The following is a 72089-nucleotide window of genomic DNA, read 5'->3' on the forward strand; positions in this document are numbered from 1 at the left end:
TATATTTCTAATTGCTTCTGCAAGCATTGTGGGCTATCGCCCCGCCCCTTTTAAAGAGGGTCGCTGCCTAGCCGTGCCAACCCTCTGCAGTGTGTGCCTGCGGTTCCTCCCTATGGCAGACGCACATATAAATAGACATGAGGGTGGTGTGGCATGAGGGCAGCTGAAGGCTGCGCAGGGACACTTTGGTGTGCGCTGTCGACACTGGGTCATTGGGGTGGGGTGGGGGGGTGGGCAGCATGTAACCCAGGAGAAGTGGCAGCGGAGTGTCATGCAGGCAGTGATAGTGCTTTGTTGGAGGTAGTGTGGTGCTTAGCTAAGGTATGCATTGCTAATGAGGGTTTTTCAGAAGTAAAAATTGTTGGTGTGGGGGGGGCACTCTTGCCGCTATTGTGGCCTAATAATGGGACCTGGGAACTTGAGATGCAGCCCAACATGTAGCCCCTCGCCTGCCCTATCCGTTGCTGTGTCGTTCCTATCACTTTCTTGAATTGCCCAGATTTTCACAAATGGAAACCTTAGCGAGCATCGGCGATATACAAAAATGCTCGAGTCGCCCATTGACTTCAATGGGGTTCGTTACTCGAAACGAACCCTCGAGCATCGCGAAAATTTCGTCTCGAGTAACGAGTACACGAGCATTTTGGTGCTCGCTCATCTCTAGTTGTAACCAATACTCCAAATGTATCCAGGGCAACCTGAAGTTCTTTGGATGTTGTACTTGGTATCTTTTCTACAATTTGAACCAACTTTCATAGGCTTCATCATCAATTTTCTTCTTTCTACCATATCCTTGAAGGTTCTTGAATCTTGAATCAGTAGAAAACATATTCATAATATTTCAAGGTGTTGTTATCAAGATGCCAAGGTCTTTGGACATAATTTTGTATTCTTTAGCCTGTATTTCATGGTAACTGGATATATGGTCTGTTCAGACAGCTCTCTTTTCCTTGCCAACGTGAACAAAGACTCAAACTGACCTCTTTAAGCACCAAAACCTAAGGGCCCATGTTTTTCTAAAATCAGCCTAGGCAAACACACACACACACACATTATATATATATATATATATATATATATATATATATATATATATATATATATATATACTGTTATATTCACCTTCATAGGAAATAGCTAGCAGTTAAACGGTTAAACGTGTTCATATACAAATATGTTTAGAATGCGTTAGACTATTGCTTCTGCCTCCGACACATGATTCTCACAGATCAGTTGTGTATTTTGATTGGATAAGCTGCTTTCTTACAGATAAGATTATACCTTCTCTAAATTCTTTCACATTTGATACTTTGCTAACATGTGAATTACCATACTATTGTATTAACCAAACCTGGGCACAATAACTCTCTTTGTATATTCCTATTTTGTGATATAATGTTTGTCCGTAAAAGCAATTGTATTCCTTTGAAGAAAAATCTGAAGGGTATTGGAGACTGACGGATAACACCACTCAGTTCAAATACATTATCATGAAGCTTCTCATTATAACCAATTTGAAGCAGATCAGTGACATCTTCTGGAATATGATTTATTCCCATAACATCTGGCGCTCAACTTGCAAAAATTGACGAGTGATCTTTGTAAATGGGAATTCAATCAATAGTAGTGCTGTTTGATGTCCATCAACAATGGTGAAACAATGGAGCAACGGGAGAGTTCTGTTCTCCCCTCCCCATTGTGCGTCCTTCATTCTGCTTGCCAAGGCTTAGGTGAGTGATTTCCGTCTAAAGGGTTCATTTTTGTTACATGGTCACTTATCTATTTACGAACCCTGATTTGTGATTTCACTGGTTCTGTGTTGCTATGAGCTGTGAAATTATTGTTCAGACAATTGATGTTATCATTTTCCGTAGCGTACCCCCATTTTCCAAACCCTCATGAGAGCTTTCATGGGTTCTTGAGATAAAGCGTGTGTTTCTTCAGATAAGAAACATTTATTCTCAATGCTATTTTAATTACTTCGCGTATTAGATTGCTAAGTAGTTGACAGTGAAAAGTTGGATCATGAAAGCTAGCTTTTCATCCGTACGGGGTTACGCTCATTTTAACACAGGCAATAATGTAGTAAGAATGTTTACAGCAGAAGAGATAGTGCAAGCTGTTGCAAAGAAAATGATTGATGAAAGAAGCGAACTGTTATGATGAGAAGGTTTGAAAAATGTGTTAGCTGATAATGAAGAAATTTTGGCTGATAGACGATTGCTCATGTGTGCAGAGACCCGGTGAAGAAAGTTTCTATAGATGATGTAAAGCTGAAGTCAGATAATTGCAGTTACAAGACGGTGATTGTTTCATGTGCTTTGAGTTAAAGACAAAGGAAGGCAAGCTCTTTTTCACCAACTGAGAGCACCACCATGTCCGTGTCATGGATGATGGTTTTTTTCTCCCTATTGCCCTGCCTCTAGATGGCCGTGTTACTATTGTGGCCAAAGCAGTCTGCATACATTGATACATGTTTAGTATGTAGTATTCCTGGACCCGCCCATCAGCATCACCTAGTTAGGCCACGCCTTCGGTGGCCATTTCAGTGTCAGCCATGGCCCAGTGGCCATTTTAGAATCTGCTGTAACAATACCTTTGGCCGCTACCCAAGAGCCATCTTCGTTCCACAGCAGAAATGAGCTGGCTTCTCACCTCCCATCGGTGTACGTTTTATGTGGCATCTCAATATTTGCACTGCAATGATGGGTGTCTTTTCTGAATTACATAGCAATGCTCAAAACCCCTCTGTTCCATCTGCAACCCCCCACCCCACCCGATTATCTGCCCTGCAGTCTGTGTTTAGCATCCACCTCAAGTTGCTTTGCCTAACATTGTACTTAAATTGCCCACATATGTAGTTGTTGCTAGAAAAATCTTTTCCACTCCCCTTAGAACATTAGAAAAACTTTCATAGAGAGGGAGAAATGATCAATACGTGATAATTTCATAGTTTTGAGACAGTGCAAAAGTGTTATTGTGTCACCTATAAATATATAGGAAAAGATGTATGATAGTAGATATATAGGAATAGATAAATGGGTAATGTTTGTTACACGCAAACCTCTTCAGAGTACTTCAGAGTTCATCGAGAGAAGGAATGTGTGCTTGCAAGGAGGTGTGGGCACGACCTTCCCTTTTTATAGTTAGATAGATAACCAGCAGAGAATGTGTAGTGTAATTTGTCCCAAGAGTGTAAAAAGAAAGTTGATGCAAGAAGGATTTGATGAACGTTATAGTAGCAGTTATGAACATTGTTACTTGAAGATATAGGAGTTGCTGGTAAAAAACAGTGTGATGTGTCCATGCGGTGAGAGATATTCTATTGTTGATCAACATCTGGTTGACATGTTTTCCCTTTGTTACATGGGGGAGGTGTTCATATGGAATTGATTTCAGACATTAACTCAGAGCATTTGGCTTGATCTAATAGATTCTAGACAGTAAGAGTCTGTCTGATTTTGTGGGCCGGCATAGAGTTTTCTCTTTGATTATTGTGGGCCAAACAGACAGTTGAGGACTACATGGTGGTGCCAAAAGTACAGATCTGTGCCATGAGTTGCAGAAGAAAATCTCAAGGATAATTTGAAGGTTTTTCCAATTACGACCAAAAAAAAAGCAGGGGCAAAACTGTAAGTGCCTATTAGTGTTATAAGCTTAACCCGTGTCGTAAGTTGTGAGGAAAATCTAAGATGAGTTCTGGGAAACTCACAAGGGAATGCAATAAGTGGTGTTTATAAAACAGCTAAACAATGAGTTAAGGAAAATCATACTGTCTTAAAAAATAGAAAAGCTAGGAATTTTAAGGTACATTCTTGCTGTTATTTGTGTAAATGTCAGTTCTGTGATTGGTTGTACATGTGTATACCTGCTAAATAGTGTTACTGTTCTGTTTTCAGTGTGATAATGCCCTGTAGGAGAAATGAGTGTTCCTATTATTGGAAAATATTATTGATACTGGTGTTCGCTGTGGTATCTGTTGTTGCAAACAGTTAAAGATAGAATGTTTTTCTTCTGTTTGCTGCTCTCTCTGATAACAGAAATTGCAGAGAGAGATGGCAGCGATTGAATGCATTTTTATGCAATATTAGGAGAGTTGTAGCACTTCTGTAAATTTCTTTTTGTGTGATGTTGTTGCGGCCATTTGCTAGCATTCCTCTTCTTCCCCTGTCTGCTTTTGTCCAGCACTGGGATGGTTACCCAACTCTCTCCTTCTCAGCTAACCTGAGAGGTTCATTTGTCATTACACCCCTATTTAAGCTGTACTGATGTACTTTAATGCCTTTTAATTGATGTTTGTTTGTTCATCACACTCAGCCTTCTCTGTGTTGTGCCTGTTTCAAGCATATCTGTATGTCCTGGTGTGAACGGTTTGCATCTTACTGCATTATGTCATGGTGTGAATGGTGTGCATCCTACTGTGTCCTCTGTGTATTATCCCATGCTTCTGTATCTCTGTGGGTCTGCTGTAGGCTTTCCGAGCTGGCATGGTTGCCAGTTCAGTCTATATATGTGTATCTCCCTGCATCTCTCTGCTGCCATTTACTTCTGGTCCTGAGTTTCTACCCTGCAGTGATAGACAGATATGAGGTTCTAGTGCAGGGCTGCCCTTATGAGGGCGATCACTCTACTTATAGGTTGGGGGTCTGCCATTCTACCTGCAGTCAAGGGTCAGTTCCTCTTTCCCTGTCTACAGTCCATATATCTGAGAAGTCAGCTACCAACCACTCAGGGACTGTCCTCAGCTTGGTTGGTTGGTCCAGTAGATCCACAATTTCCTGAAATCCGTAACAACAATAAACATTGTGTGTGGATGATTATATTCTTACCATTTATATGAGAGAGACAGACATGACCGCATAAATGGATGAGAGTTATTGACCCATGTTCAAGCTGTGATGAATGTAAAATATGTGATACAGATATTGACTGGGAATAAAAAAAAAAATCTTCCCCTATGCATAAGATTTTGATGACCGCTCAGAGTAGAATAGAACACTAACTGCATCTAAAAAAAATAGTTCTGAGATAGCTTTCAATTTACATATGACAGTATTTAGAACACTGTCATAGATTTTCGCTCAGACTTTGCTTCATAGAATGTCACTTTTACCTACAGTGTGCCCTGCTCATGCCACTCAACATATCAGCGTTGCAACGCCCTCAGTTCCACTACCTTGTTGCCTCTGGAAAAAGGAGGGAAGTGACAATAATCACCTGATAATTTTTTTCCTTTCAGCTTGATACACATGACTATGCATTAGCTAATGGCCCAGGAGACAGGGGATTCAGTCATGTTAATCAGTCATTAGAAAACCCTGATTTTGCACTCTTTGTGGGTGGATGGTATGGTCAAGAAGGCAGGTTCTATCCAGGTTATGTTGTGCTCTCCTTACATGTTGTGGTCAAAGGCGAACCTTTTCCATTTTGCATGTCAGCCCTAGAAACCAAATTCCAAGCTCTGGAAGAAGAATGCAATCATGCTCACAAGAATGCAGCTAACGTCTTCAAAGACTCACGCTATGGCATTGCTCATGACTATGAACCCATCTGGAGCTGGAGATCGAGGTCATTCTTGAAAGAAAAACAAAAAAAACAGAAAAGGTGTACAAGTACTGATGGAAGCTCTCTTGCTGCGTGAGAGAGTGGCCTGAAAATACAACTAAGGGCCAATCCAAGGATGGCACAAAAGAGGCAACTGTAAATCCCCCGGCTGATCAGGCCATAAAGACAGCCAAAGAGAAGCCCAGACTTGATCTCCTAGAGGTTGGGGCGGTACAGGTACCTCCTCAGACGTCACCCCCGCTGCATTATGACCTGTTGATTCAGTTACAAAAGCAGGCAACCAAAGGGGGGGGGGGAAGGAACAATTGGAACCAGCAAGAAGGGCAGAGAGATATCTGGAGATAAATGGATAGTATCCACGAAGCCTTGTCTCCCACAGGCCCCTATCCCATCATGGTTTCGACCTCCCATGGAAATACGCACTTGTCGAAAACAGATATGACAGATGTGGTTGCTAGTTACTTGTCTGCACCAGGATTTAGTATCAGCTAAACACACAGGGCTGCCTGATATGTGCACAGAACAATGTGGGTAGGTCTGTATAGGCTCCCATGCAGTGCACCCCTCGTTCCAACCAGCCGTTCCAGCATCTTCAAGTAAACAACTTCCAACTGCCAAGGGTGGGCAGGTACGAGTTCATTCTGGTCTGCCTAGACCCGTTCTCAGGGTAGCCTACCTTCTCACAAACGCCACTACCAAAACCATATATCTGGGGTGGTATACAGGTACAGAGTACAAGAGACAACTGAGAGTGACTGAGGTACTCCCTCCATGGAAGAAGTGATGCAGAAAGTAATGAAAGCATTGGGGGTAGAACTGGCCTTTTATGCTCAGTACCATCCACAAAGCAGTGGTAGAGGAGAGAGTTTAAATGGTACCTTAGAAACCACTATCCAGAAGGCCATGGCAGAGCTCAATAGACCATATACTGAGTGCCTCAACCTGGTACTCTTCTTTGTGAGGTATGTTTTGGGTCGGCCCCAAGGTTAGAATTGCATTTACCGCGATAACTCCAGATACAGCATGGTAGATTGACAAACTCTTATTGCTCTCACAAAATACTTAACTAAAGTATATTCTCGAGTGTTTGCTTCCCATTCAGATCCTGACAGCTTAGAAGGAACTCATTCTGTGAAACTAGGTGATTGGGTGGTTACCAAAAGACAAATCTGGAAGGTCTAGAACCCAGACTTGATGGTCCATAAAAATTGTTCCCGATCACCTCTACAAATGTTCAGCTGGAAGGACAAATCCCTTTGGATACATGCATCTCATTGCAAGAGAGTTTTCCCACCATGATGAACATATGCTTTCTCTTAGCTTATTTAATCCCTGTTATCTTTTTCTATAGGTTCCATAACTTAGGCTCTGAGCGGTCTAATTAGCCTCTTTAAAGAACTATATTTCACAGAGAGGGCAGCACAAGTCAACTGAAAGTTTGAAAAAGCCCTATTCACAGACGTGACTTGGTTAAAAGTAATAAATTTTATTAAGTTTTGTCTAAAAACCTAGCCTACCATCAAGGCGATGGGAACTAACCTATGTCATGCTCTGACCTCTTGAGCACTCTATCTTTCTGTAGGGATTGCTGTCCATGCAGTAACCTTGAGCTTACTGGGAGAGAGGAAAAAGGGGAAAAAAGATAGGAAAAAGAAAGGAGGGTGTAGGGAAAAATACTCTTCTGTACCTAGGGAGGATTGACTCCTTGTCCTGCTATGCTAACGGCCTCATTGCTTGCATTTGCATGAGTAGTTAAGGACTTTAGGACTTGAAACCTCCTTCACTCAATTATAGGGGATTTGGATCAGTTAGAGTCATTACCTCCAGACCAAAATTCCAAACCCAGTAATCTCATGCATGTAGTACTCTTTATCCCTACTCTCATTGTAAGGAGATCCTATTGACCATTACACCTGGCATGGGACTATTGAAAGTAGGATTGATAGAGAAGAAGGGTTTAACATTTGAAAGAAATGAACCTCGTACTTACAATCTTTATCTATCCCCTCACCGAGGTCAAACCCTACTAGCTCAAATTGAACGCTAAGAGCTCATTTCCTGATTGAGGATTAAATATCTTAGTGATACTCTAACTATGGAGTGATACCCTAATTGTTTACCATCATAACTCTGTAAACATTATTGCTATTATTACTCTCTAAGTACTAAGTCTCCTGAGGATCCACGTACACTCAGTGGTGAAACGAGTAGAGTGAGAGTACTGTTTATAATGAGTAAAAAACATTGACAAAATTAAAATCTCTGACACACTGTCCTTTTGAGCCGTTCACAAAGTCTCAGCTCACTAGGCAACAAGCTCTGACAGAGATAATTATCTTCTTAGGTTGAATATCACTTTCTTGCAATCTGAAAGTTTCTGCTCAAACATTGTCGCCTTGAGTAGGAGTACTGGTCATAAGGAATAAAAATTGACTAAAACCAATTTCCTTGACATACTGTCCTTTTGAGCTGTTAAAACTTTTCAGCCCACTAGGCAGTATTTTTGACAGAGATATTCACTTCCTCAGGTTGAATATCACTTCTCCGCAGCCTGAGTATCTCTGGTCGAATTCTGTCATTATATTAATAAAACTACAGATATCTAATTGGGGTTCCGGTTTTTGGGAAATCCATGAACAGCCCCCATGCAGACTGTATTCCTAAGTGATGTGCGACATTAAGAAATACGGAGTATCAGAAGTAATACCAAGTTGTAATTTTGAAACCCACCAATCATTTTTCTAATCACCATTTGGTGGGCTAACGCCTCTCCATTACAACTTAGATTTTGTGTTGTGTCCTTTGTTGTGCCCAATCGTGTTTTTTTAGACAAAACTTAATAAAATTTATTACTTTTAACCAAGTCACGTCTTTAAAGAACTAGCAGCAAATTCTGGCATCTCCGACCCCATTTGATGACTGGTGGACTAATACTTTCGGCAGATGGAGCCACCAGATTTCATGTTTTGCTAGAACTTTAGTGACTATTTTTACTGACATTGCTATTATTGACTGCATTATTCCGTGCCTTCAAGGATTTTTTCCCAAAGACTACTGCCAAAGCTGTTCCTGTTATGTATGATGATGCTTTGCCTTTGACTACTGACTCTAAAGCTGAATCTGCTTCGATCAAACCTCTCTTCTTGCAGTGCCTTCCTATGATTCTTTTTTGTTTATACTTATTATGGAAATGTCAGTTGGGAGATCTGTGGAAGTAGTGTAGGAATACCGGCACTTGCTACTAGGGCATTTGAAAGTACCTGGTTTAGGCATTCGCCTGACTGCTCCAAAGATACAAAAAGGAGGGACTCTTGTAATAATAATATGAATGTGTTTCCTAAATCAGCCTAGGCAGACACGTGTATGTGTGTGTATGTGTATATATATATATATATATATATATATATCCACCTTCATAGGAAATAGCCATCACTTAAATTGTTAAACGTGTTCACATTTACAGAATACACAACGTGTTCACAGTTGTGTATTCTGATTGGATAAACTGCATCCTTACAGACAAGATTATACCTTCTCCAAATTTTTACTTTTGATACTTTACTAACTATGAATTGCCATATTATTGTATTAACCAATCCTTTATGAGCACAATAACTCTCTTTGTATACTCCTATTTTGTGATGTAATGTTTGTCCGTAAAAGCGATTGTATTCCTTTGAAGAAATATCAGAAGGGTATTGGAGACTGATGGATAACACCAGTCACTTCAAATACACGATCATGCATGAAGCTTCTCATGATAACCAATTTGGAGCAGACCAGTGACATCTTCTGGAATATGATTTATTCCCATAACATCTGGCGCTCAACTTGGAAAAATTGACAAGTGATCTTTGGGAGTGCGGTTTGCCGGCCGTCAACAATGGTGAAACAACTAGGCCAAGTCATCCTATCTAGTGCTGAACTTGCTCTTCAGCTCTCTCAGGCAGCAAGTTCGCCTGTGAGGCCGTCTTGGATGCCACTAAGCTTCTAGATCATTCCTCCGTGCTTTCTATTGTAATTCCCCACACACTGTGGCTAAAATGTTAGACTGCAGACACTACCTTCAAAATGTTTTTAACAAATCTCCCTTTTACTAGATCTTGTCTCAACAGTCTTTGGGGGGTTTAAAGCGAACGCTATATACCCCTGTGTGTGTCCTGTCAATGCATTCTCTGTAACTTGACTGTACGCAGTTTACAGTGCATATTTTGGCCTAAAAGCGTACACTATATACCCCTGTGTACATACTTTCAAAAAACACTTTCTAACAACACTATATGCAGTTCACTTGTGTATTTTTGAGGCTTACAGTGAATGCCATCAAAAAATACTTTATGCAATTTACAGTGCGTATTTTGCACCTAAAGCATACACTATATACCCCTGTGTGCATCCTGTCAATCTACACTACCTAACAACACAGTTTACAGTGTCCATTTTGGGGTTACAGTGTATGCAAACAAGGACGTGGGTGTCTGAATGAGGGTGTGGGCAGAGGCTGAGATCCTTGGCGGGGTGAAACAGTGCTTGCTGCTGAGGGAGAAGTAGAACGCTGTGTATCTATGCTTCCTAGCTTCATCGCACAGTTTGCAGGTCCGCGTGGTAGACCATTATTAAAAGCACAACAGTGCAAGCAGGTGATGACGTGGATAGCAGATAACGCATCCAGTAATTTATCCAACACCCAGTCTTCCACGCACTCCACTTACGCTAGCCAAGGGACTGGACCTCTGAATCCTCAGGGTGCTCCTCCTTCCAGCCTGGTCACTCCCGGCAAAGGAGAGATTCTGCACAGGCAGACTCCCAGGAACTGTTCTCAGGTCCCTTCTCTGAGACGGAAAAAATGGTTATTGAGCCACCTGAGGAGTTTGTCATGACCGATGTCCAAAATTTGGACCTTTCACAGTCTCAGAGTGATGAGGGTGGGGACTTCCAAGTAGTGTCTCAAGAGGTATTTGTGAATGATGATGACAGTTTTCTGTCAGTGAGGTTGTTGTTAGATCATTAATCCTGAGGGAGGAGCAGACTGAGGAGTCAGAGGAAGAGCTGGTGGATAATGAGGTGACTGACCCGACCTGGATTGGTAAGCCTACTGAGGACAGTACTTCTGAGGGTGAGGCTACTGCCACACCAGAACAGGCTGGAATAGGCAGTGGGGTGGCCAAAGGGAAAGGCAGGGCCAGAGCAACTATTCACCCTACTGTTGCCCACAGCACCTCCTTGCGGCAAGCTCCCGTGCAGAGGGTTAGGTGTTCGAATGTCTGGAGTTTTTTTCTGAGAGCGCAGATGACCGATAAACAGTGGTGTGCAACCTGTGCCAAACCAAGATCAGCAGGGAAGCCACCACTACCAGCCTGACCACCACCAGCATGTGCAGGGATATGATTGCTAAGCACCTGTTGAGGTGGAATGCAGGCCATTCACTGCCTGCGGGTCACACCACTGCTTTTTCGTCCATCTCACATGCTGGCACTGAGACTATACGCAGTTCACTTGTGTATTTTTGAGGCACGAGCGTCTCCCAACCTGCTTCCACCCCTTAGGCTGCACGGTCCTCTACTGCCTTCACCAATGTGTCCCAGCATTGTGTTCAGCTGCCCATAACAGAGGCATTAGAGTGCAAGCGCTAATATGCAGCCACCCACCCGCAAGCACAATTGCTAAACATGCATATAAGCTAACTGCTGAGCCTGGAGATGCTGCCATATAGGCTGGTCGAAAGTGAGGCTTTTTGCAACTTCATGGCAGTGGCCGCATCATGCTGCTTAGTCCCAGTCGCCACTATTTTTCCCGCTGTGCCGTCCCCGCCCTACACCAGTATGTGTCACGGAATATCAACCGTGCCCTCATCAACACGGTTACTGGGAAGGTCCACTTAACCACTGACACGTGGACAAGTGCTGGCAGGCAGGGACACTACATCTCCCTGACGGCACATTGGGTTAACCTGGTGGAGGCTGAGACAGAGTCTGACCCTGGGTCCGCTCACGTTCTACCCACATTGAGGATTGTGGTTCTTACCTTGGTCATGGTTTCTCCGGCTTATTATGCCACCTCCTACAACCCCCTCACCTCCTCCTCCTCCACCTATCAATTACCATCTGTGAGCACGTCGCCTTCAGTCAATAGCACGAGGTGCTGCAGCACTGCCATGGGGAAGCGGCGTCAGGCCGTGCTGAAACAAGAGGCACACCACCCAAGAGCTGTTACAGGGTTTGAAGAAGCAGACAGATCTGTGGCTTTCGCCGCTGAACCTCCAACCAGGCTTGGTCGTGTGTCACAATCAGCATAACCTGGTGGCGGCTTTGCAGCTTGGCAAACTAACACACGTGCCATGACTGGCCCATGTGTTCAATCTGGTGGTTCCGCACTTTCTTAAAAACTACCCCAATTTGTCTGAGCTGCTCAGCAAGGTGCGTCGCGTGTGCGCACATTTCAGAAAGTCCACCACAGGTGCTGACACCCTCAGGACACTTCAACAGTGCTTCCAGCTGCCAGTTCACCAACTGTTGTGCGACGTGCCCACGGGCTGGAAGTCAACTTTGCACATGTTGGCCAGGGTTTACGAGCAGCATAGAGTCATTGTCGAATACTAGCTGCAACATGCCCATCGGAGTGGTAGTCAGCCTCCACACCTCTTCACAGAGCAGTCAGGAAACTTTGAGGAGTCTATGCAAATGGTGAGTGGCGATGCGGCCATTATCAGCTTAACCATCTTGCTGCTTTGCCTGGTAAGAAGGACGCTGCTAAGCATTAGGGCTGATGCTTTGCAGATAGAACAGGAGATGGGGGATGACAATACATTGCTTGATAGCCAGACGACCCTCACGTCTGTTTCTCAGCGTGTATTGGAGGCGAGGAGGGGGAAGAGACGGCTGCCCACACTGCAGAGGGTACGCATGCCTCTTCCCTCACAGCATATATGGGCTGAAGAGGAGGAGGAGGAAGCGAAGGAGGAGGCTGAGAGACATCCTCCTAGTGCGAACAGCGATGTGTTGCGTACTGGGACTCTGGCACACATGGCTGACTTCATGTTAAGCTGCCTTTCCTGTCACTCTCGCGTTAGACGCATTCTGGCCAACTTGAATTACTGGGTGTTCACCCTTCTCAACCCACGGTATAAGGAGAACCTTTCCATTCCCATTCCTGAAGAGGAAGGGAGTACGAGAGTGATGCAATACCACAAGGCCCTAGTGGAAAAGCTGATACTAAACTTCCCATCTGACAACGCTAGCGGTAGAGGATGTAGTTCTGTGGGCCAATTAGCAGGCGAGACGAGGGGAACATTCAGGAGGTCCAGCGCAGGCAGGGAAACGCTCTCCAAGGCCTTTGTCAGTTTTACGGCACCCCAGCCAGACTGTGTCACCACTCCCCAGTCTAGGCTGAGTAGGAGGGAGCAGTGTAAAAAGATGGTGAGGGAGTACATAGCCGATCGTACCAACATCCTCCGTGATCCCTCTGCTCCATACAACTATTGAGTGTCAAAGCTGGACTCGTGGCTGGAACTTGCGCTGTACGCCTTGGAGGTGCTGGCCTGCCCTGCCTCTAGCGTGTTATCAGAGAGGGTGTTTAGTGCTGCTGGGGGGATTATCATGGATAATCGTACCCGCCTGTCAACTGACAGCGCCGACAAGTCTTACACTTATTAAGATGAACAAAGCCTGGATTTCCCCAGACTTCTTTTCTCCACCGGTGGAAAGCAGCTTAACATAAAGGTTCTTAAAGCTGGAACTGGAGAACCATGCACCCTCCATCACCCCCAAAAAGGGTGGAAGTAGCTTGGTCTATCCTTCTCTGATCTTCCTCCTCCTCCTCCTAAACTAGCATGTCAGCATACTGAACAGCCAATTCTTTAGAGGGCCAAAAGGCTCTTTAAAAACTAATTTTTTTCGGAGGGCTGCCCCCAGGCTCTCTTAACAAATTAAGCAACTAAGAGCTGTATGTTAAAAAAAATTTTCAGGGGTTCACCTGCACTCTGGGTAAACAAATTTTTCAGGGGTACACCTATACTCTTGGTACACACATTTTTTCGGGGTTCGCCAATACTCTTTGTAAACAAAGTTTTCAGGGGTTCGCCTATACTCTTGCTAAACAAATATTTCAGGGGTTCGCCTATACTCTTGGTCAACAAATGTTCCAGGGGTTCGCCTATAGTCTTGGTACACAAATTTTTGTTGGGTTCGCCTATACTCTTGGTCAACAAATATTTCCAGGCTTCGCCTATACTCTTGTTAAACAAATTTTTTAAGAGTTCACCTATACTCTTGGTCAACAAATGTTTCAGGGGTTCGCCTACACTCTTAATGAAGAAATCTTCCAAGGGTTTGCCTATACTCTTGGTAAATAAATGTTTTAGGGGTTCGCCTATATTGTTGGTACACACATTTTTCAGGGGTTCGCCTACACTCTTCGTAAACAAATGTTTCAGGAGTTCACCTATACTATTCATCAACAAAAGTTTCAGGGGTTCGCATATACTCTTGGTAGACAATTACCTTGCACTCTCGCTCAAATAATTTTTCAGGTTCTGCGATTTATCAGCTATGAGGCACTATTTTAAAAGGGTCACACGCCGTATGGAGACATATCTCAGCATGGTAACCATCTTTGGCCACTAATTTCTTTGCAGTTCATGCAGTCTTTCCCTGGAGCACTGATTAACAAGCCCCTCAGGAGTGATTGTTTTTTTTTATCTATTTGCACGCTTCCTCAACTGGCAGAGGCGTAGTTGTAGACTCCATGGCTCTGTTCCAATGGGAGGCGGCAGAGGGGCAACTGCAATGCGTTGACTCCAGTGTGCGTGTCCCTACTCCTTCTCAGCGCTTTGAGAAAATAAGTCAAAGACCGGCAGCTCTTCGCCAGTACTCCCGGGCAAAGGCGGGCTGACCCGAACCCCTAGGACGAGAGGAAAGGGCTGCTCCTTTTTCACATGCTGCTCCGTGCGGGGGCGGTATCAGACCGATTGACGTCAGGAGCCGGAAGGACCAGCCTACGGTCTCGCGGAGCTCCCATTGGCGAAGGTGTGCCTTACCCCGTCTGGAATGGGGACAGCTGGACGCTGCGCTGGGAAAATATTTCAGTATGCTGTGGACGCAGGCACGTGTCTGCATCCTGGGGGGATTGGACAGCAATGCCAGCATGTAACACAGAAGAAGAGGCAGTGGTGTAACCCGCAGGCAGTGATTGGACTTCCTTTCACCTTGTGTGGTGCTTAGCTAAGATGTGCCAGCGCGTGTGCCTAGCTGATTATGGTCTAGTCCAACTAAATTGTTAGGGGGGTGACCACAAAGCTCTTGACCCCAATTTGGCTTAATGGTCCATGAGAAATGTGCACAGTCTGCTTCTATAATGTGAATGGACAAGACACACACTGGGGTATTTTGCGTACACTATAGCAAAAAAAAGGATAGTGAGAAATGCGTACAGTCTGCTTCTATAGTGTGGATGGACAGGACACACACTGGGGTATTTTGCGTACACTATAGCAAAAAAAATTGTGAGATATGCGTACAGTCTGCTTTTATAGCGTGGATGGATAGGACGCACACTGGAGTATTTTGCGTACACTATGGCAAAAAAAGACTGAGAAATGCGTACAATCTGGTTATATAGTGTGGATGGCCAGGACACACACTGGGGTATTTTGCATACACTATAGCAGAAAAAAGACCGTGAGAAATGTGTACAGTCTGCTTATGTAGAGTGGATCGACAGGACACACACTGGGGTATTTTTTGACCTGGAAGCCTCGGATGCATCCATGCATGCTGTCCCTGCTGTTCCCTATCCATTTCTGTGGTGCTTCCATCACTTTCTGATGTTTTCAGGGGAATCACACACCCTCCCCTATGCAGAGCATGTGTTACCTTGAAAAATGCTCGAGTCTCCCATTGACTTCAAATGCAAGCTTAGGGCATAGTGGATGACTAAGCTATATTATAGTGTATAAAAGATTGAAGTTGATGCATGGAGGACAGAAGCCATGGACCCATGAGGAGGGGACACTCTCTCATGGTGTAGTTCCCAGGGGCTCTCTGTTTTCCCCTGCCCGCTTCTCTAGTGGACATCAAGACAGATGATGTTAAGTAAGGCTCCTACAGATGGGATTGGTTCTGGCTTTGGCTGCCTCTTCCTGCAGTTGATGTTCCAAGACAGATGTTGTGTTTGTGATGTGAGTATATTCCCAGGTCAGATGAATATGATTCATGTATAACCCTTGGTGATATCAGTACTTAACCTTTGCATAAGAAATACTGTAAAAGTGTATGCCATATCAGCTATTTCATGTAACTTAGTTTAATTATCACTTATTTTATACAATTTTGTTCAATTATTATCTTATTAATAAAATTGAGTTGCATCAACCTATCTGTCCTTCTTTAAAGTCGTATCCAAACTTGTTGCCTTTCAACTTGGCGAAACACTGGTCTCCCAACCTTCATGCCAGTCCGCTATTGCTCAATACTGCAGGGAGGGTAGCTTTTTGCAATAAAGGAGAGTGTCTTCTTTGACATAGATTTATACCCGTGGAAAAGTATAGAGGAGGAAGACTAGGAGAAGGAAGAAAGAGAGGAGGAGGATAATATTGGTTCAGAAGCATGGGAGGTGGGTACACAAAAGATATTCCATCCATCACAAACCACAGCTATTGTCTATGGATGGCTGGGTCAGCTATAAGACACACTTAGGCCTGACCCCGAGGAATGTGGGCAGTCACTGATAAGCACTTTGAAGCAAATGAGTGCCTTTATATTGCAGTGCATGCACAAGGACCATTGCATAGCCTACACTAAAACATCAGATCATTACTGGGTGGCTATCCTCCTTGATCCTTACTACAAGGCCAAATGACAAATATCATTCCAGTAGTGAAAAGGGGCCTCAAAATGTAGCAGTATCAGGAAATACTATTGGCAGCTTGAGCAGAGCATTTTCCAATGACAGTGGGGATGCATCCTTCAGTGATCACAGACATCTCTGTGAGGTTTGCAGGCAAGCAGAAAGCCACAGCAGCACCAGTGACAGGGAAAGTCTATCAGAAGTGTGGTATAGTTTTTTCAGCTTGTTGCAGCCTGCAACATAATCACAGGGTAGGACTCACAGTCACAGACAGCGCTTATCCATGATGGTCCAAGACTATGTTAGCTCCCTTATCGATGTACTCAGACATGGTGTTGGCCACTTTGACTTCTGGGTATCTAGGTTGGACAAGTAGCCGGAGATTTTCCAACATGCTTTAGAGGTGCACTCCTGCCCCACTGCCAATGTGCTAACAAAAGTGTGTGTCAGGGCTTGAACCCAGAAGCTCCTGTACTCCAGGGGCAGCTCTTGCTATTGAGCAATCTAGCCCTTGGCTTTGTGTTCCTTACCTGTGCAATCCAGTTCATGTTTGGCTGAACCCTGTTCCCTTGCTTAGACACCTTATTTAAACCTCGCATTGCACTCCCATCATCGCAAGATTATTGTGCTTCCCTGACTATACTACCCGCCTGCTCCTCTGTACCGCGTACTATACCTATCTAAGTACTGATCTCTGGCTTTCCATGACCAAGATACCAATCCGCACCAGCTACAGCAAGGCACTCCAAACCTGAACCGCGTCATTACAGTGTGTCTGGCACAGCTGAGGGTGTGATAACTGACAGACGCACCCACCTGTCCACAGACAATGTGGATTACCTGATCTTTATAAAAATAAACCAGGCATTGCTTTCACGTGACCTCTGCACCCCCATAGCAGATTTCACTGATTAATTACAGCACTTTGTCAAGTTTTAGTCCCATGTGACTGAGCATACTGTAGATCTATATAAAAAAAACACAATTTGTACTCAAGTTGGTTTTCATGGTGGTGCTGCTGCTGTCCTACTTCCACCATATTTCCTCCTCCTACTTCCTTCTTCAAAAAGAAAATATGTCAAAAACACAAGAAAGAGCTATAGCTCTAATGTTTCAACAAGGAACACATTCTGACCTCAAAGTGCTGGTGTTGCTTTTCTTCTCTTCATTCAACCATGTTTTATCTTACTACTTCCGCTTCTCCTTCCCCAAAACCAAAATATTTACAAACCACAAAAAAATAACTGTAGGTGTAATTTTTCTACGAGGAGCACAGTCTGGCCTGAAGGTGGTGGAGGTGCTACTGCTGTTTATCTCCTACTTCCACTATATTTCCTCTTCCTATTTCCCCTTGTCCCTCTCAAGCACCACACCTGCTGTCTTCCTTGGTGTAATTTTTAGTCTAGGAGACCCTGTATGGGCCTTCTTTTGTTTTCAGTGACTCCCCTCTGCTCTTAATGCAAGTGATGTGTCATTATTGGATGAACTACCCCACTCTGTACAGTATTTTAACCAATTTTTGATGAGCACAGTGTTCTCTAGATGTGGGGTATTTTGTCTGCATTAGGGACCTTCTAGAAGGCATATTAATGAAAGCTACTTTTTTCTTATGTTGACTTTAATGGGAATTGGGATCCCAATTATTTTTTGAAAATTGTACCGATCACTGCCAACCTGATTATTTTAATAATCGCTCATCACTAGTCATGACAATCTTTCTACATTGCTGCAGAATAGTATTGCATTATAAAAGCAGCAGGAAATAAATAAATCAGTATAACACAAGGACGGCTGACTGGTTATTTCTGCTACTTCATCTTGTTCTGCAATTCTCTAATGTAAAGCCGGTTCAGGCCATAATCATCTGGCAGCAAATCCAAAATGATGTGTGATGAGAGCAGACAATGTAAAATATATCCCATCATACTGTATAAAAAGAGGGGAGATGATAGCAGTCAGCATAATGCCACTGATCCTGTGAGCTCTCTGTGTCGCTGCTGTTCTTGCTGCTTCCATTTCTCCTGTATCACTTATAATACTATATACTTCTTTTTCATCACCATCCCATTCCTACAAAGAGATGTTTTATCTTATTATTATATTGATTCTTCTATGGCTTCCTTTAACACAATTATTCTGTGACCTTAAAGGAGATGTCCCGCGCCGAAACGGGTTTTTTTTTTTTTACACCCCCCCCCCCGTTCGGCGCGAGACAACCCCGATGCAGGGGTTAAAAAAACCACCCGCACAGCGCTTACCTGAATCCCGGCGGTCCGGTGACTTCAATACTTACCGCTGAAGATGGCCGCCGGGATCCTCTATCTTCGTGGACCGCAGCTCTTCTGTGCGGTCCACTGCCGATTCCAGCCTCCTGATTGGCTGGAATCGGCACGTGACGGGGCGGAGCTACACGGAGCTACACGGAGCCCCATAGAGAACAGCAGAAGACCCGGACTGTGCAAGCGCGGCTAATTTGGCCATCGGAGGCCAAAAATTAGTCGGCACCATGGAGACCAGGACGCTAGCAACGGAGCAGGTAAGTAAAAAACTTTTTATAACTTCTGTATGGCTCATAATTAATGCACAATGTATATTACAAAGTGCATTATTATGGCCATACAGAAGTGTATAACCCCACTTGCTGCCTCGGGACATCTCCTTTAAGATAAGAACAGTTCATGATTACTCAATGAAATATCACCAGGATGGAGACCTCATCATTGGTGGGTTGTTTACACTCAATCAACATGCAGAAGATGTACGCTGGAGAGATTTACTTCATGGAGAAGATGTACAAGACCAAAATGTAAATTTCCAGAAGGAACTTTGTGCAAATATAGTGTGCACACAGTAAGTCCTGCGGTAGTTTCATGTAATTATTGTCCATAAGTAGAGAGGTGTGAATAATGAGACCGCTGCAGACCTACAGTTGTGGTGAACACTATCAGGACCCTTGATTATCTAGTATAAAAAGTCAATATCTTCAGAAATGAGCAGATATGTACTGACTTTGTATCATTAGAATATCTAATAGCATTACCAAATACATTCAACCAAAAAGTTTCCCTGTCACCGTACATAAGAAATAAAAAATAAACCTTGTATATTACATGGGCGGGACTACAGGCACTTTCCCTAATACTTGGTTGCTCAAGCTTTGGCAACAATAACAGCCTCCAAATGTGTTTTTGCACCCATCTATCTGCTGGATGTTTACGGGGAGCCCTTATCCAATAGCATATTTCAGATCTCTCTAAAGATTTTCAGCTGCATTGAGATCAGGACTTGTTGCTGCCAATTTGATATAGCCCATTTTCCTTCTTAACACTTCTTGTGTAATTTTGGACGTGTGCTTTGGGTTATTATCCTGTTGTTAGACTCATTTTGTTCAACTTAAACCAAACTTGGGAGCACATTTCAGACTAAAAGGCTCTAATAATCTTCTGATTTCCTTGTTGCTGTGATATGTTCAAGGTCTCTAGTCCCACAGATAGCAAAGCAGCCCGACAATGCTATGAACCGTCCACCATGTCTTACTGTAGGTCCGATGTACGTTTCTTTCTATACTGCATATCATCATCTATAAACATACTGGTTTATAGTCAAAGAGTCAAAGAGTTTTAGCTTGGTTTCATTTGTGCCTAGAACATTTTCTCCAAAGCATTGTTGTGTCCGTGTGACTTTTAGCAGAATTTTACTATTTTTTAATGCTTTTTTTTTTTTTAAGTCTACCTAAGGGTGGACACCCACTAGTGTCTTTTTTTTTCCTGTGCTGCGAGAGCAAGTGAAAACACTCGCCTCGCAGTGCAAAAAAAACACTGAGATATCACAAAATGCTTTCAATGGGGCTGGCAGCAACAGCACCAGCCCCATTGAAAGCATGGGGAGTATACCACGGACTTCTGCCACAGCTGTGGCAGAAGTCCAGGAATATAAGCCCTTCCCTGAAAATCTTCCCTAGCTGGTGAAAAAGAAAAAAAAAAAATATATATATACTCAACTCTCCGCCGCTCAGATGCGTTCTCCGGCTGGCTCCCCTGCACTGCTGTCAAGCTCTTTCAGCGCTTAGCCATTCAGCGCTTAGCTATGCAGCGCTTAGCCATTCATTAATGAATAGCTAAGTGCTGCCTATAATTGGCTGAGCACTCAGCCAATAAGCACAGCCCTTTCAGCAGGCTGCAATTTTTAAATCCCCGCCTGCTGAAAGAGCTTCAGAGCAGTGCAGGGGAACAATCCAGAGGACGCACCTGAGCGGCGGAGAGGTGAGTATATATATTTTTTTTTCACCAGCTAGCCATGATTTTCAGGAAAGGGCTTAAATTTCAAGTGACATCGCAGATTTCTTCTCTGCAATGCGAAGCTTTACTGAATAATCGCAAATGAGTATGAAACCATTTAAAATCCTTGGTTTCATAATCATTGCTATCGCAGGGAAAAATATTGCTAGTGGGTGTCCATCCTAACTTTTTGGCTTTATTTACATGAGAGTATATACTTGCTTGCGTTGCCACGTTTTCATGCCCAGCCGATATGCTTGACTATCTGAGGCATTGGTTTCCAATGCATTAGTTCACATGGGAGACTTTATGGCGTGTAAAAACATTGCACCATTAAAAATGGGACATACGTGACCGAAATCCGCGCCGGCGATTATATGTTGGGTAAAAATACAGTTCTGTTTTTATATTTCGACCGATATATGGCAGCGGCTCCCGTACACTCCTATGGGAGCTGGAAAAAAAGGAATGTGGAGGCAATTTAGCAGTGCCCAATGCTGCAAAAAGCTCACAGGTGCCTCTATTTAGGTTTTTGAAGTAATTCCAAAGATTTTTAACAAAGCAAGTGCTTTCCGGGTGAAGACTTATTTTTTAACTTAAAGAGATAACTACTAAGGAGGAGCGAGTATACTCTCTAAAGCACTACTCGTACGAGTAATGTGCCTTAGACGGGTATCTCCCTGCTCGTCCTTAAAGATTCGGGGACCGCTGCGGCTGACAGGTGAGTCGTGGCGGGGAGCAGGGGAGAGCGGGCGGGAGAGAGGGAGATCTCCCTCCGTTCCTCCCCGCTCTCCTCCTCGGCAGCCCCCGAATCTTTAAGGACGAGCAGGGAGATACTCATCTAAAGCACATTACTCGGACGAGTAGTGCTTTAGCGAGTATACTCGCTCATCCTTAATAACTACGCATAGCAGGCTAGGTTTGACAGAGATTGTGCACACACTGACTGAAGGTCTGAAAGTGGAAGTAAGTGCATGAAAAAGCTGATCTTCTGAAGACAGCCCCTGCCACACAGAGAAGAAACATCCTAAATGTTCTAGTTGCTAGGGAAGCAGTGGATAGCAGAAGGGCTGCACTTTAGCCTTTAATTTCAGTGGCAAAACAAAAACAATTTCCTGAAAGTATATCACATAGTATGTAAGGCTGAAAAAGACATAAGTCCATCCAGTTCAGCTTATTAACCCTGAATGTTGATCCAGAGGAAGGCAAAAAAAACCTAATGAGGTAGAAGCCAATTTTCCTCATTTAAGAAAAAAAATTCCTTCCTGACTCCAGTTTGGCAATCAGAATAATCTCTGGATCAACTAAACTTTTTAAACATATTATTGATCTATATATATATATATATATATATATATATATATATATATATATATATATATATATATATATATATATATATCAATGTGAAAGCCCTCACTCACTGACTCACTGACTGACTCACCACTAATTCTCTAACTTCTTGAGGTCATACAAACACAAAATTTGGCAGGAGCATTCTATGGGTCTTAAGTAGGAAAAGTAAAGGGGTCACAATTTGAAAATTCAATGCTAAGTGTAAAAGTATTGGCACCCCTGTATAATGTACCAAATCTAATTATCTAACTTCCCAATGTCATACAAACATGAAATTTGGATGTTCATTTTTTAGGTCCTAAATAGGAAATGTAAAGGGGTCAAAACTCCATTATTCAATGCTAAGTGCAAAAGTATTGGAGCCCCTGTATAATGTACCAAATATATTTCTCTAACTTCCTGATGTTGTACAAACATGAAATTTGGCAGGAGTATTCTTTAGTTCCTAAATAGGAAAAGTAAAAGTGTCACAACTCAAAAATTCAATGCTAAGTGCAAAAGTATTGGCACCCCTGTGTAATGTACCAAATCTAATGCTCTAACTTCCTGATGTCGTGCAAACATGAAATTCGGCAGGAGCATTCTTTAGGTCCTAAATAGGAAAAGTAAAGGGGTCACAAGTTGATTATTCAATGCTAAGTGCAAAAGTATTAGCACCCCTGTGCACCTAATCTAATTCTCTAACTTCACGGTGACGTGCAAGCATGAAATTTGGCAAAACCATTTTTTAGTTCCTAAATAGGAAAAGTTAAGGGGTCACAACTCAATTACTCAATGCTAAGTGCAATAGTATTGGCACCCCTGTGTAATGTATCAAATCTAATTCTCTAGCTTCCCAGTGTTGTACAAACATGGAATTTAGCAGGAGCATTCTTTAGGTCCCAAATAGGAAAAGTAACGGGGTCCAATTCGATTACTTAATGCTAATTGCAAAAGTGAGTGCACCCCTATGTAATGTAACTTCCCGGTGTCGTGCAAGTGTAAAATTTGGCGCAAACATTCGTTAGGTCCTAAATGAGGAGAGTGGTAGGGGCAGCACAGTCTGCAGAGGGACATTGGTACATGCAGACTGAGGAGAATCTAATGCTACTCTATGTGTATACATATTTTATTTCTCAGTTACTCTTAATTAACCTTGACTTCAAAGAATATTCCGTGGAAACTACATATATACAACTGTTTAAAATTAACTCGGGTGAAGCCGGGTATATTAGCTAGCTTTATCATTTAAAATATTATATCGCTCAAGAAAGACATTCAGGCCCCTCTTGAACTCTTTTATCGAATTTGTCATCTCCACGTCCTCTGGTAGAGAGTTGCTTAGTCTCACTGTCCTTGCGGTAAAGAACCCCCTTCTATATCAGTGTAGAGACATTATTTTCTCTAGATGTAAAGGATGCCCCCTTGTTACAGTCACCATCCTGGGTATAAACCTATCATGGGAGAAATCTCTGGATTTTCTCATGATATATTTATTCATAGTTATTGGATTGCCCCTCAGCCGTATTTTTACTAAACTAATTAATCACAATTTTGATAACCTCTTTGGGTATTGCAGTCCATCCATTTTGTTTATTACTTTAATTGGCAGCCTTCATACCCGCTCAAGCTCTGATATGTCCTTCTTGAGTACTGATGCCCCAAACTGTGCACAATATTCCATGCATGGTCTAACCAGTGACTTGTAAAAATAAAGAACAATGTTCTCATCATGTCCCCCTAGACCTTTTTTGATGCACTGCATTAACCTATTTGCCTTAGCAGCAGCTGCCTGACGCTGGTTGCTCCAGTTGAGCTTATAGTTAACTTAACTCTGCAAGTCTTTTTCCATGTCAGTGTTTCCTAGTGGTTTCCCATTTAGTGTGTAATAGTGACATGTATTTCCTCTGTCCATGTGCATAACTTTACAATTATCAGTGTTAAATCTCATTTGCTACTTTTCTGCTCAAGCCCCCAACGTATCCAGACCCCCTTACAATCTCCTTTCATCCTCTCTTCTGTTAATTTCTTTACATAGTTTTGTGTCTTCTGCAAATATTTCATACTTCACTGCACAGTCCTTTTAGCAGGTCATTAATAAATCTATAAAAAAGAATAGGGCCCCAAACCTACCCCTGTAGTACCCCAATACTAATGGTGATCCAATCAGAGTATGTACCATTTATAACCACCCTCTGCTTTCTATCTCTGACCAGTTACTTACTCACTTACACACATTCTTGACCAGAACAATCATTCTCATTTTATATACCAAACAATGCGACAGTTTCAAACGCTTCGGAAAACTCCAGATGCACAAGATCCAATGACTTTCACTGGTCTAGTCTGGAATTTACCTCCTCGTAGAAGCCAATCAGATTGGTTTAAAAGGATTGATGTCTCACAAACCGTGAGGTCCTCCAGGATAGCATCTCTTAGAAACCCTTCAAGCATTTTACCCACAATAGAAGTAAGACTTACTGGCCTGTAATTTCTAGGTTCACTTTTTGACCACTTTTGAATGTCGGCACCACATTGGCTATGTGCCAATCCAGTAGAACTATTCCTGTCACTATATTGTCCTTAAATATAAGAAACAAGGGTCTGTGTATTACATTACTTAATTCCCTTTAAACTTGGAGGTGTATGCTATTGGGGCCTGGCAATTTGTCTATTTTAGTTTTTTTAAGATGGCTCTGCACTTCTTCCTGAGTTAGTTTGGTGACATTAAGTGAAGAGTTTACATTATCACTCTGCATCTCATCTGACATTTCATTTTCCTCTGTGAATACACTGGAGAAAAAAACTATTTAATACTATTACTGTTTCTTGCCAACTTTACATCTTTATTAAGACATATTAGTTTTGTCCTATTACAGTTTTTCATTCCTAGAAGATATGAACTTCTTACAGTAAGTAATTAGGATGTTTTTAAACATTGCCCATTTATTTTTTGCAATATTTTTTTTTGAGGACATTATCCCAGTCAATAAGGTTAAGGGCATTACTAAGTTGACCAAACGTGGTCTTCCTAAAGTTTTGTATTTCCATAGCTCCCCTATAAAAGGCTCTATGTAAAGACAAGATGAAATTTATTATATTACTAGCTGATATACCCAGCTTCACCCGAGTTAACTTGGTACAGGTGTGTTACGGCACTCTGACCCCCTGAGCGTCAGATGGGGTGCCCTGAACTTCCCGCACCCCACTGTCCCTGCCTACTTGCCTCGGCCCTGGCTAACCCCAGGCGGACAACTGGGCGACGGTCCCTGCGCTGGCTAGGGACCTGGCGACTGACAAGAAGAAACTAACTGATGGGGGGACAGAGTGCCGACAGAGAGGCAGATGGAAATGACCAACAGAACTTACAAGCAAAGCAAGGCTGGAGATGGCAGCTGACAGGCAAACTAGGAGACTGACTAGCAACTAATACTGACTGAGACAGGCTGACTAGATGCAAGCAGAACCAATAACTGGCAGTGAGCTCAGGTCACTGCCAGCCTTATAAACGAAAGGGGCGGAGATTGGGAGGAGCCAGCTCCCCCACTACTGCACAAGAAGGGTGGAGGAGTGCGGGCGGCGCCCTATGGGCGGACACGCCCACGCCACCGCACACCAGCGGCTCCACGTCGCCGGGAGAGCCCCGACGTCAGGGCTCCAGGATGCCGGAGCCAACGGGACCCTGCGCCGCCCTGCATGGTAACAAGGTGTTTACCTGTTGTTTGCTTTTATGAAAATTTTATGAAGTTGTGGCTTCATAAATAGAGATGAGCGAGCATACTCGTCCGAGCTTGATGCTCGTTCGAGTATTAGGGTGTTCGAGATGCTCGTTACTCGAGACGAGCACCACGCGATGTTCGAGTTACTTTCACTTTCATCTCTGAGACATTTGCGCGCTTTTCTGGCCAATAGAAAGACATGGAAGGCATTACAACTTCCTCCTGTGACGTTCCAGCCCTATACCACCCCCCTGCAGTGAGTGGCTGGGGAGATCAGGTGTCACCCGAGTATTTAAATCTGCCCCTCCCGCGGCTCGCCACAGATGCATTCTGACATAGATCAGGGAAAGTGCTGTCTTGCTGTAGCTGCTATAGGGAGAGTGTTAGGTGTTATATTAGGCTTCAAGAACCCCAACGGTCCTTCTTAGGGCCACATCTGACCGTGTGCAGTACTGTTGAGGCTGCTTTTAGCAGTGTTACACAATTTAGTTTTTTTTTTGTATATCGGGCGTGCAGAGCATTGCGTCCTCAGTCTGCAATAATTTTACATAGTATAGGGCCAGTACTGGTGAGACAGGGACAGTGGGAAAGGTGAAAGAGATATACAGGTTATATAGGCAGTGGGCTTTCTCAAACAAATTGGGGAAAAATACTATATTTGGGCTGCCTGTGACCGTCTTCAGTGTACTGCGTGTCTGCTGGGGGTAGTAGTCCTAATTAATACACAGCTAAGTGTTACAGCAGGCTTGCACAAAATTGTTTCCTGGCTTTGCTGTCTCCGTTACATCACCGCCGTCATAGCGCCAGAGGGAAACAGTATACATAATATACGCTGCCTACAGTATCTGTCTGCTGTATCAGCTCAGCATTTAAAAAAATAGAAGCAAAATACTTAAGGCGTACTAGTGGCCTTTGGCCACTTGACTGCTTCTGCGCTGTTAATTCCACTAGCTGAGTCATACGCACCTACGTCTCACTACAGGCGTGCGCAAAATTGTTTCCTGGCTCTGCTGTGCGTTCCGTAAGGGAAGTCAGCCTCCAACCACAGGCCAATAAGCGGCACATTTAATTACAGCGTTCTGTTTCTGCTCTACTCGTAATACACCATGCTGAGGGGTAGGGGTAGGCCTAGAGGACGTGGACGCGGGCGAGGACGCGGAGGCCCAAGTCAGGGTGTGGGCACAGGCCGAGCTCCTGATCCAGGTGTATCGCAGTCGACTGCTGCGGGATTAGGAGAGAGGCACGTTTCTGGTGTCCCCAGATTAATCTCACAATTAATGTCCAGAGGGAAACAGTATACATAATATACGCTGCCTACAGTATCTGTCTGTTGTATCAGCTCAGCATTTAAAAAAATAGAAGCAAAATACTTAAAGGGGTTGTCCCGCGGCAGCAAGTGGGTCTATACACTTCTGTATGGCCATAATAATGCACTTTGTAATGTACATTGTGCATTAATTATGAGCCATACAGAAGTTATCAAAAGTTTTTTACTTACCTGCTCCGTTGCTAGCGTCCTCGTTCCCATGGAGCCGACTAATTTTTGGCCTCCGATGGCCAAATTAGCCGCGCTTGCGCAGTCCGGGTCTTCAGCAGTCTTCTATGGAGCCGCTCGTGCCAGAGAGCGGCTCCGTGTAGCTCCGCCCCGTCACGTGCCGATTCCAGCCAATCAGGAGGCTGGAATCGGCAGTGGACCGCACAGAAGAGCTGCGGTCCACGAAGGTAGAAGATCCCGGCGGCCATCTTCAGCGGTAAGTATTGAAGTCACCGGACCGCCGGGATTCAGGTAAGCGCTGTGCGGGTGGTTTTTTTAACCCCTGCATCGGGGTTGTCTCGCGCCGAACGGGGGGGGGGGTTTAAAAAAAAAAAAACCCGTTTCGGCGCGGGACATCTCCTTTAAGGCCTACTAGTGGCCTTGGCCACTTGACTGCTTCTGCGCTGTGAATTCCACTAGCTGAGTCATACGCACCTACGTCTCACTACAGGCGTGCGCAAAATTGTTTCCTGGCTCTGCGTTGCCCGTTACATCACCGCCGTCATCCCGTCCAGAGGGAAACAGTATACATAATATACGCTGCTTACAGTATCTGTCTGCTGTATCAGCTCACCATTTGAAAAAAGGGAAGCCAAATACTTAAGGCGTACCACTGCCCTTTGGCGACTTGACTGCTTCTGCGCTGTGAATTCCACTAGCTCAGTCATACGCACCTACGCCTCACTACAGGCGTGCGCAAAATTGTTTCCTGGCTCTGCTGTGCGTTCCGTAAGTGAAGTCAGCCTCCAACCAGAGGCCAATAAGCGGCACATTTTATTACAGCGTTCTGTTTCTGCTCTACTCGTAATACACCATGCTGAGGGGTAGGGGTAGGCCTAGAGGACGTGGACGCGGAGGCCCAAGTCAGGGTGTGGGCACAGGGCGAGCTCCTGATCCAGGTGTTTCGCAGCCGACTGCTGCGGGATTAGGAGAGAGGCACGTTTCTGGTGTCCCTAGATTAATCTCACAATTAATGGGTCCACGCGGTATACCTTTATTAGAAAATGAGCAGTGTGAGCAGGTCCTGTTGTGGATGGCAGAAAGGGCATCCAGCAATATATCGACCAGCCACAGTTCTACGCCGTCCACTGCTACAACTCTGAATCCTCTGGCTGCTGCTCCTCCTTCCTCCCAGCCTCTTCACTCCATTACAATGACACATTCTGAGGAGCAGGCAGACTCCCAGGAACTGTTCTCGGGCCCCTGCCCAGAATGGGCAGCAATGGTTCCTCTCCCACCGGTGGAGTTTGTCGTGACCGATGCCCAACCTTTGGAAAGTTCCCGGGGTCCGGGGGATGAGGCTGGGGACTTCCGGCAACTGTCTCAAGAGCTTTCAGTGGGTGAGGAGGACGATGACGATGAGATACAGTTGTCTATCACTCAGGTAGTAGTAATTGCAGTAAGTCCGAGGGAGGAGCGCACAGAGGAATCGGAGGAAGAGCAGCTGGACGATGAGGTGACTGACCCCACCTGGTTTGCTAAGCCCACTGAGGACAGGTCTTCAGAGGGGGAGGCAAGTGCAGCAGCAGGGCAGGTTGGAATAGGCAGTGCGGTGGCCAGGGGTAGAGGCAGGGCCAGACCGAATAATCCACCAACTGTTTCCCAAAGCGCCCCCTCACGCCATGCCACCCTGCAGAGGCCGAGGTGCTCAAAGGTCTGGCAGTTTTTTCACTGAGAGTGCAGACGACCGACGAACTGTGGTGTGCAAGGTTTGTCGCGCCAAGATCAGCCGTGGAGCCACCACCACCAGCCTCACCACCACCAGCATGCGCAGACATATGATGGCCAAGCACCCCACAAGGTGGGACGAAGGCCGTTCAGCGCCTCCGGTTTGCACCACTGCCTCTCCCCCTGTGCCCCAACCTGCCACTGAGATCCAACCCCCCTCTCAGGACACAGGCACTACCATCTCCCGGCCTGCACCCACACCCTCACCTCCGCTGTCCTTGGCCCCATCCAGCAATGTCTCTCAGCGCACCGTCCAGCCGGCGCTAGCGCAACTGTTTGAGCGCAAGCGCAAGTACGCCGCCACGCACCCGCACGCTTTACCGTTAAACGTGCACATAGCCAAATTGATCAGCCTGGAGATGCTGCCGTATAGGCTTGTGGAAACGGAGGCTTTCAAAAACATGATGGCGGCGGCCCCGCGCTACTCGGTTCCCAGTCGCCACTACTTTTCCCGATGTGCCAACCCAGCCCTGCACGACCACGTCTCCCGCAACATTGTACGCGCCCTCACCAACGCGGTTACTGCCAAGGTCCACTTAACAAAGGACACGTGGACAAGCACAAGCGGGCAGGGCCACTATATCTCCCTGACGGCACATTGGGTGAATTTAGTGGAGGCTGGGACCGAGTCAGAGCCTGGGACCGCTCACGTCCTACCCACCCCCAGAATTGCAGGCCCCAGCTCGGTGCTGGTATCTGCGGCGGTGTATGCTTCCTCCACTAAACCACCCTCCTCCTCCTCCTCCTCCTCCTACGCAACCTCTGTCTCGCAATCAAGATGTGTCAGCAGCAGCACGTCGCCAGCAGTCGGTGTCACGCGGCATGGCAGCACAGCGGTGGGCAAGCGTCAGCAGGCCGTGCTGAAACTACTCAGCTTAGGAGAGAAGAGGCACACGGCCCACGAACTGCTGCAGGATCTGACAGAGCAGACCGACCGTCAGCTTTCGCCGCTGAGCCTCTAACCGGGCATGGTCGTGTGTGGCAACGGCCGTAACCTGGTGGCGGCTCGGCAGCTCGGCAGCCTCACGCACGTGCCATGCCTGGCCCACATCTTTAATTTGGTGGTTCAGCGGTTTCTGAAACGCTACCCATGCTTGTCATACCTGCTCGGAAAGGCGCGCCGGCTCAGCGCACATTTCCGCAAGTCCAAGACGGACGCTGCCACCCTGCGCACCCTGCAACATCGGTTTAATCTGCCAGTGCACCGACTGCTGTGCGACGTGCCCACACGGTGGAACTCTACGCTCCACATGTTGGCCAGGCTCTATGAGCAGCGTAGAGCTATAGTGGAATACCAACTCCAACATGGGCGGCGTAGTGGGAGTCAGCCTCCTCAATTCTTTACAGAAGAGTGGGCCTGGTTGGCAGACATCTGCCAGGTCCTTGGAAACTTTGAGGAGTCTACCCAGATGGTGAGCGGCGATGCTGCAATCATTAGCGTCACCATTCCTCTGCTATGCCTCTTGAGAAGTTCCCTGCAAAGCATAAAGGCAGACGCTTTGCGCTCGAAAACGGAGGCGGGGGAAGACAGTATGTCGCTGGATAGTCAGAGCACCCTCATATCTATATCTCAGCGCTTTGAGGAGGAGGAGGGGGAGAAGCATGAGGAGGAGGGGGAAGAGACAGCTTGGCCCACTGGTGAGGGTACCCATGCTGCTTGCCTGTCATCCTTTCAGCGTGTATGGCCTGAGGAGGAGGAGGAGGAGGAAGAGGAGGATCCTGAAAGTGATCTTCCTAATGAGGACAGCCATGTGTTGCGTACAGGTACCCTGGCACACATGGCTGACTTCATGTTAGGATGCCTTTCTCGTGACCCTTGCGTTATACGCATTCTGGCCACTACGGATTACTGGGTGTACACACTGCTCGACCCACGGTATAAGGAGAACCTTTCCACTCTCATACCCGAAGAGGAAAGGGGTTCGAGAGTGATGCTATACCACAGGACCCTGGCGGACAAACTGATGGTAAAATTCCCATCTGACAGCGCTAGTGGCAGAAGGCGCAGTTCCGAGGGCCAGGTAGCAGGGGAGGCGCGGAGATCGAGCAGCATGTACAGCACAGGCAGGGGAACACTCTCCAAGGCCTTTGACAGCTTTATGGCTCCCCAGCAAGACTGTGTCACCGCTCCCCAGTCAAGGCTGAGTCGGCGGGAGCACTGTAAAAGGATGGTGAGGGAGTACGTAGCCGATCGCACGACCGTCCTCCGTGATGCCTCTGCCCCCTACAACTACTGGGTGTCAAAGCTGGACACGTGGTCTGAACTCGCGCTGTATGCCCTGGAGGTGCTTGCTTGTCCTGCGGCTAGCGTCTTATCAGAGAGGGTGTTTAGTGCAGCTGGGGGAATCATCACGGATAAGCGTACCCGCCTGTCACCCGACAGTGCCGACAGGCTTACAATCATAAAGATGAACAAAGCCTGGATTTCCCCAGACTTCTCTTCTCCACCAGCGGACAGCAGCGATACCTAAACAGTACTTAGGCTGCACCCGCGGATGGAAGCATCGTTCTCTATCACCATAAAAAACGGGACCTTTTAGCTTAATCAATCTGTGTATTATATTCATCCTCCTCCTCCTGCTCCTCCTCCTGAAACCTCACGTAATCACGCCGAACGGGCAATTTTTGTTAGGCCCACAAGGCTCAGTCATTTAACTTTTGTAAACAATGTTTATACGTTTCAATTCTCATTAAAGCGTTGAAACTTGCACCTGAACCAATTTTTATTTTAACTGGGCTGCCTACAGGCCTAGTTACAAATTAAGCCACATTAACCAAAGCGATTAATGGGTTTCACCTGCCCTCTTGGTTGGGCATGGGCAATTTTTCTGAGGTACATTAGTACTGTTGGTACACCAATTTTTTTGGGCCCTCGCCTACAGTGTAATCCTAGTAATTTTTAGCCCACCTGCATTAAACCTGACATTACCTCAGCTGTGCTGGGCACTGCAATGGGATAAATTTATGTACCGCCGGTGGGTTCCAGGGAGCCACCCATGCTGTCGGTCCACACGGAGTTGTAACTGAATGTGTCCACTTTTAAAGAACCCCAGTCTGACTGGGGCATGCAGTGTGGGCCGAAGACCACCTGCATTAAACCTGACGTTAGCTTTGCTGTCCAGGGCACTGCAAAGGGATATATTTGTGTACCGCCGGTGGGTTCCAGGGAGCCACCCATGCTGTCGGTCCACACGGAGTTGTAACTGCATGTGTCCACTTCTAAAGAACCCCAGTCTGACTGGGGCATGCAGTGTGGGCCGAAGCCCACCTGCATTAAACATGACGTTAGCTTTGCTGTCCAGGGCACTGCAATGGGATATATTTATGTACCGCCGGTGGCTTCCTGGGACCCACCCATGCTGTCGGTCCACACGGAGTTGTAACTGCATGTGCCCACTTCTAAAGAACCCCAGTCTGACTGGGGCATGCAGTGTTGGCCGAAGCCCACCTGCATTAAACCGGACGTTAGCTTTGCTGTCCAGGGCACTGCAATGGGATATATTTATGTACCGCCGGTGGTTTCCAGGGACCCACCCATGCTGTCGGTCCACACGGAGTTGCAACTGCATATGTCCACTTCTAAAGAACCCCAGTCTTACTGGGGCATGCAGTGTGGGCCGAAGCCCACCTCCATTAAACCTGACGTTAGCTTTGCTGTCCGTGACACTGCAATGGGATATATTTATGTACCGCCGGTGGCTTCCTGGGACCTACCCATGCTGTCGGTTCACACGGAGTTGTAACTGCATGTGTCCACTTCTAAAGAACCCCAGTCTGACTGGGGTATGCAGTGTGGGCTGACGCCCACCTGCATTACACCTGACATTACCTCAGCTGTGCTGGGCACTGCAATGGGATATATTTATGTACCACCGGTGGGATACAGGGAGCCCCCCATGCTGTCGGTCCACACGGAGTTGTAACTGCATGTGTCCACTTCTAAAGAACCCCCGTCTGACTGGGGCATGCAGTGTGGGCCGAAGCCCACCTGCATTAAACCTGACATTACCTCAGCTGTGCTGGGCACTGCAATGGGATATATTTATGTACCACCGGTGGGTTCCAGGGAGCCACCCATGCTGTCGGTCCACACGGAGTTGTAACTGCATGTGTCCACTTCTAAAGAACCCCAGTCTGACTGGGGCATGCAGTGTGGGCCGAAGCCCTCCTGCATTTAATCTGACGTTAGCTCTGCTGTCCAGGGCACTGCAATGGGATACATTTATGTACAGCCAGTGGGTTCAAGGGAGCCACCCATGCTGTGGGTGCACACAGAATTCCCATTGCGGAGTTGACTTGGGCATGCAGACACCTTGACAGAATGAATAGTGTGTGGCGCATAGGTTCCCCATTGCTATGCCCACGTGTGCGGCTTCTGATGGCGGTGGCACAGGATTATATTTCTAATTGCTTCTGCAAGCATTGTGGGCTATCGCCCCGCCCCTTTTAAAGAGGGTCGCTGCCTAGCCGTGCCAACCCTCTGCAGTGTGTGCCTGCGGTTCCTCCCTATGGCAGACGCACATATAAATAGACATGAGGGTGGTGTGGCATGAGGGCAGCTGAAGGCTGCGCAGGGACACTTTGGTGTGCGCTGTCGACACTGGGTCATTGGGGTGGGGTGGGGGGGTGGGCAGCATGTAACCCAGGAGAAGTGGCAGCGGAGTGTCATGCAGGCAGTGATAGTGCTTTGTTGGAGGTAGTGTGGTGCTTAGCTAAGGTATGCATTGCTAATGAGGGTTTTTCAGAAGTAAAAATTGTTGGTGTGGGGGGGGGGGGCACTCTTGCCGCTATTGTGGCCTAATAATGGGACCTGGGAACTTGAGATGCAGCCCAACATGTAGCCCCTCGCCTGCCCTATCCGTTGCTGTGTCGTTCCTATCACTTTCTTGAATTGCCCAGATTTTCACAAATGGAAACCTTAGCGAGCATCGGCGATATACAAAAATGCTCGAGTCGCCCATTGACTTCAATGGGGTTCGTTACTCGAAACGAACCCTCGAGCATCGCGAAAATTTCGTCTCGAGTAACGAGTACACGAGCATTTTGGTGCTCGCTCATCTCTAGTTGTAACCAATACTCCAAATGTATCCAGGGCAACCTGAAGTTCTTTGGATGTTGTACTTGGTATCTTTTCTACAATTTGAACCAACTTTCATAGGCTTCATCATCAATTTTCTTCTTTCTACCATATCCTTGAAGGTTCTTGAATCTTGAATCAGTAGAAAACATATTCATAATATTTCAAGGTGTTGTTATCAAGATGCCAAGGTCTTTGGACATAATTTTGTATTCTTTAGCCTGTATTTCATGGTAACTGGATATATGGTCTGTTCAGACAGCTCTCTTTTCCTTGCCAACGTGAACAAAGACTCAAACTGACCTCTTTACGCACCAAAACCTAAGGGCCCATGTTTTTCTAAAATCAGCCTAGGCAAACACACACACACACACATTATATATATATATATATATATATATATATATATATATATATATATATATATATATATATACTGTTATATTCACCTTCATAGGAAATAGCTAGCAGTTAAACGGTTAAACGTGTTCATATACAAATATGTTTAGAACGCGTTAGACTATTGCTTCTGCCTCCCACACATGATTCTCACAGATCAGTTGTGTATTTTGATTGGATAAGCTGCTTCCTTACAGATAAGATTATACCTTCTCTAAATTCTTTCACATTTGATACTTTGCTAACATGTGAATTACCATACTATTGTATTAACCAAACCTGGGCACAATAACTCTCTTTGTATATTCCTATTTTGTGATATAATGTTTGTCCGTAAAAGCAATTGTATTCCTTTGAAGAAAAATCTGAAGGGTATTGGAGACTGACGGATAACACCACTCAGTTCAAATACATTATCATGAAGCTTCTCATTATAACCAATTTGAAGCAGATCAGTGACATCTTCTGGAATATGATTTTTTCCCATAACATCTGGCGCTCAACTTGCAAAAATTGACGAGTGATCTTTGGAAATGGGAATTCAATCAATAGTAGTGCTGTTTGACGTCCATCAACAATGGTGAAACAATGGAGCAACGGGTGAGTTCTGTTCTCCCCTCCCCATTGTGCGTCCTTCATTCTGCTTGCCAAGGCTTAGGTGAGTGATTTCCGTCTAAAGGGTTCATTTTTGTTACATGGTCACTTATCTATTTACGAACCCCGATTTGTGATTTCACTGGTTCTGTGTTGCTATGAGCTGTGAAATTATTGTTCAGACAATTGATGTTATCATTTTCCGTAGCGTACCCCCATTTTCCAAACCCTCATGAGAGCTTTCATGGGTTCTTGAGATAAAGCGTGTGTTTCTTCAGATAAGAAACATTTATTCTCAATGCTATTTTAATTACTTCGCGTATTAGATTGCTAAGTAGTTGACAGTGAAAAGTTGGATCATGAAAGCTAGCTTTTCATCCGTACGGGGTTACGCTCATTTTAACACAGGCAATAATGTAGTAAGAATGTTTACAGCAGAAGAGATAGTGCAAGCTGTTGCAAAGAAAATGATTGATGAAAGAAGCGAACTGTTATGATGAGAAGGTTTGAAAAATGTGTTAGCTGATAATGAAGAAATTTTGGCTGATAGACGATTGCTCATGTGTGCAGAGACCCGGTGAAGAAAGTTTCTATAGATGATGTAAAGCTGAAGTCAGATAATTGCAGTTACAAGACGGTGATTGTTTCATGTGCTTTGAGTTAAAGACAAAGGAAGGCAAGCTCTTTTTCACCAACTGAGAGCACCACCATGTCCGTGTCATGGATGATGGTTTTTTTCTCCCTATTGCCCTGCCTCTAGATGGCCGTGTTACTATTGTGGCCAAAGCAGTCTGCATACATTGATACATGTTTAGTATGTAGTATTCCTGGACCCGCCCATCAGCATCACCTAGTTAGGCCACGCCTTCGGTGGCCATTTCAGTGTCAGCCATGGCCCAGTGGCCATTTTAGAATCTGCTGTAACAATACCTTTGGCCGCTACCCAAGAGCCATCTTCGTTCCACAGCAGAAATGAGCTGGCTTCTCACCTCCCATCGGTGTACGTTTTATGTGGCATCTCAATATTTGCACTGCAATGATGGGTGTCTTTTCTGAATTACATAGCAATGCTCAAAACCCCTCTGTTCCATCTGCAACCCCCCACCCCACCCGATTATCTGCCCTGCAGTCTGTGTTTAGCATCCACCTCAAGTTGCTTTGCCTAACATTGTACTTAAATTGCCCACATATGTAGTTGTTGCTAGAAAAATCTTTTCCACTCCCCTTAGAACATTAGAAAAACTTTCATAGAGAGGGAGAAATGATCAATACGTGATAATTTCATAGTTTTGAGACAGTGCAAAAGTGTTATTGTGTCACCTATAAATATATAGGAAAAGATGTATGATAGTAGATATATAGGAATAGATAAATGGGTAATGTTTGTTACACGCAAACCTCTTCAGAGTACTTCAGAGTTCATCGAGAGAAGGAATGTGTGCTTGCAAGGAGGTGTGGGCACGACCTTCCCTTTTTATAGTTAGATAGATAACCAGCAGAGAATGTGTAGTGTAATTTGTCCCAAGAGTGTAAAAAGAAAGTTGATGCAAGAAGGATTTGATGAACGTTATAGTAGCAGTTATGAACATTGTTACTTGAAGATATAGGAGTTGCTGGTAAAAAACAGTGTGATGTGTCCATGCGGTGAGAGATATTCTATTGTTGATCAACATCTGGTTGACATATTTTCCCTTTGTTACATGGGGGAGGTGTTCATATGGAATTGATTTCAGACATTAACTCAGAGCATTTGGCTTGATTTAATAGATTATAGACAGTAAGAGGCTGTCTGATTTTGTGGGCCGGCATAGAGTTTTCTCTTTGATTATTGTGGGCCAAACAGACAGTTGAGGACTACATGGTGGTGCCAAAAGTACAGATCTGTGCCATGAGTTGCAGAAGAAAATCTCAAGGATTTTCCAATTACGACCAAAAAAAAGCAGGGGCAAAACTGTAAGTGCCTATTAGTGTTATAAGCTTAACCTGTGTCGTAAGTTGTGAGGAAAATCTAAGATGAGTTCTGGGAAACTCACAAGGGAATGCGATAAGTGGTGTTTATAAAACAGCTAAACAATGAGTTAAGGAAAATCATACTGTCTTAAAAAATAGAAAAGCTAGGAATTTTAAGGTACATTCTTGCTGTTATTTGTGTAAATGTCAGTTCTGTGATTGGTTGTACATGTGTATACCTGCTAAATAGTGTTACTGTTCTGTTTTCAGTGTGATAATGCCCTGTAGGAGAAATGAGTGTTCCTATTATTGGAAAATATTATTGATACTGGTGTTCGCTGTGGTATCTGTTGTTGCAAACAGTTAAAGGTAGAATGTTTTTCTTCTGTTTGCTGCTCTCTCTGATAACAGAAATTGCAGAGAGAGATGGCAGCGATTGAATGCATTTTTATGCAATATTAGGAGAGTTGTAGCACTTCTGTAAATTTCTTTTTGTGTGATGTTGTTGCGGCCATTTGCTAGCATTCCTCTTCTTCCCCTGTCTGCTTTTGTCCAGCACTGGGATGGTTACCCAACTCTCTCCTTCTCAGTCAACCTGAGAGGTTCAATTGTCATTACACCCCTATTTTAGCTGCACTGATGTACTTTAATTCCTTTCAATTGATGTTTGTTTGTTCATCACACTCAGCCTTCTCTGTGTTGTGCCTGTTTCAAGCATATATGTATGTCCTGGTGTGAACGGTTTGCATCTTACTGCATTATGTTGTGGTGTGAATGGTGTGCATCCTACTGTGTACTCTGTGTATTATCCCATGCTTCTGTATCTCTGTGGGTCTGCTGTAGGCTTTCCGAGCTGGCATGGTTGCCAGTTCTGTCTATATATGTGTATCTCCCTGCATCTCTCTGCTGCCATTTCCTTCTGGTCCTGAGTTTCTACCCTGCAGTGATAGACAGATATGAGGTTCTAGTGCAGGGCTGCCCTGATGAGGGCGATCACTCTACTTATAGGTTGGGGGTCTGCCATTCTACCTGCAGTCAAGGGTCAGTTTCCCTTTCCCTGTCTACAGTCCATATATCTGAGGAGTCAGCTACCAACCACTCAGGGACTGTCCTCAGCTTGGTTGGTTGGTCCAGTAGATCCACAATTTCCTGAAATCCGCAACAACAATAAACATTGTGTGTGGATGATTATATTCTTAACATTTATATGAGAAATGGATGAGAGTTATTGACCAATGTTCAAGCTGTGATGAATGTAAAATATGTGATGCAGATATTGACTGGGAATAAAAAAAAATCTTCCCCTATGCATAAGACTTTGATGACCGCTCAGAGTAGAATAGAACACTAACTGCATCTAAAAAAATAGTTCTGAGATAGCTTTCAATTTACATATGACAGTATTTAGAACACTGTCATAGATTTTCGCTCAGACTTTGCTTCATAGAATGTCACTTTTACCTACAGTGTGCCCTGCTCATGCCACTCAACATATCAGCGTTGCAACGCCCTCAGTCCCACTACCTTGTTGCCTCTGGAAAAAGGAGGGAAGTGGCAATAATCACCTGATAATTTTTTTCCTATCAGCTTGATACACATGACTATGCATTAGCTAATGGCCCAGGAGACAGGGGATTCAGTCATGTTAATCAGTCATTAGAAAACCCTGATTTTGCACTCTTTGTGGGTGGATGGTATGGTCAAGAAGGCAGGTTCTATCCAGGTTATGTTGTGCTCTCCTTACATGTTGTGGTCAAAGGCGAACCTTTTCCATTTTGCATGTCAGCTCTGGAAGAAGAATGCAATCATGCTCACAAGAATGCGGCTAACGTCTTCAAAGACTCACGCTATGGCATTGCTCATGACTATGAACCCATCTGGAGATCGAGGTCATTCTTGAAAGAAAAACAAAAAAAACAGAAAAGGTGTACAAGTACTGATGGAAGCTCTCTTGCTGCGTGAGAGAGTGGCCTGAAAATACAACTAAGGGCCAATCCAAGGATGGCACAAAAGAGGCAACTGTAAATCCCCCGGCTGATCAGGCCATAAAGACAGCCAAAGAGAAGCCCAGACTTGATCTCCTAGAGGTTGGGGCGGTACAGGTACCTCCTCAGACGTCACCCCCGCTGCATTATGACCTGTTGATTCAGTTACAAAAGCAGGCAACCAAAGGGGGGGGGGGAAGGAACAATTGGAACCAGCAAGAAGGACAGAGAGACATCTGGAGATAAATGGATAGTATCCACGAAGCCTTGTCTCCCACAGGCCCCTATCCCATCATGGTTTCGACCTCCCATGGAAATACGCACTTGTCGAAAACAGATATGACAGATGTGGTTGCTAGTTACTTGTCTGCACCAGGATTTAGTATCACGGCAGCTAAACACACAGGGATGCCTGATATGTGCACAGAACAATGTGGGTAGGTCTGTATAGGCTCCCATGCAGTGCACCCCTCGTTCCAACCAGCCGTTCCAGCATCTTCAAGTAAACAACTTCCAACTGCCAAGGGTGGGCAGGTACGAGTTCATTCTGGTCTGCCTAGACCCGTTCTCAGGGTAGCCTACCTTCTCACAAACGCCACTACCAAAACCATATATCTGGGGTGGTATACAGGTACAGAGTACAAGAGACAACTGAGAGTGACTGAGGTACTCCCTCCATGGAAGAAGTGATGCAGAAAGTAATGAAAGCATTGGGGGTAGAACTGGCCTTTTATGCTCAGTACCATCCACAAAGCAGTGGTAGAGGAGAGAGTTTAAATGGTACCTTAGAAACCACTATCCAGAAGGCCATGGCAGAGCTCAATAGACCATATACTGAGTGCCTCAACCTGGTACTCTTCTTTGTGAGGTATGTTTTGGGTCGGCCCCAAGGTCAGAATTGCATTTACCGCGATAACTCCAGATACAGCATGGTAGATTGACAAACTCTTATTGCTCTCACAAAATGCTTAACTAATGTATATTCTCGAGTGTTTGCTTCCCATTCAGATCCTGACAGCTTAGAAGGAACTCATTCTGTGAAACTAGGTGATTGGGTGGTTACCAAAAGACAAATCTGGAAGGTCTAGAACCCAGACTTGATGGTCCATAAAAATTGTTCCCGATCACCTCTACAAATGTTCAGCTGGAAGGACAAATCCCTTTGGATACATGCATCTCATTGCAAGAGAGTTTTCCCACCATGATGAACATATGCTTTCTCTTAGTTTATTTAATCCCTGTTATCTTTTTCTATAAGTTACATAACTTAGGCTCTGAGTGGTCTAATTAGCCTCTTTAAAGAACTAGCAGCAAATTCTGGCATCTCCGACCCCATTTGATGACTGGTGGACTAATACTTTCGGCAGATGGAGCCACCAGATTTCATGTTTTGCTAGAACTTTAGTGACTATTTTTACTGACCTTGCTATTATTGACTGCATTATTCCGTGCCTTCAAGGATTTTTTCCCAAAGACTACTGCCAAAGCTGTTCCTGTTATGTATGATGATGCTTTGCCTTTGACTACTGACTCTAAAGCTGACTCTGCTTCGATCAACCCTCTCTTCTTCCAGTGCCTTCTTATGATTCTTTTTTGTTTATACATATTATGGGAATGTCAGTTGGGAGATCTGTGGAAGTAGTGTAGGAATACCGGCACTTGCTACTAGGGCATTTGTAAGTACCTGGCTTAGGCGTTCGCATGACTGCTCCAAAGATACAAAAAGGCGGGACTCTTGTAATAATAATATGAATGTGTTTCCTAAATCAGCCTAGGCAGACACGTGTATGTGTGTGTATATGTGTGTATGTATATGTATATATATATATATATATATATCCACCTTCATAGGAAATAGCCATCACTTAAATTGTTAAACGTGTTCACATTTACAGAATACACAACGTGTTGACAGTTGTATATTCTGATTGGATAAACTGCTTCCTTACAGACAAGATTATACCTTCTCCAAATTTTTACTTTTGATACTTTACTAACTATGAATTGCCATATTATTGTATTAACCAATCCTTTATGAGCACAATAACTCTCTTTGTATACTCCTATTTTGTGATGTAATGTTTGTCCGTAAAAGCGATTGTATTCCTTTGAAGAAAAATCAGAAGGGTATTGGAGACTGACGGATAACACCAGTCACTTCAAATACACGATCATGCATGAAGCTTCTCATGATAACCAATTTTGAGCAGACCAGTGACATCTTCTGGAATATGATTTATTCCCATAACATCTGGCGCTCAACTTGGAAAAATTGACAAGTGATCTTTGGGAGTGCGGTTTGCCGGCCGTCAACAATGGTGAAACAACTAGGCCAAGTCATCCTATCTAGTGCTGAACTTGCTCTTCAGCTCTCTCAGGCAGCAAGTTCGCCTGTGAGGCCGTCTTGGATGCCACTAGGCTTCTAGATCATTCCTCCGTGCTTTCTATTGTAATTCCCCACACACTGTGGCTAAAATGTTAGACTGCAGACACTACCTTCAAAATGTTTTTAACAAACCTCCCTTTTACTAGATCTTGTCTCAACAATCTTTGGGGGGTTTAAAGCGAACGCTATATACCCCTGTGTGTGTCCTGTCAATGCATTCTCTGTAACTTGACTGTACGCAATTTACAGTGCATATTTTGGCCTAAAAGCGTACACTATATACCCCTGTGTACATACTTTCAAAAAACACTTTCTAACAAGACTATATGCAGTTCACTTGTGTATTTTTGAGGCTTACAGTGAATGCCATCAAAAAATACTTTATGCAATTTACAGTGCGTATTTTGCACCTAAAGCATACACTATATACCTCTGTGTGCATCCTGTCAATCTACATTACCTAACAACATAGTTTACAGTGTCCATTTTGGGGTTACAATGTATGCAAACTACCTCGCAGTTTGCGTAGACTTTTGACAGAGTGCATTTTACAAGATGATGCAGGCTAGGGGTAAGGGTCGAGGACAAGGACGTGGGTGTCTGAATGAGGGTGTGGGCAGAGGCTGAGATCCTTGGCGGGGGGAAACAGTGCTTGCTGCTGAGGGAGAAGTAGAACGCTGTGTATCTATGCTTCCTAGCTTCATCGCACAGTTTGCAGGTCCGCGTGGTAGACCATTATTAAAAGCACAACAGTGCAAGCAGGTGATGACATGGATAGCGGATAACGCATCCAGTAATTTATCCAACACCCAGTCTTCCACGCACTCCACTTACGCTAGCCAAGGGACTGGACCTCTGAATCCTCAGGGTGCTCCTCCTTCCAGCCTGGTCACTCCCGGCAAAGAAGAGATTCTGCACAGGCAGACTCCCAGGAACTGTTCTCAGGTCCCTTCTCTGAGACGGAAAAAATGGTTATTGAGCCACCTGAGGAGTTTGTCATGACCGATGTCCAAAATTTGGACCTTTCACAGTCTCAGGGTGATGAGGGTGGGGACTTCCAAGTAGTGTCTCAAGAGGTATTTGTGAATGATGATGACAGTTTTCTGTCAGTGAGGTTGTTGTTAGATCATTAATCCCGAGGGAGGAGCAGACTGAGGAGTCAGAGGAAGAGCTGGTGGATAATGAGGTGACTGACCCGACCTGGATTGGTAAGCCTACTGAGGACAGTGCTTCTGAGGGTGAGGCAACTGCCGCACCAGAACAGGCTGGAATAGGCAGTGGGGTGACCAAAGGGAAAGGCAGGGCCAGAGCAACTATTCACCCTACTGTTGCCCACAGCACCTCCTTGCGGCAAGCTCCCGTGCAGAGGGTTAGGTGTTCGATTGTCTGGAGTTTTTTTCTGAGAGCGCGGATGACCGATAAACAGTGGTGTGCAACCTGTGCCAAACCAAGATCAGCAGGGAAGCCACCACTACCAGCCTGACTACCACCAGCATGTGCAGGGATATGATTGCTAAGCACCTGTTGAGGTGGAATGCAGGCCATTCACTGCCTGCGGGTCACACCACTGCTTTTTCGTCCATCTCACATGCTGGCACTGAGACTATACGCAGTTCACTTGTGTATTTTTGAGGCACGAGCGTCTCCCACCCTGCTTCCACCCCTTAGGCTGCACGGTCCTCTACTGCCTTCACCAATGTGTCCCTGCATTGTGTTCAGCTGCCCATAACAGAGGCATTAGAGTGCAAGCGCTAATATGCAGCCACCCACCTGCAAGCACAATTGCTAAACATGCATATAAGCTAACTGCTAAGCCTGGAGATGCTGCCATATAGGCTGGTCGAAAGTGAGGCTTTTTGCAACTTCATGGCAGTGGCCGCATCATGCTGCTCAGTCCCATTCGCCACTATTTTTCCCGCTGTGCTGTCCCCGCCCTACACCAGTATTTGTCACGGAATATCAACCGTGCCCTCATCAACACGGTTACTGGGAAGGTCCACTTAACCACTGACACGTGGACAAGTGTTGGCAGGCAGGGACACTACATCTCCCTGACGGCACATTGGGTTAACCTGGTGGAGGCTGAGACAGAGTCTGACCCTGGGTTCTACCCACATTGAGGATTGTGGTTCTTACCTTGGTCATGGTTTCTCCGGCTTATTATGCCACCTCCTACAACCCCCTCACCTCCTCCTCCTCCACCTATCAATTACCATCTGTGAGCACGTCGCCTTCAGTCAATAGCACGAGGTGCTGCAGCACTGCCATGGGGAAGCGGCGACAGGCCGTGCTGAAACTCCTGAGCTTAGGTAACAAGAGGCACACCACCCAAGAGCTGTTACAGGGTTTGAAGGAGCAGACAGATCTGTGGCTTTCGCCGCTGAACCTCCAACCAGGCATGGTCGTGTGTCACAATCGGCATAACCTGGTGGTGGCTTTGCAGCTTGGCAAACTAACACACGTGCCATGACTGGCCCATGTGTTCAATCTGGTGGTTCCGCACTTTCTTAAAAACCACCCCAATTTGTCTGAGCTGCTCAGCAAGGTGTGTCGCGTGTGCGCACATTTCAGAAAGTCCACCACAGGTGCTGACACCCTCAGGACACTACAACAGTGCTTCCAGCTGCCAGTTCACCAACTGTTGTGCGACGTGCCCACGGGCTGGAAGTCAACTTTGCACATGTTGGCCAGGGTTTACGAGCAGCATAGAGTCATTGTCGAATACTAGCTGCAACATGCCCATTGGAGTGGTAGTCAGCCTCCGCACCTCTTCACAGAGCAGTCAGGAAACTTTGAGGAGTCTATGCAAATGGTGAGTGGCGATGTGGCCATTATCAGCTTAACCATCTTGCTGCTTTGCCTGCTAAGAAGGACGCTGCTAAGCATTAGGGCTGATGCTTTGCAGATAGAACAGGAGATGGGGGATGACAATACATTGCTTGATAGCCAGACAACCCTCACGTCTGTTTCTCAGCGTGTATTGGAGGCGAGGAGGGGGAAGAGACGGCTGCCCACACTGCAGAGGGTACGCATGCCTCTTCCCTCACAGCATATATGGGCTGAAGAGGAGGAGGAGGAAGCGAAGGAGGAGGCTGAGAGACATCCTCCTAGTGAGAACAGCGATGTGTTGTGTACTGGGACTCTGGCACACATGGCTGACTTCATGTTAAGCTGCCTTTCCTGTCACTCTCGCGTTAGACGCATTCTGGCCAACTTGGATTACTGGGTGTTCACCCTTCTCAACCCACGGTATAAGGAGAACCTTTCCATTCCCATTCCTGAAGAGGAAGGGAGTACGAGAGTGGTGCAATACCACAAGGCCCTAGTGGAAAAGCTGATACTAAACTTCCCATCTGACAACGCTAGCGGTAGAGGATGTAGTTCTGTGGGCCAATTAGCAGGCGAGACGAGGGGAACATGCAGGAGGTCCAGTGCAGGCAGGGAAACACTCTCCAAGGCCTTTGTCAGTTTTACGCCACCCCAGCCAGACTGTGTCACCACTCCCCAGTCTAGGCTGAGTAGGAGGGAGCAGTGTAAAAAGATGGTGAGGGAGTACATAGCCGATCGTACCAACATCCTCCGTGATCCCTCTGCTCCATACAACTATTGAGTGTCAAAGCTGGACTCGTGGCTGGAACTTGCGCTGTACGCCTTGGAGGTGCTGGCCTGCCCTGCCTCTAGCGTGTTATCAGAGAGGGTGTTTAGTGCTGCTGGGGGGATTATCATGGATAATCGTACCCGTCTGTCAACTGACAGCGCCGACAAGTCTTACACTTATTAAGATGAACAAAGCCTGGATTTCCCCAGACTTCTTTTCTCCACCGGTGGAAAGCAGCTTAACATAAAGGTTCTTAAAGCTGGAACTGGAGAACCATGCACCCTCCATCACCCCCAAAAAGGGTAGAAGTAGCTTGGTCTATCCTTCTCTGATCTTCCTCCTCCTCCTCCTAAACTAGCATGTCAGCATACTGAACAGCCAATTCTTTAGAGGGCCAAAAGGCTCTTTAAAAACTAATTTTTTTCGGAGGGCTGCCTCTAGGCTCTCTTAACAAATTAAGCAACTAAGAGCTGTATGTTAAAAAAAAATTTCAGGGGTTCACCTGCACTCTGGGTAAACAAATTTTTCAGGGGTACACCTATACTCTTGGTACACACATTTTTTCGGGGTTCGCCAATACTCTTTGTAAACAAAGTTTTCAGGGGTTCGCCTATACTCTTGCTAAACAAATATTTCAGGGGTTCGCCTATACTCTTGGTCAACAAATGTTCCAGGGGTTCGCCTATAGTCTTGGTACACAAATTTTTGTTGGGTTCGCCTATACTCTTGGTCAACAAATATTTCCAGGCTTCGCCTATACTCTTGTTAAACAAATTTTTCAAGAGTTCACCTATACTCTTGGTCAACAAATGTTTCAGGGGTTCGCCTATACTCTTAATGAAGAAATCTTCCAAGGGTTTGCCTATACTCTTGGTAAATAAATGTTTTAGGGGTTCGCCTATATTGTTGGTACACACATTTTTCAGGGGTTCGCCTACACTCTTCGTAAACAAATGTTTCAGGAGTTCACCTATACTATTCGTCAACAAAAGTTTCAGGGGTTCGCATATACTCTTGGTAGACAAATACCTTGCACTCTCGCTCAAATAATTTTTCAGGTTCTCACCTGCAATTTTGGTTAAAAAATTTCTTTTTTTTTTAAATGGGTTGTTTTCTTCATTAAAAATGTAGAATTACGGCCTCTGAGTCCTGCCTATGCTGGCGTTTGTGGCTAATGAAATGCTGCAACAGAAGTGGCATGGGATGGCACTTACAAATCATACAATAATTTGTCTGCGATTTATTAGCTATGAGGCACTATTTTAAAAGGGTCACACGCCGTATGGAGACATATCTCAGCATGGTAACCATCTTTGGCCACTAATTTCTTTGCAGTTCATGCAGTCTTTCCCTGGAGCACTGATTAACAAGCCCCTCAGGAGTGATTGTTTTTTTTTTCTATTTGCACGCTTCCTCAACTGCCAGAGGCGTAGTTGTGTGCCAGGACACTCTGAGAAGGTGACTCAGGGACTCCATGGCTCTGTTCCAATGGGAGGCGGCAGAGGGACAGCTGCAGTGCGTTGACTCCAGTGTGCGTGTCCCTACTTCTTCTCAGCGCTTTGAGAAAATAAGTCAAAGACCGGCAGCTCTTCGCCAGTACTCCCGAGCAAAGGCGGGCTGACCCGAACCCCTAGGACGAGAGGAGAGGGCTGCTCCTTTTTCGCATGCTGCTCCGTGCGGGGGGCGGTATCAGACCGATTGACGTCAGGAGCCGGAAGGACCAGCCTACGGTCTCGCGGAGCTCCCGTTGGCGAAGGTGTGCCTTACCCCGTCTGGAATGGGGACAGCTGGACGCTGCGCTGGGAAAAAATTTCAGTATGCTGTGGACGCAGGCACGTGTCTGCATCCTGGGGGGATTGGACAGCAATGCCAGCATGTAACACAGAAGAAGAGGCAGTGGTGTCACCCGCAGGCAGTGATTGGCCTTCCTTTCACCTTGTGTGGTGCTTAGCTAAGATGTGCCAGCGCGTGTGCCTAGCTGATTATGGTCTAGTCCAACTAAATTGTTAGGGGGGTGACCACAAAGCTCTTGACCCCAATTTGGCTTAATGGTCCATGAGAAATGCGCACAGTCTGCTTCTATAATGTGCATGGACAAGACACACACTGGGGTATTTTGCGTACACTATAGCAAAAAAAAAAGGATAGTGAGAAATGCGTACAGTCTGCTTCTATAGTGTGGATGGACAGGACACACACTGGGGTATTTTGCGTACATTTTAGCAAAAAAAATTGTGAGATATGCGTACAGTCTGCTTTTATAGCGTGGATGGATAGGACGCACACTGGAGTATTTTGCGTACACTATAGCAAAAAAAGACTGAGAAATGCGTACAATCTGGTTATATAGTGTGGATGGCCAGGACACACACTGGGGTATTTTGCATACACTATAGCAGAAAAAAGACCGTGAGAAATGTGTACAGTCTGCTTATGTAGAGTGAATCGACAGGACACACACTGGGGTATTTTTTTTACCTGGAAGCCTCGGATGCATCCATGCATGCTGTCCCTGCTGTTCCCTATCCATTTCTGTGGTGCTTCCATCACTTTCTGATGTTTTCAGGGGAATCACACACCCTCCCCTATGCAGAGCATGTGTTACCTTGAAAAATGCTCGAGTCTCCCATTGACTTCAATAGGGTTCGTTACTCGAAATGAGCTCTCGAGCATTATGAAAAGCTCGACTGGAGTAACGAGCACCTGAGCATTTTGGTGCTCACTTATCTTTAGTGAAAACCTAATTTTTGCTTCTTTCATTTCTTGCCATGGCCTTCAGAGTTACATTAGCTCTTCCAGGAAAAGTGTTAATTCTTCAAACAGTGCCCTTAGGTGCAGTCCCCACCCCGAGGCACCTAAGCCCTCTCAGGTTAAATCTTGCAGGGACTTGTGGCTCTCTCACATCTAAGATGCTTGGGTGAGCAAGATTGTCTCTTCAGAGTATGCCATCAATTTTCTTTCTGCTCCCCCAGATAGCTTTTTCATTTCTTACAGGCTACCCTGGTAAAGCCAGATCTTTCACTACTTTAAAGCTGTTCATGACATACTCAAACAGGGAAAATTGAAAAAGTGTGCACCCACAAATAGTAATGCAAAAAATATTTTTTTTTTATTGTGCAACTCCAGAAAATGCTAAATTTTGGGTCCATAACTCTTTTTCAAGCAGGAGTATATGTCATAGGTACTGCTTTTCCAATAGGGACTGTGTAAATAGTTAAGAGGAGAGGACTGAACTTTGAGAAACTCCAACAAGAGAAGAAGTAGAGCTGGAAAATGATCTGCTGAACAAGTGATCAGAGAGCCACCGTGGCAAGATAACTAAGAGAGTGCTATAGAGTGAAAAGTACTAAGGAGGAACTTATGATCTATGTTGTTAAATGCTAAGGAGAGATTGGGAAAAATCAATAGAGAGTAGTCCCTGCTAGATTTAGATCAGGAGAAAATTTTATGCTTTAGTAGGGGCAGTTTCTGTATCAAGTAAAACATGAAAATCAGATTGTAAACTTTCAAGACAAGAGTTGAGAAGACTATGCATTCTAGAAGTTTGGAGATGAAAAGGAGATTAGAGATGGGTCTATAGTTAAAACTGCAGGGTCCTATTAAGTTAGTAAGCAATGCATGCTTAAGTGAAAGGTATTCTTTTTTTAGTAATCAGTATGTAAGAACATGTTTAAAAGAGGAGGTGCAGCAGGTATAACAGAGTGCAGATCCGCGATAGGGGTTTGAGCAACAGGGAATAAGATGGTAATCACAGTGGCTCTGCTGCTTCCTGAGACATGGAAAATCGTGATCATGTGCAGTATGCTGCATGCAGGGGTAAATTGGCAGTTGTTATTGGGTGACACCCACGGAGTCAGGTAGGAGAAGATGTTGTTCTGTCGTGACGCCAGTTTGCATATGGTTAGTGCCCATTCCAAACCAAAAAAATTGAATACAAAGAAAGGAGAAATAAATATAACGGGGTAGAACCTCTGCCCTGCCTGAAAGGCTTAGTGTTTGTACCTAAGTGCAGATGTTTGCAAAAGGAATCAATGGTAGGAAGGGACTCCAAGACTCGGGTGTAAAAGTGAACCAAATCAGTTTGATTCTTCAAGAGCACACAAGGGCTCAACTTGACTTGTTGCATATAATTCACATTAGATGACTTTAGAAGAAACAGTAGACAAGGAAATCCAGCAGCATTAGTGGTAGTTTAAAATATGTACAAACCTTTTATTGTTCTATATTAAAAAGATGAACCGGCAATGTTTCGACTATACAGGTCTTTGTCAAGCCTGATCACCCATATACAGTCCACCATTAATAGCAAAAAACACATAATACACAGCAAATAGGCATCAAGTAACCACCAATTGCTTAATTACATACAAACATATATCAGGTGTAACAAATAATATTTCCATAATGTTCCAGATCTCTTCTTTTCCTTGGCGTGGCATCTAGCTGTGGGATCTGCACAGTCATGAGAATATACATAATATTGTGGTTCCACAATGGAATGCACATCCATATATGTGGAGCATGTGCAATGACAGCACCATGAGAGATGGCATACAATGTCCAGTGCAGGCGCGAGGCTACTAGATCTTGCAAGTACTCTGTCATATATACAAATGGCAAATACCATAATAGCGTTTGCGCATGCTCAATGCTCACAGTTAAGGGACTCATATCCCAGGGGAGAATGAGCCTGCAAAGCCGCATATGCTGGATATAGAGATGTTCTTCCAGCATATAACTGATGGATACTACAACTTGGATAGTGTTAAATACATCTTAATTAAATATGAATAATAAATGAATTAACAATAAATTAATCAGGAATAACCATGTCAATCTCAATACGAATTTGGTGATGCACTACAATAAAATCAACATACACACACACACACACACATATATATACAGTAGATACACAAGAATCTGATAATAGAATAAATACCAGTTAGAATGAATAAGAATGAATATTCAATGAATAATTTAGAAATCTTGATGGTATATTAAATATTTAAATAATTAATGATATAGTCACAATACAAAAAAATAATACATACCATAAAAAGACTAGAGCGGAGGAGGTCCCAAGGAATATTAACGTAGTTGCTTGGCAGGACCCCTGAAAACGTAACCATTATTAAAAAATATATTAAAATATGCTATTTAAGGACCAACATGAATAAACCAAAAACAAAAGACAAAAAATGATATTGAGATAACGGAACAGTCAAAAGAAAAAGGGAACAAATACAGAATGCCTAAGGAAGGGTATAGGACTTTATCTGTCTGGAGTGACGAGTTCCAAAAAGAGTGGTACAAGATGCAATAGATAGATATTGTGCAAACTTGATCACCCTAAAAAATGCCACTCTAGTTGTAACAATGCCGTGGTACCAAATGAGACACCCACTGCATGTGTGTTACAAGGAAGCAAATAATCGATTTGGTTCTATTTCAGAATACATTCTCATATTCTGTTCTCTCGTGTTCTGTACGGTATTGTTGCAACTGGATGACCATGTGCAATTCCTCAATCTGATGATCACTAAGGATACAGGGAGACTAACAGCTGATTTATTTGTGAAATCTATGGACAGAAACAGCATTTTACACTATAACAGCAGCCACCCTCGGAATAAGATCCAGGGTTTACCATGGAGCCAGTTGCTGTGGGTAAGAAGAGGGACGGATCATAATCAAATTGATAAAAGGTTGGGAGAAATGTGTGAAAAATTCATGGTTAGTGGATACCCTAAACAACTTGTTAATGATGCAGCTGGGAGGGTATGTTTTATTGGCCATAGTAGTCTCTTGTCACCTAGAGTAAATAAAACGAACTCTAAATGCATTCCATTTGTGTTCACTTTCAATACCTTTAGTGGCATTATTGCAAATATTATAAATATACATTTCTCAGGGGCTTGGTACAGGAAACTACATTTTTCCTCGGTGATTTGCCTTCAAACTTTTCTCCCTACATTAGTCTTAATTGGCCGACTTGGTTTCCTTTCTTGCTGTGTCTTTGTATGCCTGACTTAGATTTCCTTTTCCTCTTCTCTTCTCTCTTTCCTCTCCTCTGCTACTTAAATGCTCTTGCTACTGAATACTCACACTTTAGATGTTCCACTTTCGACCACACGTGCTTTCTTGTTGTTTCTTCCAGGGTTCTCTAAAGCTTGAGCCTAGCTTTGAACTTGGAGGACTAATCTACTGTTAGGTCTGGCAGACACGGGCATCATCCTGCTTCCTAAGTCTACTTCACTTTGTTCCAGCATCCCCAGGGTTATTGTGTCTGGCTTCTCCTTTCAGTTGTAGGTGATTTGCCATCATCCTTCAATTTAACCTGCCCAGATCTTTCCCAGGGTGCTTGGTGTTGTTGTGTATTTCCTTGCATGACTGAATGTGAGCTGCTGCTGCAGCTATCCTGTCTGCGTCCTGTTTCTTCTGTTTGCTTATGCTGGATGGTATTCTCTTCTTGTATGAATCCAGCTTTCTGTGCGTTCTGCTGCTGGTCCCGGCAGCTTGCTTGCTGTCTATCTTCTGTGTCTCTTTTCTCTGTATAGGTCTGTATCCTGCTCGCTCCTTATGTTCGTCCCTCACTCCTCCATTTCTACTCTGTGTTCCTGTCTTCACCAGGTAGGTAAGCAGGACTAGGAGTTAGGTATAAGATAGGTGACGTGGACCTCCTCACCTTCAGGGCTATTTCCAGGTGAGGGACATTTAGCCCATCTTAGTTCAGGGTCAGGTCCATCCTTGCCCCTTGTACCGAGTTCCAGCTTTTGCACAGTCTCAGCACCTGAGCCAGGTGGTTCCACTCGGCGGGGCGACACAGTGGATCCACAACCGCAACGTAACACCTAGCTCTGCCCACTCTCTCCTATTGTACTGACACTAACCTCTATTTTTTCCTAAGCATGGCTAACCACTCACCCGGCTGTTGCTAGGTAACGTCTACTCACCAGGGGCTGGAGAATATTACTAGAACACATAATTCAGTGAGAAATATGAACACATAACATCATAACTTCTAATATATTACATTAAACCCGCTTTAACACTGTAATCATCACAGAAAGTGCTGGAGAACCCAACTCTGTGGTACTACAAAGGGAGAGCTACCAGTAAAAAGAGAGGTTAAAATTATATTGAAATGACTGATGACAGCTGGAGAAAGACTGGATAAGATGTGAGGGAATAGAGTCACTTATGCAGGTAGCAGAGTGCAGAGAAAATGCTGAGAGTGAGCAAGATATGCTCACTCTCAAAACTAAAAGAAAGTTACTCGGAGATTGGGAGATTATCTCCCGCTGGATGCTGTCAATATTATCTTTGAATAAGCAGGCACGTCTTTGGAACTGAGATCCATCATAGGTGGCTGCACTTTATGATAGGAGGAAGTGAAAAGTATCAAATTGCATTATTGGATAGTCAATAGATGAAAGTGGGGAAATATGGTGCCGCACCACCGTAAATCGGTTCCCTACTGTCCATACATCACCCAGCATGTGCGAACCGATCTGCTAACACACTCAGACTAAACCCCCCTCTATTATGAACCTCACATGCTCACCTCCAGGACTTCTTTAAAGCAGTACCGATACTCTGGAATGCTCTACCCCAAAACACCTCGACAATTAACGATACATGGAACTTCAGACGTGCCTTAAAGACGCATCTCTTCAAAGAAGCATACAAAGCCTCCTGATCTAGTCCCACACACCCACAATATGCTCCCTGCCCCTCCATATGACTTTCCACTTTTGCCCGTCATGTACCCTTCCTGACCCATGCTTTCTGTACTACCCCACCTTGTTTGTGTCTTAAAAACTGTATATCACATGCTATTGCTGTATTCCTCCTTGCTCCAACGCATGGTTGTGTACCTTCTGTTATCACCCCACCCCTTTCGTTTCTAAATATTTGAATACCACATGTAACTTGTGTAATTTCTGTAATTCTTGTATTGTTTGTATTTTGCATGTGCCTCGAAAGCGCTGCAGAATCAGTTGGCGCCATACAAATAAAGATTATTATTAAATAGGATTGTATGGCGAGGTAATGGCAGAGTTTTAGGTTTTGATCAGGAACTTGTAATGGAGAAAATCTGTTGAAGCATATGATGTCATCCATAGATGTTCAACGCACCTAGACCTTCACCAAAGGAAACTTGTTTGTGGAATGCACCAAGCTTGCCATGTTCAGGAGGGGCAGTATGTAGGCACTGCTTTTCTAGGGCATGTTTCAGAGTTTATTAAAGTATAGTGTGAGAGCATACATGAGAATGAAGCTGGATTTGCTACTGAAAAGGCTAAGGGAAGGGTTAAGAATATTTTTGCCTAGGTGCAAGCGGCATTTTACAACTTCCACATCTTGGCTTTTTAGAGGCATTTTTACAGCTGTATGCATGTTTGGTGGGATGATGATTTCCATGAACAGTGCTGTTCCAGCAATTGTATCCAACGCTTGGGTTGCAGCATTTGGGGAGTTGGCTTGCTCTCCCACACGAGCTGGGAAATGGAGGTATTATGAAGTGGAGGGGTCAGCAACTGCTGTAATTACTGCAATCAGTAGGAGAAGCATTTGAGAGTGCTCAGCCACGGGCAACTTGAGTAGTGAGAATGGTTCTGAATCCTTTTTCTGGTTTGTCTTCTACATGCAGGATGTCTTCACAATTCTAGACAGATTGCCTTCTTCATCCTCACTATCATCCTATTTTTAGGTCTGACCTTCCCCTATCCTGTTTCCACATGCAGAAAAACATCAAAGCTGCACCCCCAGTTGGGTGATGAAGTTTTTTAGACAGCTCTAACTCAAAATGGTGCTGCACTTTATATGCCCCCTCATCCTTCAGTGCTCGCAAGTAAAATGCTAAGCTATCACCAAGGTGCCAACACAACTCCCTTTTGGTTTCTTTACATGGTGACATACTAGTCACATCACACTTGTATCTTTAGTGTGGCTTACTCCTATTTTAGAGAAAAGCAACAGAACTCATATCTTCTTGTAGGGATGACTTGTCAGGTGGCACAGTATAATGCCTATGTACTTTATTGATGTGCCGGCCAGAGTGACACATTTCTTGAATTCCAGCAGAAGGTCATCAAGGCCCTAATATTTGGGGACCAGGAAGGGAGGAGCCCAGTACTTTCAGAAGTGAGGCCACAAACATTGTTCTAGGGTAACACTTTTAGTGAAATTTCCTCCATTCGTAAGAAGGACCCAAAAAGGTGCAAAGTCTGCTACAAATGAAGGATAAGGAGGGACACCATATACCACTGTTATTCGTGCCCCATGCAATCCGGCTTGTATATAAATAATTGTTTCAAAATATACCAGATGTCCCTGGAATTTTAATGTACATAAAGCCACATGCCAGTCCTTCAATTCTGAGCCTAGCCATGTGTCCAAACAGCAGTACACGTCCACAAATGGGGTGTTTCTGAGCTTGGCAAAAATTTTGTTACCCATCATAGGGTGCTTGCATATAAAATATGTGGTTAAACCTACAAATTGCTGGAAAAAATTTAATTTTATGTTACCAAATGAAAATGTAAAATAAATTCACAAAACACCTGTGGGGTCAAAAGCCACACTTCACCTGGTAGTGCAACTTAATAATGAATCTGGTTATTTATTTTCTTCTTTAAGGACTATTCTTGAAAAATTGAGGCTACTAGACCCACTTTCCCCCATAGAAATGCGAAGGTATTAGCAGAAAATGGATAATTGCTTCATTCATTAATATCCTTGCTTAGTGACAAGCAAGATGGCCCAGAAGCGCTCAATTTGACATTCCCAGAAGATACTGACTAGTAGTGAGTGTCAAAATACACCAGACTATTGCTATATAGATCATATAATTACAAAGTGGCTTGATGGATGCAATTAGCAAAAGAATCTCTAGGATAAGGTGCAATAATCTAGACCTAGGCTTAGTTGTTTCCTAACACTAGTTTTCAAAGAATTGCTCTCATACGGTGAAAAATAACAAATGAAGTAATATAGCTCGTAGGCTATAGGCATTAGTGAGTCTGGAGATTAAGCCCCCCTGATATAGTGCCATAGGCACCACCTACAGGGTTGGGACAAATCAATAGGTCCAATCAGGTGGAAGGGGGCGTGAAAGTCAACATGTCATGCCGTTATTTCAACTAATGGAACCCTAGATATAATGTATAGGGGGCTTCACAATGTCAGTCCATAATTTACCTGCTCAGCGGACACCTGGCCCGATCACCACACATTTAGCTAGATTGGTTGCAGCAAGGTCTGGTGTCAGTAGTGCTTCCCCATGTCATAATTGATTGGGCGCTCAGGGAGCTATGTCCCGGCATCATCACGCATTCACCTCGGTCATCATGGAGTTCGGTGAAGGCTGAAGCGTGCACATGCATATTGATACCTATAGGGCATGGGTGTCAAACTCATTTTCACCGAGGGCCACATCAGGCTTGTGGGGACCTTCACAATGCCGATTGTAAGGCCCCCTGCAGACGGCCGGGTCGGATCCCGCTGTGAGAATTCTCGCAGTGGGACCCGACCCAAGCCCCTGCAGGGACCATCGCGGCACTCACCTGCTCCCGCGGCTTTGGCTCTGTGATGTGCCAGCTGCCACCCAGCTGGCGCATGCGCAGAGTGAAGCCAGCAGCCGGGGAGTGACATTTCTGTGCGGGGCTCTGCGAAACCTGCACAGAAATAGAGCATGCCGCGATTTGGTTTCCGTGTGGACAAATCACGGCCGTTTGCCTAGGATTGCGTTTTCTGGCGCAATCCTATGGCAGCTTCCACGGGCGGAATTTCTGCTTGTGTGCAGGGGGCCTAAGACTGTATAGTAAGGGTATTTTCGTACATAATATGCAGTGAATAGAAGCCATTGATTTCAATGAGTTCATTCATATGATGTATATTTTCACACAGCATGACCTATTTTGTTGCGTACTACGCACCCCAATAGGCCATTGAAGTACATGGGCTGCACAAATATGTGGTGAATGCGCAGGAAACCTGTGTATTTACTGCATATTTGCGCACCATTTCAGTGGGCCCATCTGCATTCCTTTTTGCGTGCGCAAATATACAAGCATAAGCAATTTTTGATTGCGCAAATACGCAGCATATTTGTGCGACCGAAATACAATTACACCCATGTGAACGAGCCCTAATAGTGACCCTGATAGTGTCCCTAGTAAAAATAACGACCCCCACAGTGGCCCAATTAGTAATATTAACCCCCTAAGTAGTAATACCCCCATAGCAACATTAACCCCCCCCCCCCCCTCAGTAATAAGCTCCCCCCCTCGGTAATAATAAGTCCTCCCCCCTCGGTAATAATAAGCCCCCCTCAGTAATATAATAAGCCCCCCCCCCTTGGTAATAATAAGCCCACCCTCGGTAATAATAAGCCCCCCCCCCCCTCAATCCATATACTTACCTCCTCCTTGCCTTGTGCTTGACGCATGTGCTATAGAGCGTCACCCCTCATTCCGATCATGTGACAAGAAGTCACATGACACGCACAGCTACGTCACCGAGGGTAATACTATTATAACATGCAAGATGTACCAGATATCCCAGATAAAAGGTTAGCAGGGGATTGTCCATAAAGAAGAGTGAATCAAACTGACACTGTTAGGGATGTTACAACTCCGCATCTAACACATTAAACAGTTTTCAGAATGCATCTTTACAGTCTCTTTTTAAATAAGTATATTAATCGTATTCAGTAAAATAAACACTGCCGGATCCATGGTAATCACTTGTGGTGCCGAGTTCGTGAGAGGTACAAAGAGGAGGAAAGTATATAAGATTTACTTAATTGTCTTTTAGGTTAAGAGGACTATAAAGTTTGACTTATTTCCCTCATTCATTGGTATAAGTAACTGGGAGGGCACAAATAGGGACAGTTATTATACGTATACAGTCTTGTTATTGATGTTCTACAAGGTTAGAAATAGTGAATACATGGAATTATACGCAGATGCTGAGAAAAATATACACAATTATGTGTTACAGCACTTATTAGCAAGTGTGATGTATAAAAAAAGATCACAATGCAATTTGTTCCCCATGTATGGTGTAAGATGCGATCATATTAGCGGATACCTCGTAGTCAGAATCTCCCTTAATCCTAGTGTCAAATTCTGACACATTGGGTTATAAACCCTCACTTTCAAAGATAAAACAAATACAGGTGGCATCAATCTAGCCAGGGCAGTGAAAATAGGTGATTATTGCCAATATTGTAGAATTATATCAAATCTCCACTCCGTACATGCAGAATGACCATCAGATCACCAAGCCTCACTCAATAGATTGGGACCACTTGAAAAGGTACTATAGATAATACAACAGGAGTCAAAATCTTCTCCGAAATAGACCAAACCTGCGAGCCAAATTGTACTCCAAAATCCCAATAAGGATATCCTTACGTTCTCATAAAAAGCACAGACTAAACATTATTTCCAGATCACAGGAAACAAGTAAAGGAGAGGTTCTCATTTAGCCCAGATGGAGATAGGCAATTCATTCGGAATTGGGCTCTGGTGGTGATAAATGACTTTTGACTAACCGGTCACAAATGTTTCTTCCCCATCTATAGGTAATAGACGGAATATCTGGTATCAAATGTGTCAAGTCATTGTCTTTCTTAAGGATGTCCCAAAATCTGGAGAGGATATCCTTAACCTGCGATGCTCCCATGTCGTAAACACCTATAATGTGCAGTTTAGAAGTCTTCCCTGGGCCGTTAAACCAAGAGGTCTGACCTCTGTTGTTGCGAGGCAAATTCTTGTGTCTGTTGTAGAATATTGATACTTTCTCTCCGTAAATCTGCTGGTCAGATTAGCACATTCTTCCCTGAAGTATACTGTATTTCATCCAAGCAGTTTCCCCTCAATCGGAGAAACTGCTGTTTAGGAATTCCACAACAAAGAGGATATTCCACAACAAAAGGCTGTTAGTGGCTTTTTTTTCAAAAAGGCCAGAGGCAGGAGTCCCATCTGGTCTCTTTGGGATTTTGATATCTAAAAATGCCACCGAGTCGTTTCTGATTTCATTTGTTAATATCAGGTTCAGATTGTTGAAGTTCAGATGTTTTATGAACTCCACAAACATGGAATGACTACCAGACCATAGGAGAAAAATATTGTCGATAAATCGCAACCAGATTAGGATATGGTCAGACCAGTAAAGGTCAAAGACATGTTTTTCCTCCCACCAGCCCAGGAGCAGGTTGACATATGACGGGGCACACAGAGTCCCCATTGCAGTTCCCATGAGCTGAGCTTGGATTCAAAAAGAAAATAATTCCGAGTCAAGATAAACTTGACTAATAGAGTTGAGCGAACATACTCTACCAAGCTTGATGCTCGTTCAAGTATTAGCATACTTGATAGTGCTCGTTACTCCAACGAGCAGCAAGCCGTGTTCGACCCCGCCCCAGTTTTTGGCTCCTCCCCACCACGATGCAGCGCGTGCCGTTGGCAAATTTTTTTGTCTGGCAGACATGGGTGGGGGAGAGAGAGAGACAAACCTAGGGGGAAAAAAAGCACGGTAACCGGCGTCCCACATACTAAAATGCTCGAGTCTCCCATTGTAGTCAACGGGGTTCGTTACTCGAGTAGAGCTCTCGAATTTTATGAATAGCTCAACTCAAATAACGCAGACACGAGCATTTGGGTGCTCGCTCATCTCTATTGACTAACTGCTGGATGAAGTTCTTATGATCACAGTACTGTGAACCTCTTTGTGCATGAAAAAACTGAACTGCCTTCATACCAATCACATGGGGTAAAGAGCTGTACAGTGCCTCTACATCGATAGTTGCCAGATGTATTGGGACTCACCGTAATGTTCTCGATATGTCTCAAGACATCGATCGTGTTGTTGTAGAGAACACGAAAAGTCATAGGATTCTATCTATATAAATACTGGCATTCCGAGTAAGGCTGTTTACCCCTCAGACAATCGGTCTGCTGCGCAGGGGGTTAGTGCATATGTGGAGTTTGGGTAACGCGTAAAAGGTTGCAATCGTGGGAAGCATGGGCAGCATGAAATTCAATTCAGTTCCATCAATAAGGTCCTGTTCCTTAGCTTGTGTGAGTAATAGTTTTAACTCGTCCAGTAATGTTGGTGTGGGATCACTTGTCAAGACTGAGTACGTTGCTCTATCCTTCAGCAGCTGTTGGCACATAGTCACGTAATTGGCCCTATCCAAGATCACCACATTCCCCCCTTTGTTTGAGGGTTTTATGAGTATATTGGTATTCGATTCCAGGGTACATAGGGTGGTCATCTCATTATGTGTGAGATTAGATAGTCCTAGACATGTAGTATGTAGGGACTTAAGATCTCTTAGTACCAAAGCCTCAAGGATATCTAATTCAGGGCAATAAACATGGGGGAGATTAGCAGTGCTTGGTAGATTCAGATCTGTAAAGGGGCGACTTCCCAGGGGACGTTGAGCTTCAGCCTCCAGATCTTGTAGGGTCTGCAGTCCAGGTACATCTTCTGCCTGAAGACCCAAATCTGTGGCCAGATTTTCATTTCTGATGGAAAAGAATTTGGGCCACTTGAACTTGTGGATGAAGAGGGAGATGTCCTTTGTCCAAATTAAGGGATAAAAATCATGTCATCGGGACGAAGGACAGTACGCAGATCTCTCAGCTAGTCAAGGCCTGCTTGGACAAATTAACCACTTGTAGTCCATTTGTATTTACCTCAGGGGTGTTGTTAGCACAGGATAGGGGCACTACCCTATTCTAGAAATCTGTTATTGATTTTGTATTTGCTCCCTGCGCCCATTAAAAAAATATTGAGATAGGGGCTGTCCCAAGATCCCGTCATTCAGGAGTGCTGGTCTACCCTACCGCAGTTCTGATTATGAAATCTACCGCGACTCGGTCGTTGTTGGTAGGAAGATCTTTCACCCCTCTGATTTTCCCCCTCGGATGCATCAAAGTCCAAAGAGCTGATTTTGCCATCGGATCTTGTGCCTCTTTCTCCCTAGGCCTTATTCTTTCTAAAATCTTGTAAATCACGCATACATTGTGCATGTTTTCTATCCTTAATTAGAGATGTATATTGGTCAATATTTTGTTGAAGAGACCTCTCGCACTGAGAGAACTCTGGATCCATTTGGAAGCTCTTGGAGCATTCTATACCTGCCTCAAGTGACTTCTGTGTTTTTTCTAAAGGGAACTTCTCTTCGTTAATTAGAAGGTCAATTAATTTCAAAGATTCTTCTGTAGACTACTTTGTCCACTTGGACATAAATTCGGGATTTCTACAGTGTGGTGGAGGTAGAATGGGGTTGCAAAGACCACGTAGAACCATGCCATGTTCAACATACTTCTGCAGCGCTTAGATCTCCCATCAACATCTAATGAACAACCAGCCACTAAATAGCCTTTTGTTGTGGAATAGCCATCCCCCATATAGTCTTAAGAGTGGAATTCCTAAAGGGCAGTTTCTCTGGTTGAGGAGAAACTGCTCGGATGAGATATTCTTCAGGGAAGAATGTACTAACTTGACCAGCAGATTCACGGAGATAATCAATATTCTACAACAGACACAAGAATTCGCCTCACAAAAACAGAGGTCAGACCTCTTGGTTTCACGATCCAGGGAGGTCTCTACTAAACTGCACATTATAGGTACTTACGACATGGGAGCATCACAGGTTAAGGATGTCCTCTCCAGATTTTAGGACATCCTTAAGAAAGACAATAACTTGACACATTTGATACCAGATATACCGTCCATTACCTATAGACGGGGAAGACACATTCATTACCGGTTAGTCAAAAGTTATTTATCACCACCAAAGCCAAATTCCACCTGGCTAGGCTTAGCGTGACCTGTTGATACGTTCCCGTGTGCCAATTGCACAGCTTGTAAATATATCAAAAAGAGTAACTCCTTCCAAAGTGCTGAAAAGCACAGGCTCTATACGAATCAAGATTTTGTGAACTGCATTACCAAGAATGTGATCTACTTAGCCTCATGTCCTTGTCTACTCAATTATGTGGGTAAGACAACACAACAATTTAGACGTAGGATCTTTTCTCATATTGGGAACATCCACAGGAGAGAGTCCACTCCCCTTGCAAATCATATGTGGTCTGCCCATGGAGGGGATACTGACCTGGGTAATTTCCAACGCATGGAAGTCATTCGTACCAATATTAGAAGAGGGGACAATGAACGTAGAATTTTGCAAAGCGAAGCAGCTTGGATTTTTCAAATGAATTGCCTATCTCCATCTGGGCTAAATGAGAACCTTTCCTTTACTTGTTTTCTGTCATCCGGAAATGATGCTGAGTCTGTGCTTGTTATGAGAACATAAGCATATCCTTATTCGGATTTTGTAGTACAATCTGGCTCGCAGGTTGGGTCTATTTCAGGGAGTATCTTCACTCCTGTTGTATTATCTATAGTACTTTTTCAAGCGGTCCCGATCTACTGAGTGAGGTTTGGTAATCTGATGGTTATTTTGCATGTACGGAGCGAGATTTAATCTAATTCTACAATATTGGCATTAATCCACTATTTTCAATGCCCTGGCTAGATTGATACCACCTATATTTGATTTGTCTTTGAAAGTGGGGGGTTTATAACCCAATGTGTCAGAATTTGACATTAGGATTGAGGTAGATGCTGACTATGAGGTATGCGCTAATATAATCGCATCTTACACCATACATGGGGAACAAATTGCATTGTGATCTTTTTTATACGTCACGCTTGCTAATAAGTGCTGTAACACATAAATGTGTATATTTTTCTCAGCATCTGCGAATAATTCCATGTATTCACTATTTTTAACCTTGTAGAACATCAATAACAAGACTGTATATGTATATTAACATTTTGTTGAAGAGACCTCTCACACTGAGAGAACTCTGGATCCATTTGGAAGCTCTTGGAGCATTCTATACCTGCCTCAAGTGACTTCTGTGTTTTTTCTAAAGGGAACTTCTCTTCGTCAATTAGAAGGTCAATTAATTTCAAAGATTCTTCTGTAGACTACTTTGTCCACTTGCACATAAATTCAGGATTTCTACAGTGTGATGGAGGTAGAATGGGGTTGCAAAGACCACGTGGAACCATGCCATGTTCAACATACTTCTGCAGCGCTTAGATCTCCCATCAACATCTAATGAACAACCAGCCACTAAATAGCCTTTTGTTGTGGAATAGCCATCACCCATATCGTCTTAAGAGTGGAATTCCTAAAGGGCAGTATCTTTGGTTGAGGAGAAACTGCTCGGATGAGATATTCTTCAGGGAAGAATGTACTAACTTGACCAGCAAATTCACGGAGATAAAGTATCGAATCAATATTCTACAACAGACACAAGAATTCGCCTCACAAAAACAGAGGTCAGACCTCTTGGTTTCACACTCCAGGGAGGGCTCTACTAAACTGCACATTATAGGTACTTACGACATGGGAGCATCACAGGTTAAGGATGTCCTCTCCAGATTTTAGGACATCCTTAAGAAAGACAATAACTTGACACATTTGATACCAGATATACCGTTTATTACCTATAGACGGGGAAGGCACATTCGTTACCAAGTTGTCAAAAGTTATTTATCACCACCAGAGCCAAATTCCACCTGGCTAGGCTTAGCGTGACCTGTTGGTACGTTCCCGTGTGCCAATTGCACAGCTTGTAAATATATCAAAAAGAGTAACTCCTTCCAAAGTGCAAAGCACAGGCTCTATACGAATCAAGATTTTGTGACTGCATTACCAAGAATGTGATCTACTTAGCCTCATGTCCTTGTCTACTCAATTATGTGGGTAAGACAACACAACAATTTAGACGTAGGATCTTTTCTCATATTGGGAACATTCACAGGAGAGAGTCCACTCCCCTTGCAAATCATATGTGGTCTGCCCATGGAGGGGATACTGACCTGGGTAGTTTCCAACGCATGGAAGTCATTCGTACCAATATTAGAAGAGGGGACAATGAACGTAGAATTTTGCAAAGAGAAGCAGCTTGGATTTTTCTAATGAATTGCCTATCTCCATCTGGGCTAAATGAGAACCTTTCCTTTACTTGTTTCCCGTCATCCGGAAATAATGCTGAGTTTGTGCTTGTTATGAGAACATAAGCATATGCTTATTCGGATTTTGTAGTACAATCTGGCTCGCAGGTTGGGTCTATTTCAGGGAGTATCTTCACTCCTGTTGTATTATCTATAGTACTTTTTCAAGCGGTCCCGATCTACTGAGTGAGGTTTGGTAATCTGATGGTTATTCTGCATGTGCGGAGCAAGATTTGATCTAATTATCTAATTCTACAATATTGGCATTAATCCACTGTTTTCAATGCCCTGGCTAGATTGATGCCACCTATATTTGATTTGTCTTTGAAAGTGGGGGGTTTATAACCCAATGTGTCATAATTTGACATTAGGATTGAGGTAGATGCTGACTATGAGGTATCCGCCAATATGATCGCATCTTACACCATACATGGGGAACAAATTGCATTGTGATCTTTTTTATACGTCACGCTTGCTAATAAGTGCTGTAACACATAAATGTGTATATTTTTCTCAGCATATGCAAATAATTCCATGTATTCACTATTTTTAACCTTGTAGAACATCAATAACAAGACTGTATATGTATATTAACAGTCCCTATTTGTGCCCTCCCAGTTACTTATACCAATGAATGAGGGAAATAAGTCAAACTTTATTGTCCTCTTGACTTAAACAACAATTAAATAAATCTTAAATACTTTCCTCCGCTTTGTACCTTTCGCGAACTCAATACCACAAGTGATTACCATGGATCCGGCAGTGTTTATTGCACTGACTACGATTAATATACTTATTTAAAAAGAGACTCTAAAGATGCATTCTGAAAACTGTTTAATGTGTTAGATGCGGAGTTGTAACATCCCTAACAGTGTCAGTTTGATTCACTCTTCTTTATGGACAATCCCCTGCTAACCTTTTATCTGGGATATCTGGTACATCTTGCATGTTATAATAGTATTGACAGGTCTCGCTGCATGACCGCACCCCCGCTCCACCCCCCCTCGGTGACGTAGCTGTGTGTGTCATGTGACTTCTTTTCACATGATCGGAATTAAGGGTGACGCTCTATAGGTATTAGTATGCATGCGCACGCTTCAGCGGTCACCGAACTCCATGATGACCGAAACGTATTGCATGATGATTGCATGATATCGACCACCCAGTCTTCTACTCTGTCCACTGCTGCAACTCTGAATCCTCTCGCTGCTGCTCCTCCTTCCTCCCAGCCTCCTCACTCCATGAAAATGACACATTCTGATGAGCAGGCAGACTCCCAGGAACTGTTCTCGGCCCCCTGCCTTGATTGGGAAAAAAATGGTTCCTCTCCCACCTCAGGAGTTTGTCGTGACCGATGCCCAACCTTTGGAAAGCTCCCCGTGTGCGGGTGATGAGGCTGGGGACTTCCGGCAACTGTCTCAAGAGCTTTCAGTGGGTGAGGAGGTCGATGATGATGAGACACAGTTGACTATCTGTGAGGTAGTAGTAAGGGCAGTAAGTACGAGGGAGGAGCGCACAGAGGATTCAGAGGAAGAACCGCCGGACGATGAGGTGACTGACCCCACCTGGTTCGCTAAGCCAACTGAGGACTGGTCTTCAGTGGGTGAGGCAAGTGCAGCAGCAGGACAGGTTGGAAGAGGCAGTGGGGTGGCCAGGGGTAGAGGCAGGCCCTGAGCGAAGACTCCCCCAACTGTTTCCCAAAGCACCCCCTCGCACCAAGCCACCCTGCAGAGGCCTAGGTCTTCAAAGGTGTGGATGTTTTTCAGTGAGAGCGCGGACAACCAACGAACAGTGGTGTGCAACTTGTGTTGTGCCAAGATCAGCCGCGGAGCCACCAGTACCAGCCTCACCACCACCAGCATGCACAGGCATATGATGGCCAAGCACCCCACTAGGTGGTACGAAGGCCGTTCACCGCCTCCGGGTCGCACCACTGCCTCTCCCCCTGTGCCGCAACCTGCCACTCAGATCCAATCCCCCTCTCAGGACACAGGCACGAGCGCCTCCCGGCCTGCACCCACACCCTCACCTCCGCTGTCCTCGGCCCCATCCAGCAATGTCTCTCAGCGCAGCGTCCAGCTAGCGCAAGCGCAAATACGCCTCCACGCACCCGCACACTCAAGCATTAAACGTGCACATTGCCAAATTGATCAGCCTGGAGATGCTGCCGTACAGGCTTGTGGACACGGAGGCTTTCAAAAACATGATGGCGGCGGCGGTCCCACGCTACTCGGTCCCCAGTCAACACTATTTTTCCCGGTGTGCTGTCCCAGCCCTACACCAGCACGTCTCCTGCAACATCAATCGTGCCCTCACCAATGTGGTTACTGGGAAGGTCCACTTAACCATGGACATGTGGACAAGTACTGGCGGGCAGGGCCACTATATCTCCCTGACGGCACATTGGGTGAATTTGGTGGAGGCTGGGACCGAGTCAGAGCCTGGGACCGCACACATCCTACCAACTTCCAGAATTGCGGGTGCTTCCTCGGTTCTGGTATCTGCGGTGGTCTATGCCACCTCCTCCTCCTCCTACGCAACCTCTACCTCTCAATTAAGAAATGTGAGCAGCGCGTCGCCAGCAGTCAGTGTGTCGCGGTGCGGCAGCACAGCAGTGGGCAAGCATCAGCAGGCTGTGCTGAAACTACTCAGCCTAGGTGACAAGAGGCACATGGTCCCCGAGTTGTTGCAGGGTCTGACTGAGCAGACTGACCTCTGGCTTTCGCCGCTGAGCCTGCAACCGGGCAGGGTTGTGTGTGACAACGGCCGTAACCCGGTGGCAGCTCTGCAGCTCGGCAGCCTCACACACGTGCCATGCCTGGCCCACGTCTTCAATCTGGTGGTTCAGCGGTTTCTGAAAAACTACCCGCACTTGTCAGATCTGCTCGGCGAGGTGCGCCGCGTCTGCGCATATTTCCGCAAGTCCACCACGAACGCTGCCACCCTGAGGACCCTGCAACATCGGTTTAATCTGCCAGAGCACCGGCTGCTGTGCGACGTGCCACACGGTCGAATTCTATGCTCCACATGTTGGCCAGGCTGTATGAGCAGCGTAGAGCAATCGTGGAATACCAACTCCAACATGGGCGGCGTAGTGGTAGTCAGCCTCCCCAATTCTTTACCGAGGAGTGGGCCTGGATGGCAGACATCTGCCAGGTCCTCGGAAACTTTGAGGAGTCTACCCAGATGGTGAGCGGCGATGCTGCAATCATTAGCGTCATCATTCCTCTGCTATGCCTGCTGAGAAGTTCGCTGGAAAGCATAAAGGCCAACGCTTTGCGGTCCGAACAGGAGACGGGGGAAGAGAGTGTGTCGCTTTATAGTCAGAGCACCCTGATGTCTATATCTCAGCGCTTTTTGGAGGAGGAGGAGGGGGAGGAGCAGGAGGAGAAGGGGGAAGAGACAGCTGGGCCCACTGCAGAGGGTACCCACGCTGCTTGCCTCCCATTTGTTCAGCGTGTATGGCCTGTGGACGAGGAGGAGGAGGATCTGGAAAGTGATCTTCCTAGTGAGGACAGCAATGTGTTGCGTACTGGTACCCTGGCACACATGGCTGACTTCATGTTAGGCTGCCTTTCTCGTGACCCTCGCGTTAGATGCATTCTGGCCAATACGGATTACTGGGTGTACTCCCTTCTCGATCCCCGGTATAAGGAGAACCATTCCACTCTCATTCCAGAAGAGGAAAGGGGTTTGAGAGTGATTAGAGATGAGCGAACGTGCTCTGCCCCGCCCCTTTTTCGCCCGAATACCGCGATTTGCGAGTACTTCACTACTCGGGTGAAAAGTACTCGGGTGCGCCGGGGGGCGGGGAGAGGCATGGCGGCGTGGGGGGTAGCAGCGGGGAACAGGGGGGAGCCCTCTCTCTCTCCCTCTCCCCCCCACTCCCCGCTGCAACCCCCCGCGCCACCACGGCGACCCCCGAATTTTTTCGCCCGAGTACGGAAGTACTCAAAAATCGCGGTATTCGGGCGAAAAAGGGGCGGGACCGAGCACGTTCGCTCATCTCTAAGAGTGATGCAATACCACAGGGCCCTGGTGGACAAACTTATGGTAAACTTTCCATCTGACAGCGCTAGCGGCAGAAGGCTCAGTTCCGAGGGCCAAGTAGCAGGGGAGGTGCGGAGATCAGGTAGCATTTTCAGCGCAGGCAGGGGAACACTGTCCAGGGCCTTTGCCAGCTTTATGGCTCCCCAGCAAGACTGCGTCACCACTCCCCAGTCTAGGCTGAGTCGGAGGGAGCACTGTAAAAAGATGGTGAGGGAGTACGCAGCCGATCGTACCACCATCCTCCGTGATGCCTCTGCTCCATACAACTATTAGGTGTCAAAGCTGGACACGTGGCACGAACTTGCGCTGTATGCCCTGGAGGTTCTGGCTTGCCATGCCGCTAGCGTCTTGTCAGAGAGGGTGTTTAGTGCAGCTGGGGGAATCATCACGGACAAGCGTACCCGCCTGTCAACTGACAGTGCCGACATGCTTACATTCATAAAGATGAACAAAGCCTGGATTTCCCCAGACTTCTCTTCTCCACCATCGGAAAGCAGCGGAACCTAAAGATTCTTTTAGCTGCAACCGCAGATAAAAGCACTCTCCTCTATATCAGCGGTTAAACGGGGCATTTAACTTTGTCAATCTGTCTCTGACATTAGTGCTCCTCCTGCTACTCCTCCTCCAGAAACAACATGTCATCGCGCTGAACGGCCAATTTTTCTAAGTTTCAAAAGTATTGAGACTGTAACATGAACCAATTTTTTCAACAGGGCTGCCTCCAGGCTCTTTTGCAAATTAAGCAACAGTGAGCTGTATCTTTAAAAAAATGTTTATGGGTTTCAACCCTCTCGGTTGATAAATTTTTCACTGGTACACTTGTACTCTTGGTACACTAATTTTTGGGGCCCACGCCTACACTTTTATCCAACTAATTTTTCCAGCCTTCGCCTACGCTCATAGTATCCCAATGTTTCAGAGGTTGGCATATACTATTACTACAGAAATTTTACTGAGGTATGCCTGCCTATACTTCTGCTACAAGAAAGTTACAGGAGTCTGCCAATACTGCTGCAGCTTACATGTTACAGGGGGTCTGCCTATACTGCTGCCACTTGAATGTTACAGGGATCTGCCTATACTGCTGCCACAAGGATGTTACTGGGGTCTGCCTATACTGCTGCCGCGCTAATTTTACTGGGGTTTGCCTATACTTCTGCCACGTAAATGTTACAGAGATCTGTCAATACTGCCGCCACGTAAATGTTACAGGGGTCTGCCTATACTTCAGCTACAGAAATGTCACTGGGATCTGTCTATAGTGTTACTACAAAAATGTTACAGGGGTCTGCGTATGCTTCTGCTACAAAAATGTAACTGGGGTCTGCCTATACTTCTGCCACATAAATGTTAAAGGGGTCTGCCTATACTGCTGCTACATAACTGTTACTGGGGTCTGCCTATACTTCTGCCACATAAATGTTACAGGGGGTCTGCGTATACTTCTGCTATAAAAATGGTACTGGGGTCTGCCTATGCTTCTGCTACATAAATGTTTCAGGGGTCTGCTTATACTACTGCTACATAACTGTTACTGGAGTCTGCCTATACTTCTGCTACAAGAATGTTACTGGGGTCTGCTTATACTTCTGCCACGTAAATATTACAGGGGGTCTGTATATACTGCTGCTACACAAATGTTAATGGGGTCTGCCAATACTGCAGTTACATAAATGTTACAGGGGTCGCCTATACTTCTGCTAATGAAATGTTACTGGGGTCTGTATATACTGTTACTACAGAAATGTTAATGGGGTCTCCCTAGACTTCTGCAACATAAATGTTACTGGGGTCAGCTTATACCTTTGCTACAGGAATATTACAGGGGTCTGTGTATACTATGGGTGCACTAAGTCTTCCCATCGTGGTGTTCTACCTATCTGGCCCCCCAAAAAACCAAGAGAGTGACTAGGGCATGGATTGTGGGCCGAGGACAACATGTATTTCCTCTCACGTAACCTCAGCTATCCGGGGCACTGCAATGGGATTTCTTTATGTACCGTCTGTGGGTTCCTGCTAGTCACCCATGCTGCGGGTGCACACAGACTAGCCATAGCAAAGTTTTATCTCCCTGGCACTTTAAAAAATAAAAACTGAATATCTAGGGCATGGCGTGTGGGCCACAGCCAACATGTATTTCCTCTCACGTAACCTCAACTATCCGGGGCACTGCAATGGGATTTCTGTATGTACCGTCTGTGGGTTCCTGCTAGCCACTCATGCTGCGAGTGCACACAGACTTCCCATAGAGGTGTTTTACTTGTCTGTCCCCAAAACACTGACAGACTTGGGAAGGGTGCAGAGTGCAGATGGTTTACCCCTAGTGTTGTCGATGAGGTATACGACACCCAAACAGAATAAGTAGTATATGGACACATGGAGTCCCCATTGCTTCGTCACTCACAGCACCTTGGGCCACACAAGGTGTTTGCTGGGACAGAGGCTGACCCAGGGCCCGCTCATATACTTCCCACACCGAGTATTGCTGCATTGTAGAGATGTGTAGAAGTGCTGGGCTGACAGCTGAGTCCCATTTATGCCCACGTTTGCAGCTCCTGACGGAGGTGGCAAAGGGTTGGAATGAAGATGGAACGTAAATGTATTATCAATTCTCAACAGCATTGTGGGCTATCACCCCCCCCCCCCCTTTCAAAGAGGGTCGCTGCCTGGCCCTGCCAACCCTCTGCAGTGTGTGCCTCCTCATGGCAGATGCACTTATAAATAGACATGAGGGTGGTGTGGCTATGAGGCCAGCGTGTGGCATGAGGGCAGATGAAGGCTGCGCAGGGACACTGTTGTGTGCGCTGCGGATGCAGGGTTGTGCGGGGGGGGGGGGATTGGGCAGCATGTAACCCAGGAGAAGAGGCAGCGGTGTGTCCCACAGGCAGTGATAGTGCTTGGTTGGAGGTAGTGTGGTGCTTAGCTAAGGTGTGCCTTGCTAATGAGGGTTTGTCTGAAGTAAAAATTGTTGGGGGGGGGGCACTCTTGCCGCTATTGTGCCTTAATAATGAGACCTGGGAACCTGAGATGCAGCCCTGCATGTTGCCCCTCGCCTGCCCTATCCGTATCTGTGTCGTTTCATCACTTTCGTAGGTTTTGAAGATTTGCACAAATGAAAACCTTAGCGAGCATCTGTGATATACAACAATGCTCGAGTCCCCCATTGACTTCAATGGGGTTCGTTACTCGAAACGAACTCTGGAGCATCGCGGGAAGTTCGACTCGAGTAACGAGCACCCGAGCATTTTGGTGCTAGCTCATCTCTAGTCAGCATCTTCTGGGACTGTCGAATTGAGTGCTTCTAGGCCATCTTGCTCGTCACTAAGCAAGGATATTGATGAGTGAAGCAGTGGATATTATCTTATATGGAAACGATATTATTCCGTGCTTCCTCTCAATTATCCATTTTCTGCTAATACCTCCGCATTATAGCTGCCTCAGTGCCTTTCTGGCACTAATCTTTATTAAATAATAATCAATGAAACAGTTCCTGATGAACTGTACAATTTACAGGGAAACGCGTTGAACCGTAAAAACTAGCTGAACCGCAACAATATGAAATCATGTCTTATTAAAATCGGGATCACTTTTAGGTCACTATGAAGAACAATCTGATTATTAAAAAGTTCTAACTCTTGCAGCTAGCAGCTGTATTGAGGATTATTACTTCTCCCTACTCATTAGCTTATTACTGACTTTGAGGGAGTGTAAGCCTCATTATCTTTGTACCAATCGAGTGTTGTAGGGGGTCTGAGAGACCTATTCTATTAGGGTACAGTGGTGGATTATTATGACCCTCCGATCTTCACTCAGTACCTGCTCCCACTCTTTACATAACTCACTTTTGTGCCCTGGTCCACCAGCACAAACCGTGTGGTCTCGTGCTTGTATGTGTTTGTCTGAGCCCGAAGATTTTAATTAACTTCTTATAAAATTTATTTTATATTGTACACATCTACTCTGTGAAGGGCAAACATATATTTCCAGATTGTGTCTGCCCCTGTGAAGTTTACAGTCAAAAAATAGGCATTTATGTGAGGAGTAGCCCACATTTGGCACTTTTACTGCTGGAGAGTGATCTTATCCCTAGGTTACATAGAAAATAGACCTGTTACTTCCTACTGACTGCAAAACTTATCATAGCTAAAAAATGGAAAACATGCTCCCCTCGATACATTAAGGATTTACTAGACACTTTGGCAGATTATTATATATCTGAAAAAATACATGCTAAGGCCTCGGTCAGACGGGCGTTTTTTGCTGCGATTTGCGGATCGCATGACGGATGCGCATCCGCAAATCGCGTGACCGGGGCTGAAAAATCGCCGGAAAAATTTGCTCCTAGCCACGTTTCCTTGGAAACGGGCTTGATCACAGGAGCGCTGTCCAGCCCATTGAATTCAATGGAGGTGGCAATACAGCTGGCTCCATTGAAAGCAATGGGCTGCCGGCGAGCGCAGGATGAATTTTCGGGAAGGGCTTAAAGGGGTTGTCCCGCGGCAGCAAGTGGGTCTATACACTTCTGTATGGCCATATTAATGCACTTTGTAATGTACATTGTGCATTAATTATGAGCCATACAGAAGTTATCAAAAGTTTTATACTTACCTGCTCCGTTGCTGGCGTCCTCGTCTCCATGGTGCCGACTAATTTTCGGCCTCCGATGGCCAAATTAGCCGTGCTTGCGCAGTCCGGGTCTTCTGCTGTCTTCAATGGGGCCGCTCGTGCAGAATGCCGGCTCCGTGTAGCTCCGCCCCGTCACGTGCCGATTCCAGCCAATCAGGAGGCTGGAATCGGCAATGGACCGCACAGAAGAGCTGCGGTCCACGGAGGGAGCAGACCCCGGCGGCCATCTTCAGCAGGTGAGTATGAAGACGCCGGACCGCCGGGATTCAGGTAAGCACTCTCCGGTTTGTTTTTTTAACCCCTGCATCGGGGTTGTCTCGCGCCGAACGGGGGGTGGGGGTGGGGGGGTTAAAAAAAAAACGTTTCG

Source organism: Eleutherodactylus coqui, chromosome 7 (genome assembly GCF_035609145.1).
Source record: "Eleutherodactylus coqui strain aEleCoq1 chromosome 7, aEleCoq1.hap1, whole genome shotgun sequence".
In the NCBI taxonomy this organism is placed as follows: Eukaryota; Metazoa; Chordata; class Amphibia; order Anura; family Eleutherodactylidae; genus Eleutherodactylus; species Eleutherodactylus coqui.